Source organism: Lytechinus pictus, chromosome 3, assembly GCF_037042905.1.
Source record: "Lytechinus pictus isolate F3 Inbred chromosome 3, Lp3.0, whole genome shotgun sequence".
Classification (NCBI taxonomy): domain Eukaryota; kingdom Metazoa; phylum Echinodermata; class Echinoidea; order Temnopleuroida; family Toxopneustidae; genus Lytechinus; species Lytechinus pictus.
This window is the reverse complement of record NC_087247.1, coordinates 59,406,147-59,475,859: the sequence shown is the minus strand read 5'-3', so window position 1 is coordinate 59,475,859 and position 69,713 is coordinate 59,406,147. Positions and strand designations below refer to the sequence as shown.

At 34.9% G+C, this 69,713-nt stretch overlaps 3 protein-coding genes across 18 annotated transcripts in view; 1 reads left to right on the top strand and 2 right to left on the bottom strand.

Moving 5' to 3' along the window:
- Positions 1-12,549: 12,549 nt before the first annotated feature.
- LOC129256887 (serine/threonine-protein kinase Nek4-like) lies at positions 12,550-41,438 on the top strand. 14 transcript variants are annotated; one of them, XM_064097467.1, is made up of 17 exons: positions 12,809-13,030; positions 14,132-14,207; positions 17,192-17,295; positions 17,550-17,816; positions 18,357-18,554; positions 19,668-19,775; positions 20,156-20,313; positions 21,071-21,206; positions 22,498-22,644; positions 25,160-25,330; positions 25,603-25,678; positions 26,114-26,214; positions 26,588-26,730; positions 32,319-32,545; positions 33,079-33,218; positions 34,343-34,363; positions 37,685-41,438. In XM_064097467.1, the coding sequence occupies exons 3-17, from the start codon at positions 17,203-17,205 to the stop codon at positions 37,778-37,780; spliced, it is 2,082 nt and encodes a 693-aa protein (XP_063953537.1). In that variant the 5' UTR covers positions 12,809-13,030; positions 14,132-14,207; positions 17,192-17,202; the 3' UTR covers positions 37,781-41,438. The 14 variants fall into 14 exon arrangements, with proteins under 14 accessions (XP_063953543.1, XP_063953545.1, XP_054751080.2 ...); XM_064097469.1 differs by having other exon boundaries at positions 12,918-13,030; positions 22,501-22,644; XM_064097475.1 differs by lacking the exon at positions 34,343-34,363 and having other exon boundaries at positions 12,798-13,030; positions 22,501-22,644.
- Positions 41,439-41,636: 198 nt separating this feature from the next.
- LOC129256889 (solute carrier family 23 member 2-like) lies at positions 41,637-51,729 on the bottom strand (the record flags this gene model as incomplete). Its single annotated transcript, XM_054895106.2, has 11 exons — positions 41,637-43,999; positions 44,847-45,104; positions 45,586-45,681; positions 46,396-46,539; positions 46,754-46,883; positions 47,344-47,597; positions 48,270-48,426; positions 48,942-49,062; positions 49,520-49,701; positions 50,480-50,532; positions 51,624-51,729. Coding segments are annotated over 11 exons (1,539 nt in total), but the record flags the coding sequence as incomplete, so codon positions are not given.
- A 12,543-nt stretch (positions 51,730-64,272) lies between these two features.
- LOC129256183 (solute carrier family 23 member 1-like) overlaps positions 64,273-69,713 on the bottom strand; it is a 7,963-nt gene continuing 2,522 nt past the window's right edge. Inside the window, exons 1-3 of one of the 3 annotated variants that reach the window (XR_010293132.1) lie at positions 68,324-68,467; positions 65,247-65,465; positions 64,273-64,517 (exon numbers count right to left, since the gene is read on the bottom strand). Coding sequence is in view for 1 of the 3 variants with exons in the window: in XM_054894444.2 (XP_054750419.1) it covers positions 64,356-64,517; positions 65,247-65,465; positions 66,446-66,481 (417 nt within the window). In the remaining 2 variants the exon portion in view is untranslated. Of the gene's footprint in view, positions 64,518-65,246; positions 65,466-66,445; positions 66,596-68,323; positions 68,468-69,713 lie in introns of those variants that run through there. The other 2 variants (XM_054894444.2, XR_010293131.1) reach the window with 2 other exon arrangements.

Genomic DNA, 69,713 nt, shown 5'->3' with positions numbered 1-69,713 from the left:
CATTATAGTTAATAGTGTATATAAAAAGGAGGAAAAAAACACGAGTTGAGGGGGGTAGATACGTTACAAGTATGCATTGATATCATGTGTGAGAATTAATAATAATTTACTAGAAAATTTGAATACTGTTTTCTAAAAGAATATATAAATTGTGAATTAGTTATTATTTGGGGAATCTCATTTCATCGTTTGGGACCTACATAACTCAGCTTCGTGACTATAGACCTAATAGACCATAAATGAAATTTATTGGAAGAACGGGTATTATGGTTATGAACTTGATTATTGCATTGAAAAAGATCTGAAAACTACATGGGTAACAACTACCTCTTCTTGAACTTATAGATAAATATTGTGAGTTCTCGCTTATTAAATAAAGGTGCGGATGGTGCTATTAGAATAGGTAATTATTCTTAAACATTTCTTTTGAATATTGAGTCCAATTTATATGAGGTTACATTGGTATTGCAGTATTTTAAATAAGAGAAAATCATGGAATGGTATAAAGTTATCAGATTTTTATGAAGCAAACTAAGCTTAAGTTTGTAAATTAAACCAGTATTCCTTAAAACATTTATCATATGGTACTTAAAACCCAAAATATCAAACTCAAAAACACCATTCTCATAAAATTCAGAACTTAAATATTAAATATGATAGTTTACAAAATGAAAATCTTAAATTTCACGATTGTAAGTTTGTATTAAAACTATCATACTTTTAATCAAACAGGATAGCTATGTTTTATTTTGTTCCTGTTTGGAATTAACTTCTAACCATAGTTTCTTGATTGGACCTTGTATTTGTAGTCACTTCTCCATGCTACTGTATTCAACCTGTTTTACTGTTATGTTAGCTCAGTTTGATATTAATTAGCCTTAATTAGTCTTGTGTAAGTTGTCATGCCCAGCAACATTCGTTCACCTTTGTATTAAAAGTGTTTTTATGCCAGCCATAATGTATGTGATAATCAGGTACTTTCAAACTCAAAAGTATGCTGAATGAAAATGTTGGCAATTTTTTTATATAAACCTAAATCGGATCTATTTGATTTAAATCAGATTTTTTTAAATTTCAATCTGATTTTTTCTAACAAATTTTTTTTAACAAAGTGCAAACACCCAAAATATAACCCTTCACACTGACATCAATTTTAAAATTATGCATTTCACCACCAAAATTATTCTTAACTATTTCATAATCAAATCCAGTCAAAATATAATTTATAGAAAATATTAAAGCCATAAAGAAGCTGACATTTTCTGCTGTGTCTAAAGTACATAACTGTCTTGGTACAGCTAATGCTGCAAACATGCAAAGTTGGTGCTCATTTTCAAAGCTCTTGGTATTTAATGAGGATCAGTTTATTTGGAAGAATTCCATGACTCAGAGATTCAAGTTCTCCAAAGAGATATATTTTTTAAATTTTATTTTCAGGTCAAGGATTGAAGATCATACATGTTAAAGAAAACTGCATTTATCTTTTGTTTGTTTCAACCCCAAGTTGTTCTTTGAGCCACAGTTGGAACGACTGTTTCAAAGCATTGGCTTTCAAAGCTTTGACCGACTGCATTTATTTTTGTTTGTATCAACCTTAAAGGAATGGACCGGGCTGAAAATATTCAGATCTAAATAAATAGAGTAAAATGATGAAAATTTCACCAAAATTGGATGACAAATAACAAAGTTATTGTATTTTAAAGTTTATCAGTATTTTGTGAAAACAGTTATATTTACATCGTCATGAAATGTTCATTTGGTGGGTTGATGATGTCACATCCCCTCTTTCCTTTTTCTTATAACATGAAATCATAATTGTTTCATTTTTTTTTATACATGTGTAAATAATGTGTCTCCATTATGATGAAATAAGTTGCGGCAATAAATAACTAATGTACTTAATTAGTTGCCAATTCAATTGTTTTTAGTTCTTGGTAAATTCCTTTTTAATAAACCTAATTTCACATAATCATAATCAAAAGAACAAGTGGAGATATGCCATCATAAGCCCAACTAACGGATATTCATGAAGACATGCCTAGAAATGTTTTACCGGAATAATCGAAAAGAAATCTTTAAAATTCAATAACTTTGTTATTTGTTATCCGATTTTGATCAAATTTCAGTATTTTACTCTGTGAATTTTACTTTATTTATTGATACATGTATCATAATTTCTCCAGCCTGGACAATTCCTTTAAGTTCTTCTTTGAGCCATAGTTGGAACTATTTGACTGTTTCAAAGCATTGGCTTGCAAAGTTTTGACAAACTTGCAAGTTGATTTAAATGATTTCGTTTACAATAAACTGGAAAACTAGTATTTTAGCAGCAGTTTTGCTAAAATAAGAAAACGGGTTCCCTTATACTACTGTGTCGGCCTATTTATTTGAATACAGGAACATGTAAAGGAATAGAAATGTTAAAATATCGGTGTATTGGGTAAGCAGGGACGTTGCCGATTTTTACTTTTATTGTACTCAATTCAAAATATTCACTTAAAAATGTACAAACATAAATCATTTTGGCAAAGGGCACTAAAATGTATAGTTGTTATGATTTAGTCATGTTAGTGCCCTTTGCCAAGAACATTCATACATATTTTAAAATAAATGTACATGTACTTAATTACTGAACCTTTTTCAGTGAACTGGCTGAATGAAGCACAATCCTACTCAGAATGTCTGAACAGGCTTTTTCTAGTATAGGATCCATGGTTATAACCCATCCTGGCAAAAATCTATCATGTTGAGATTCAGCCTAATAAGTTCAGAGTTCCTTTACTTTCTTGAAAACTGCCCTCTAAAACACTTTTGAATTTTGACATAAAGAAACAAGAAATTTGTTTTACTATTAACAAAGTCTACTCATACATACAAGTTGAGTAGGGGTCGCATATAATGTAGGCTACATGTTCATCTTTGGTTTTGCAAGATTGACTTGATTTCATTGATTTGATTTCAATTGTTCTGAGTAGATATGAAGGATTTATTCCTGTTCTCATGATATAAAGTTGGTAAAATCTTTTTCTTTTTAATTTAAAAAGTAAAACTGCCACAAACAATAAAAAATCCCAAATAATTTGTACATGTTTCAATGGAAATGATTTAAAGGAAAAGTCATGCACCCCAACAAAAAGCTGCTTTGAATAGTAAGAGAAAATCAGACAAGCATAACGCTGAAAATTTCATCAAAATCCGATCTAAAAGAAGAAAGTAATGACGATTAAAATTTTTGCTTAATTTCACAAAACCGTGGTTATATGCAAATCCTTGTCGGTATGCAAATTATGGCGATGACATCACTAATTTTTTTGTTGTATTTTATTATGTGAAATATGAAATATTTTTATGAAAAAAAATAATTCCTCCCTGACCATGTGGGATTACATTGTTTTAACATTTAGTAGTTCAAACAAGAGGGTCCTATTTGTTAAATTCGTAAAAATTGAAATGTTGTATAATTCAAACAGTAAAAATGCAAAAGCAATAGTGAGTGAGTGACATCATCGACTCTCTAATTTTCATATCACTGAATTGTCATTATAACTGGGGGCCGTTTCATAAAGCTGTTCACAAGTTAAGAGCGACTTAAAGAACGACTGGTGAACACTTCTTACGCGATAAACCATCGCCAATGTATATACAATTTACCACAAGAAAGGATCTCAAATCGTTCTTAAAGTCGCTCTTAACTTACGAACAGCTTTATAAAACACCCATCTGTTTTGTGAAAAATAAGCGAAACTTTAAAATGTTATCATAAACTATTTTACATCCGATTTTGATGTAGTTTCCAGCGTTATTCTTGTTTGATTTTTCTCTATGTTTATTCAATTAAACTCTTTTTTTCTGGGGTGGATATGACCTTTAAATCAATGATTTGAAAAAAATGATCACAGTGATTTAAATCGCGATTTAAATCGCGATTAAAATCAACGTGATTTAAATCAGCCAATCCTGCTGCATGAACTGAATATGAAAACAATTAGCTTTGTCAACACATGCAATGTCGATGCCAAAGATGTGAAAGTTGCATATTGGTATGCCCGGGAGCTATATGCCTTGATGCTTTACTCATTAGTGCAAACTGCTTACATGTACTATGCCCCATTGCTTTGAAGGATAATTATTTTGTTTCAAAATATTAATTTGTTGGATTTGAATTGTGGAAAGTAGGTAATTTTTTGTTGTTGTCTGTTAAATATGTGCTTACCAGTTATATTGGCTGTAGTGCACTAGCGTACCTACGGGGGGGGGGGGGCAATCTGCCCCCCCCCTGACGAGCCACAACCCATACAAAAGACATATCCCTGCCCCCCCCCCCCCTGACGAGCTTGAAAGACCTTTATTGCCCCCCCCCCTGACAAACTTGAAGGCCTTTTTTTTTTTTGCATGTCAATATTTTTTCTGGTACGAAAACCTTTATTTTCGATTGAGGACCTTTTCTTTCTTTTTTTTTTGCTTGTCAAATTTTTTGGCGGGCAAATTTCCCCTCCTGTGGAAAATCCTAGGTACGCCACTGCTGTAGTGTATGCTACTTCTTCTAAAAAAAAAAATGCATTTCATAGGCGGATCCAGGGTGGGCCCGAGGTGTCCGGTGTGATGATGAACAGTGTATATTTCAGGGGCCGTGGAAATGGTTTTCAAAGTAGGGGGGGGGGGGGCTGATGACGCAAAAAATCACAATCATATGGTCATTTTTACGATTATGTACACGGCTTTGAAAGTGGGGTCACCCCCCCCCCCCCCCCCCCGCTTCCGCGGCCCCTGTATTTCATGTGCAATGGGGATGTCTGAATCTCATCTGTAAATGAAATATATATAATTTATCTTTATTTGATATTAGCCATAAAACAAAACATCAAAACATTCACAATAGGCTTAATGAAGAAGGAAACATTGAAGTCGAAAGAATAGAATTATAAAGAAAATGTGAAACTAAATGCTAATGGCAGGGCAAACAAAACTTAATTTATTAAGATGTAAGAAGAAGGAACGGAAAAGAAGAAAAGAGACAAAGAGAAAGAGAAAGAAAAGATAACAAGAAGGAAAGGAAGGGGAAGAAATAAAGAGGGTATAAGAAAGGCCGGAGAACAAGTCATATCTTATGTGAGTAGTACATAAGGTTAATGTTGCACGCTAAAATTTCATATAATTTCTTATTTTGTACTTTAGAAAACGGTTTGGTTCATTAAGGGTCAAGTCTACCTCAGAAAAATGTTGATTTGAATCAATAGAGAAAGATCAGACAAGCACAATGCTGAAAATTTCATCAAAATCGGATGTAAAATAAGAAAGTTATGACATTTCCAAGTTTCGCTTATTTTTAACAAAATAGTTATATGAACGAGCCAGTTACATCCAAATGAGAGAGTCGATGATGTCACTCACTCAATATTTCTTTTGTTTTTTATTGTTTGAATTACACAATATTTCAATTTTTACGAATTTGATGATTAGGACCTCTTTGCCTGAAGCATAAAATGTTAAACGTGTTCAGGGAGGAATGAAACTTCATTTCACCATGACAATGACAAGAAAATAAAAATATTTCACATTTCATATAATAAAATACAAAAGAAATAGTGAGTGAGTGATGTCATCAGTTCCCTCATTTGCATACCGACCGAGATGTGCGTATCAAACTGTTTTGTGAAATGAAGCGAAACTTTTAAATGTCATAACTTTCTTATTTTACATCCGATTTTGATGAAATTTTCAGTGTTATGCTTGTTGAATTTTTCTCTTTTTATTCAAATCAAGTTTTGTTGGGGTGGACTTGTCCTTTAATCAATCAGTTCCATTATATTGTAGAAATGATAAAGATACACGTAGGATGATAAATAACATTAAAAGAAACAGGACATTGGAGGAAAGGAAGAAGAATGAGAGAGCAAATGAATAAAAATGAAAATAAAATTAGAAAAAATAAGAAAGGAGGAGGAAGGGAAAGAATGAAAGAAAGAAAGAGAGAGAGAGAGAAAGAGATAAAAATGAAAAAAAAGGAAGGAAAAAATGAATGAATGAAAGAAAGAAAAAGGAAGAAAGGAAAGGAAAGAAAGGAAGATATAAAGAGAAAAAGAAGAGAGAAAAAAGAAAGAAAACAAAAGAGAAGAAAAGAGGAAAAGAAAAAAAAATCAAGAAGAATGAAAAGAGGAAAAAAGAAAAAAAGGAAAGAAAGGAAGAGAAAGAGAGAAAAAGACAAGGTTTATTCCATGTCACTTATAAAAGACCCGGGGGTGATCAGGGCATCTTCTACACATTCATATACTGTATTAGTTCCATACACGTTCCTTGCTGTAACAAAAAATGTTTCAAAACATGCCCTATGCTATTATAACCATGAGCTATTACAGACTTTGGTATCATCATGGACCTATCATCCAAACCATTCCATCTCCTGACTACTCAAGTACATTCATATATGTATCTATGCATGTATATGGATCCTATGTGTATGTAGCAAGCCCCAAAAGTGAAAGAGGAGTATACCCTATTTGTTTAAATTCCACAAGATAAGAAATGGTCAGAACAGCTGGATCCTAATCCCTCTCTTGCCCCTACTTCCACAAATCTGCTGTCAATCATGGTATCTACTGGCAACGGAGGGTTTCAGCAAGCTCCGCCTTGTGTACACGTTTCGTGTACATTGGTCAAACATGTTGTAGACCCAGATCTGCAGGCTCTAGTAGACCTATAGTCTATTATGCAGACTCCTTGAATCAGCTGTGATACACACACTGCAGATGTGGGTCTACAGTTGTAGACTACATGCATGGCACGCACATCGCTCTTGGTATGGTAGAAGAATGGTGATCATTTTTTCAGTTTATGGACCTCTGCTTTTAACGCAACGTCTTGATATTCCCCCTCCCTCCTAATCGCGGATTTTATTCCCGGATTTTATTTACAAAAGTCAAAGCGTTACACAGACAAATGATAAAAAGTAATTACCATCATGAACTTTTGACAATGAAAATTATACAATTAAATATAATTCAACAAACAGTTCGGTAAATATTTATCTTCTCTTTGTCTTATATGTTATTTGATTTTGGCTTTTTTCCCGGGGGGGCCACTTCCATTGACGAGTGGATACCATGCGCGACCAAGGGGTCTCGAAAAGCACCCTAAACACGTATTTTCCATATTCTGAAAATGCACCCCTTAACAAGTATTGGCGTCTGAAACCCTACCCTTAACAAGTATTGGAAACAAAACGATACTCTTGGCAAGTATTCCCTGAAATGAACCCCTAAACAAGTACAGCGACATTTTATTTTTATGTCACGTACGGGTCCGTCGGTCGTCGTTTTTACCTTTACATACCATTTGGCCATTTGGTTAGTACATGTACGGCCCCACCTTCCACACCTCGCGCAAATCGGACTCAAAACACGTAGTGTTATGGAAAAAAGAACATCCTTTATAAAAAAAAATTATTTTGTTTTATCATCCCCGCAAATTTGACCCTAAACACGTAGCTTTCCTAGCGAAATAGATACCCTTTTTTCATTATTTTTGTGTTTTTGACACCCTTATCACGTTACGTACGTAACGTGCCCTATCTTGAAAAAGACATCCTTTTTACGTGTTTTTTTGGTCGCGCATGGTATCCACTCTTCAATGTAAGTGGCCCCCCCGGGGCTTTTTTTCAACCTCTCTTTTAAATAAGAAAACAAGACTGTACTTTCTTTTATCTAAACCAACTGAATTTCTCTCCAAAATCGGCAATTTATAAATTTATACTCCATAACGAGATGAATATTACCAAATCTACATCAGTATTTTCCAATCTTAATAAACACCTCATATTTCAGTCAGGAAGACTTTTTAAATCAAATTTTCAACGAAAATAAAAGTGATATTTTAACTCGCAGTCAAAAAAAGCACGATTGTCTTCCTCAATATCAAAATTTAAGCATAAGTTACTATTATTTTCCACTTGTGAAGTTTTTTCCGAGTGGGAAGTGAATTACGTACAGAGTAGTTAGAAACTAAATTCTGGAAGTTCATTAGCATCAATCTCTTCTAATAAATGAATAACAACGTAGTGAAAACATGTAACCATATCAATATCAACACTAAGTTGATCAACGGTAATCTATTACACAACAAAATCATTCTGAATATTGTTTACTGCTTAAATCATATACATTTTAAAAATCTTTTTATGAAAATCATAAATGGTAAAGTAATTAAGACTTTTGCAACAAATATTTTAGGTCTATAACGTTTTGTAACCATGCATGCATTTGGTATTGCTTTGTGTAATTCAATTTACCTTCTATAGTGGTTAAAGGAGAATGAAACCCTTGAAACCAGCTGAATCCATATCAGAGAGAAAAATCAAAGAAACATATTGTTGAAAGTTTGAGGAAGATTGAATGAATAATAAGAAAGTTATGATGAGCATTTGAATATTGAGATCACTAGTGCCATGTAGATCCTCCCATCGGCAATGCGACCAAGATCTGTGAAATCACACACGTACAACTCCCTCATTACTTTAGTACTTATTTCACGTATATTCTCACTTTTATAGAGTCTATCACAAGGTGAGGTGTTCTCTTTATGAGATGACAAGTACAGAGGTTTCACAACATTATATCATTGATGAATCGTTTGTCATATGATTAGAATGAGCAAAAAGATATGTTTTGGGGTATATTTTCAGTGTCCAAATGGGAGAGTTGTACGTGTGTGACATCACAGATCTTGGTCGCATTGCCGATGGGAGGATCTCCATAGCATTAGTGATCTCGACATTCAAATGCTCATAACTCTTTTATTGCTAGTCCTATTTTACTCAAAGTTTTGTTGATCGTATTCTTTGATTTTTCTGCTTTCACAAAAGCTAACTTGCTCCAAGAGTTTCATTCTCCTTTAACATAATTTGAAATGATTTCTACACTCTTGAGAATGATCCATTTTCAAAAATATCATAAGGAACAAATTACGGACTTTGAACCAATCGTTGTAAAATAGTACTTTTATCAACAATTATATTTTTATTAAACCAAAGAATTTCTTCTGCTATCATTATTTCTATTATGTCGTCTGACACATAACACTCCTCCATAATACTTTGGTATTTTGATTTAAACGATCTTTGTAATATCTTTATCATTACAATTCAATAAAAACTTTAAACCACCTAAATAATTGCTTAAAACAAAAATGTCAAATTTCTCTCCATGGGAGATAATGTCATTGAAGGGATCCAAAAATCAACATTAATTAATTTATTACCATATCTTTTATGTGAGACCAGAAGGTTTGGTAAAATTATTTCGGGATTCCGTTGGAGCCGGTGGTTTTATTTTTACTAATCGAAAAAAACAACCGGAACGTTTGCATCCTTCTTCTGTCAAAAGGCATTTTTTCTATATACGTTATGTATATAATTATGACATCCTTGGTTTCATTTATTTCTATTTCTAATTTTTCATACAAATTTGTGTAATATGATAGCACTTCATTAATAATTGCTTTATTTTCATAAAAAGTACATTTTCCATTCTCAGATCTTTACTGTTTTATTTCTCTCTTTTTTATTTGATTTTTTCCTTCCTTCATTCATTTACACGGATTCTTATTCCCTCACCTTTCGTCTCTGTCTTGTTTTTTTTATTCTTCTAATTTTTGTTTTACATCAATTAATTCATTTGTGTAACTGTTTGTTCTTTATGTTAGTCACATTTCTTTTGAAGTAAACAAAGCAATGCTTCTAGTTTACATTTGTTATCTCTTATAACCATTTATTTTTTTGACAATATTTCTGTAAAAACTTTGCTTTTTGATAACTCCCATAGGCAATAATTCAATTATGGTTTTTATGTGGCAGTCATGGGCTACTTTTCATCATTTTATGATGGCAACATCAGGCCCAAGGAACAATCTATAAAAAATTGCATCTTAGATATATCATGAGTTAATTTAATTATTTTGTTCTGATAGTCTTCATCTTGTAGGATAGATAATTATATTCATTTTCCAATATCCATGCAGGTCCAATGTTTCAATATTATTTAATCTAACTTTTAGCGAAATCGCATTATGATCAGCCCGTATTGCAGGTCTGATCACATGATAAAGTTTTGTGCGAAATTTGAGAATCGACCAACCAAAAATCTTATCTTGAGTCTCCTTTAAACGTAATGTTCCTCCATGTAAACTGCTTAACCTTTTTATTAATCTTTCTCCAAATGTCTATTCAATATTTTGCAATAGTTTTTTTTATACGTAAAATTCCCGTAATATTTTTCGCACCCAAAATGTCCTTTCTAACATTAAGAACACAATTTTAATCACCTCCTAAAATTAATTCGAAAGGTGGTGAAAGATTTTTATCATCTCTAGGACACTTCTTCAATCTTATGCAAAATTAAGTGAAAACAAATCTCTCTATACATTTTCTTAGGGTTGGTGCATATTACCTCATATTGAAACAGTGTTTTGTATGTTAACTTGCAAAAATAGTATTCTTCCATCTTTTTCACATAATGAACTGAACATATTCTACATAAACCATGCTGAAAATGTATAGCAAGCTATACGTGAATGGTTTGTTCCATGCGAAAAGAAACATGGACCCTGTCATTCATTTCTCACAAGTTTTTCCAAGTCACATGACCAAAAAGTTTCTTGAAGAAAGATAAAGTTTCCTTAATGTTTGATGTGTGAGCCGGTGAAATATTTGATTTCTTTTTTCTCATACCTCATTCCACGAACATTTAAGCTTAATAAATGGCAACTATTCATGATTATAAAATCATGCTGTGTATGCTAAAAATTTTCCTTGTTTGATTGTCGCTCCACCCGGCACTCCGGCTGTCATACTTTTTAGATAATCGCTTTTCTGGTTTCTGCTTTAATTCTTTTGATGGCTGCGCCTTGTAGTTGGCTTTTTGGTGGATTTTTTCAGATAATTCGCTCTCATCGCCTTCCGATTCAGCAGTGGAATGATGATGATGATTATGATGATGACGATGTTGATGAGACGTTGAGAAATAAAATAATGATGATGATGATCAGAGAGCGTTTCATGAAAAGGACCTGTCAGACGTTTTATCCGACAAGTAGGATGGGGGTGGGGTGTCCGGACACTTGATAATTTTGAAGCCTTTTTTTGGTATTTGGATTATACAAAAAATACGAATTCAATAGTTGTAATCATCGTCTATTTTGTTCTAATGCCTAACATTTTGTACCAGGGGCGGCAGAACGTATTTTCATCCTTTTTTTTGGGGGGGGGGGCAAAGTAAAAAAGGGCATTTTGGTGCAAACGGATATTTTCACCGTGAGATTATCATCTGTATGAAGAAGTTGTGTGTTTTGTAGTAATTAAGTTGAGCCATTTTTTAAAAGTGATTTCTGATTGATAAGATATATGTTTAGATTTTAGTTTTCGCGAGCGAGCGGTTTGGAAAAATTTTCAAATCTGAAGTTGTAAAACTCGCTTTTTGGTCAATATGGACCTAATTACTGTTAAAAAGGGCATCCTTGCGAGATGTTGCGAGCGCGAATCACGAACTCAAACTTTTGGAAAGTTCATGTAATAAGACATGAAAAGTAAATATTCCGAGCAAATTTTGTAATCATGAAAGAAGGATGTGAATCTAACTAAAGAATTAACGCGAGCGCAAAGCGCGAGCTGAAAATGTTAATATACTGACCAGAAAAGGAATCTTTTAAAGACTGCATTTATAGTGACTCATGAATAGGATACGGGCTATATACATATCTCACTAATCGAATAATGCGAGCGCAAAGCGCGAGCTGAAAATTTGTGATATTCTAACCAGAAAATTGGAAAGTGTATATATAGGCATTTTATATGACCAGGAACAAAAATGACCGATTTATTCCTTAATAAACAATAATTGGTGCAAACGCAAAACACAAGCAAAAAATGTGTGATATTCCAAACTGAAAAGCACTTTACCAGGAACAGAATGAGTACCTTAAAGGACAAGTCCACCACAAGAAAAAGTTTATTTGAAGGAAAAATCAAACAAGCGTATATAAATTTCATCAAAATCGGATGTAAAATAAGAAAGTTATGACATTTGTCTTGAAGTTTCGCTTAATTTCACAAAATAGTTATATGCACATCCTGGTCGGTATGCAAATGAGGGAACTGATGACATCACTCACTCACTTTTTATTTTGTATTTTATTATAAGATATATAAAATATTCAAAATTTCTCCACATTGTCCTGTGAAAAAATTGTATTTCTCCCTGAACATGATCATTGTTTAACGTTTTATTGTTCAGTCAAGTTGGTCCTTATTGCTGTAAAAAATGAAATATTGTATAATTCAAACAATAAAAAACAAAAGAAATAGTGAGTGAGGGACATCATCGATTCTCTCATTTGCATGTGACTAAATTGTGCATATTACTATTTTGTGAAAAATAAGCGAAATTTTAAAATGTTATAACTTTCTTATTTTTCATCGATTTTGATGAAGTTTTCAGCATTATGCTTGTCTGATTTTTCTCTATTGATTCAAATAAACATTTTTCTGAGGTGAACTTGACCTTTAATAATTATTGATGCGAGCGCGAAGCACGAGCCAAAAAATGTGTGATATTCCAACATGAAAACTGGATATTGATAATCAACTCTTTGCCGGGGGGGGGGGGGCTTTGCCCCCTCCCCCGTACGAAACCATGTTCCGCCGCCCCTGATCATACATGCTATAAGTTTTATGGAATTTGAAAATTTGGGGTAGATACATTTCTTTTCTTTCTAGACTTTTATTGTCGATAAGAAGCCCAAAATCTCGAGGTACATGCACGGTATTAACCCAGGGAGCTCCCTGGGTTAGCACGATATATATACGGGGAATTAGACTCAATGTCCAAAGAAATGTTACCGTAGTAGTATACCAGTCTTTCTCTCATCCTCGAACTGTGGCGTTTCGTTGCTAGAGGAACGATTAAATTTCTTTCTAATTTATCCCGTAAGTTAAGGAATTCACAGTAAATTGTTCTCTTTATTCCGTGGAATATTGCAAGGGGTAAGAGATTTGCCAATTTATAATTGTTTTAGACGTCACTATATGATTTTTCAGCAACATTTATCATTTATGCCACTAGTATAATTACCAAATCGATAACCAAACGTAAACCAAGCTCTGGTTTTGGTCCGGGATTGGAAGGCTCTGCCTCTGTCTGATTAAGGTTAGCGGCAAACCCAGGGAGCTCCGGCCCGCTTCGCCGGGCCGGAGCCCTGGACTCGTCCGTGTAATATTAGGCAGAGGATACTCTCAAAAAATGGGGTAGAATGGGGTCGCAATAGCACCCCAAATAAAAGGGGAAAAAATAAATCATGCACTTACCTCGATTATATGGATGAAGGTCTATTCATTGCTATTGATTGTGACACGGAATCCTTACCTTAGCTTAGTTAGTGATACTGATAGTGATATCCGAGGCACAAAACTGGACCCGCGCCGCTAAGGTGCTATAGTATGGGGAATTCTAAGTTAGATAGAACCAAGGCGTAGGCTGGTTTGACTTTGAGCAAGGCCATGGAAAGGTGAAACTAAAGTGGAATGGGGGGGTGGGGGCGTGCAAAGTCTAGTAAAGTTCAGAAAATAAAATCAGCTGTTGAAAGCAGAAGGGGGTAGGCCTAGACTCTAGAGATCTGACATGTCTGATGTTAGTACATGTAACAGTTATAATTTTTTTTTTTTTTGTCAGTATTGGAACTCCTCTGCCAGTGCCAGACTCGAGAGCTCAGCGGGAGGGTGCATATATATGCACCCCCAAATTTTACGCCCTTTTGAGATCTATAGATCTACATACCGGTACATGTACATTATGCAGTATGATGGAGTGACCATGTTTGTGCATATTTCATAAATGATCATGAATTTCATATTCAATAAAAAAATTATCACAGTTCACACAAAATTAATTAAAATCAAACGGAAGGCAAGATCCTCAAGTCGAAATCACTCTCTGGTCTATGGAATAGGTCAAGGGTTTTGCTGGTATCGCGATCTAAGAATTTTAATTTCTACGGCGATTGACTAGTGCGCGCTCAGCTGAAAAAGTCATTAAAAAGTGTGACCTTAATTTGCGCACGATCTCTCCTGTGTTCTTCCTCTGCTAAGGTCGGAGATCAACGGCACCGTTGGAAGGGCCGCAGTTAATTGAAAGCTCTAAGTCGCAATCATGAAGAAGTACTGAGTAAGTTTTGACGAGTTGTGTGATCATGACGATCGTTTTGCCAAGCTTTAAAAGAAATCATGTAATCAAGGTAAAGTAATTGTATCAGATAGAGGTCAAAATGCCATAAAATTAGCTGTAATCACATTTTACTTGTTTGAAGTCCTCTGCTCACAAAAAGGCAATTTCTTGATGCTTGTCGTATTTTGTCGAGAGGTTCAGATTTCCTCAAAGCGGACGCAAAAGGTTAACTTGTGATGTTTTGCCAATATTTTCACAAATAGATGTAGAGACACTATCATTAAAAAAATTATTAATCTGGGTTATTTTAGGTTGCTTTTTCTGTTAGTGTTATCAGATTTTCAAGATATTAATTAGATATTGAGATATTTGACAGTGCACAAAATGAGAGGTAATACTTGAATTAAAGTTGAATTAAGAAGACGATTCCAAATATTGAGATATTTACATTAATAGCAACCTTACAACCCCCCAAACACTAATAGGTGATTCGACCCCCCATTTTCTTTTTTCAAAATAGTGAATTTGAACGATTTATCCCTACCCATTTTCCCTGAGTTCGCTCCTGCAATGCCTACCGAGACGGGTGTTCTTTGAGTGTGACGTCACCGGGGGGTATTCGGTCCCGGTGTAGTAAACAAGGCAGTGCCGTTTTGTGTACTATGCACGTACTCCTTCATATGGAATAACTGCAGTTGAAGTTGTATCTGCGAGCCATAGAACTTGCAAAGAGGAAATGATTAAAATATTTGTGGCCGTACTATTATTCCAAATATGTGAATTCCCTCAGAATGATACCATAGACCCTAAAGGAATAATTTCAAGGTAAATAATATGAAATTTGATCGAGATCTTCTCACCAGTCGATAAAGTAGCAGACGTGTTATTATGACATATTTATCCGCGTGTGACGCGGCTCTTGCAAAAAAACACAGTTGGTTGCGGAATTGCTTTGTGCCGACCGGCCGCCCGCTCTGGCGCAGCTAGCTGTCGAGCTACCGTACCGTTCTTGTTGTCTTCAACCATAGAGATGTATACTAATTACTATATATCTTTCTGTCTTCAACTCACTTCCGCATTGCGTTTGTATGTGTGACGGTGACCCCTAGCGTAATTAAATATAGAAAACAACTCAGAAGGCCGAGAAAGAATACTATACGTTTGGTTCAAGATTGTTCTGTGGAATGAGCTATGAGTGGAAATGATCCAGAGGATATAAAAGTGGAGTCAAAGACAAAAGAAAAGAAGAAAAAACGCCAGGGGATCGCTGCACGGCCATGAACTAAGTCGACATACCAGACCATAACAGTACACTCAATGCCTGGGTGTTGTGTGTAGGATGGGGGATCGGGTGTCCGGACACTTTATATTTTTGAAGCCTTCTTTTTTGTCTTAAGATTACACTAAAAATATGAATTCAATAGTTGTAATCATCTTCTATTTTGTTCTCTATAATATTTTCTAAAATTTTGTACTAAAATTTGATGAAACTTCGCTTGTAATTTTTTCCAAATGACTTTCTAAAATTGATCGTCCGGACACACAACCTGTCCGGACACACAACAACTGGGTATACTAGTCAGGTACTAGTATTATGCGTTCAGCGCGCGCTGAGCTAGCCGCCGGAATTACTTTCCAGCTACTCACTTGATTGAACATCGTGATAAAATAAATGAGAAATAGTGAAAATATCATTCGATAACTCACTGTTTGCTATCTTACATCATGATTGAAGAGTTCATGGTGGTTATTCATACTGTTTTTTATACAGGGAAAGTAAAGATTTGTACATATCAGTCCTATTTGTTTGATTTGAGTTGCTTTGAAAAAAAATTGTAAAATATCTTTCTCTCTCTGCATAGCATTTCTGTATGACATTCAGGCACCTCTTATACTAAATTCCCCCCGGTGACGTCACACTCCGAGTGACTTTTCTGTACACTCGTCTCTCGGGCTCTGACAGGTGGCTAATTTCATAGACTTTCAAAGCAAAATATCGAGAAGGCAGAGGATTATTGTGACATGCTATGTGTTTGAACAACTTATATATACTATATATTGTATGTAGAACCTATATTTATGGAAACTCACCCCCTTCTTAATTCAACTTTAAGCCTTTAAGGTCATACCACCATACACAACACACACTTTAAAATTCCTCAAAATATCACTTTTGTAACGGACTCGGGAGTCTTGTGCGTTTTTTTTTTTAGGCCAATGCAGGTCATGATTTGAGTCGGAGTTTGGATTGAGCTACAACAAGCTCTTTTGTGTTCTAAAAAAGTACTCCAATAGGTCAAGAATGCATTATGTTACACACTTTTCTATTGCGTACGTGCATGCATCGCACATGGAGTATTGTGCCTTGACATTAGTCTGTGTGCCTTTACTTGGCACATGTGTTGTGATATGACTTTGGGGGAGTTAACCCAGGCCAGGGTCAGACCAGTGCGCCACTATAATAAAGAAATACATCAGAAATTCAGTGTTGCCAAAGACTATGAATTAAGTTAAGGCCTATATATCCTTATCTTTTTTCACATGGTACTATTATTTCCTAACCTTTGTCAACCAGGTATAGTTATGAAAATAATAGTATGAAGCAGGATTTCTTATTTTTCTTGCTCGAATTTATCGGCCCTAAACGTCATGCCGGCATGTGTGGGCAAACATATTGTTTTGTTTGTGACCAATGAACGTAGAGGCATCAACACTTTGCAGCGTAAATGCGACAAAACAAGCGGAACAATATAGAGTATGTTATGTAGAGTAGGCCTATATTTAGCTTTCAAATGACACTGATATTGTGTTAAACCAAATTGAATTGAAAAGGGGTAACAAAACCACCTTTTTGTGCCAGGCAGAGTTCAAAATGCAAGGCCATACATGTATGAAGATATGTGGTGACAATGTCAATTATCAGGTTCAAATGAGTGACACATACATGTATTAAATATTAATATTTGTTGTCATCAATTTTGTAGGAGAAACCAAGATGTCACTTGATATGTATGAACATCTCAAGGCGGTAGGGAAAGGAAGCTATGGAGAAGTGTGGCTAGTCAAACATAAAAAAGACAAAAAACAGGTAAGATTAATTGCTTATGTCAAATTTGAATTTAATTTTATCTTCTATATGTATAAACAAATTCAAAGTAATCATTTTATATGAATTGTTAAAAAGATTCCTTGTCAAAAGCATTGTGAAGGTTGGGCTATTTCACAAACATATATGATAAATCTAATTTTCCATAGTCCAATTTCTAACAAGGAAGGCATCTTTTTCAGTATATACATGTATAATTTCATCCTACATGTTATTATGCTTCGTTTTAATTTCAGTTTGTTATTAAGAAAATGGAACTGCTCCGAGCCTCCAAGAGGGAGAAGAAAGCTGCAGAACAAGAAGCAAAGTTACTATCCAAGCTACGTCACCCAAACATTGTATCCTACAAGGATTCATTTGAGAGTGAGGAGGGTTTCTTATACATAGTAATGGGATTCTGTGATGGTGGAGATCTATATACTAGACTGAAGCAACAGAAGACCGTAGCCTTAGAGGAACGTCAGGTAGTTGAATGGTTTGTCCAAATTGCCATGGCTTTACAGGTGAGAAATTTATAACCTGTCTAATTTCACTGGGCAAATAACATATATTTTTTTACTTTGATGGTGAGATGAAGGATTTGAATGCTTTATATGAATGTATGTGTATATGTTCAGCTCTGTTGGATATATTTTGATACCATGTAATTTTGATTGACATGTATTTTCAGTTTAAAAAATCTAACAGAAGTGAGTACACCACCCATGATTATTTTGATTAATAAGAATAACTATGAATAAGTGATTCATGGTCATAATCTCTACACTTCTACCATAATTACTTGGTATTTAACAATTTTTTTTTCTTATTCATACACTCAAACTCTTTGCTGGTCATGATATTTTAACCAACTTGCATTTTTATTTAATTGCCTTTCAAGCTTTTAAAAAGAAAAAAGCAATACATTATTTTAAAAGATAAATGCTATTGATTGAAATGGAAGGAAAATATGCCAAATCACCTCTATTGTTTGAAAATACAAAGCATGGTTATTTACATAGTGAATATTTAGCTTGTACAATTTCTTTATTAAAATTCTTTAGTATATGCATGAGCGAAACATACTCCATCGGGACCTGAAAACACAGAATATTTTCCTGACCAAGAGCAAGATCATCAAGGTTGGTGACCTTGGTATCGCTAGGGTTTTGGAAGGCAACAATGACATGGCTACAACCTTAATTGGAACACCCTATTACATGAGTCCTGAGCTATTCAGCAATAGGCCTTACAATCATAAGGTAAAATCATCATCAACATGTATAAATTTGTTAATTTGTATATTTATGTTGTTTATTTATTTTCTTACTGTCTTTTTGGTGTATTATGTAACTATGCAGATGTAGAGAAAGATAAAAATTTTGATTATTCATTGACAGAGTTTTCTTGATGTAGCATTTACATTATGATTCATGTAACCTGTAGTTAAGAACTGTATTGTCAAAAGCCAAAATATACATGTTTTCTGTTTAATATAAAAACTTATGTCAAAATGTGAAAATACTTTCAAATACAGGACAACCTTGCAAATTTTAAATGGTATGTCAGGTATGTAATTTGCCAACACTTGAGGAGAGAAGACTGGCACTGTGTAAAAAATTTGCAAAATCACTTTCAACTCATCCTCTGTGTAAGACATGGCTACCTCGGAAAAAATACAAACATATCGTATGAACAACTATCAACAATATCAAATAAGAACAAGATTTAAAAACAGTCCATTGCCTTTTTTGGTTGACATACTCAACAAAAGATGAGTGTGTCAACTAAATGGACAATGGTCAACCCAACCCCACCATACAGTTATTCTTGTCATTTAAATAAGTGCCAGTCTCCTCTCCTTCAAGTCTGTCATTATCATGTTACATTCATACATACATTCATTCATTCATTCATTGCCTCTTATGCTTTATCTAAATTACATTAGATTTTTAAATGTTTAGCCTTTTTTATGCATTTTACTATGGTTTTTACTATGTATTTTATTGTGCCAACACCAACTTGTAAGCATGATTTTCCAGCTCCTACTGTTTTTTTCATGTGTGATAGTTAACTTGTTTGATTATCAATAAAGACAATTTTTTAAATTTGATTTGAATTGAATTGAATTAATGTGGCATTGTTTTACCAGAAATCGCTATATTACATATAAATAGGTTATAGGAAGTTGTAGACTAGATTAGGTTTTGGATTAATTTCACAGACTGTATAATTTTCAGCACAAAGAAGAAAATATATTTTTAATGTCACTGGAGTATGTGCACTGTAAGCTTAGAAAGTCAGATTGTTATGTTATTTCAGTGTTTTTCAATTATCATATGATTAATCCAGTTTCTTTCTTGTTATTTTCATAGTCTGATGTATGGGCCTTAGGTTGCTGTGTATATGAGATGACTACACTCAAACATGCCTTCAATGCAAAGGATATGAATTCTTTAGTTTACAAGATACTACGAGGAAAGGTAAGATGGTATTTTCATCTTGAAAAGAAATTGTATCAGTAAATATAGTCATTAAAGTACCATATTTCTTACGATATTGTTATCAAAATTATTTCTAGTATAAAGATTTGGTAAAAAATTATATAGTAATGAACACTAATTGTATTTGTTTGAATAACATTACTAACACATGCATGTAGTTTATATTTCAACTGCATTTCATTCACATTTGAATGAAATGATAGATAAGAGTATTTTCTTTTAAGAAATTGATATTAACGAAATATCTTACTGAAGACATAGAAACATCTTAACCTGCTAGATAGAAATCTAGATATACACAAACAAAAGTATTTGATAAAGGGAATAGTTGAGTGATTGTGCTTTGACCTTGATTTCAGATGCCTGCTATGCCTCACCAATACAGCACAGAACTGGTTGAACTCATCAAGGCAACATTGAATCAGAGTCCAGAGAAGAGACCTAGTGTATCCAGACTTCTACGCAACCCATATATTAAGAAACACATAGCTATCTTCCTTGAGGGAACGAGAGCCAGGTAGGATCAGACTATTCATTTTACTGCTGAATCCTTCAATTCTACAAAACCTTAATTCAGTCATTGAATGGTACCCATTGCAAATGGGTTGATGGTAATGTTATAATATTTCAATGTTTAATGAAATACTGTAAACGGGGAAGGCAAAAACGGAGGCGCTGCTAGCTGCTGGCCTGGTATGGACGGCCGAGCACCGGGTAAGGACCGGGGGGATTACGGCTATTCAAAGTGCATGGGATCAATCAAGAAACATGGCGATTGACCCAACGTCTTCTTAAAAACTATACAGATCTAAACACTCACGAATCAAATTATTATGCAATCTCTTTGCCAAAACGATACACGCAATTGAACCGCGGTTCAAAACTTGCATTAATATAGATGCTCATAAATTTGCGTGTTTTTAAATTCGCGCTTGCTGATCTTCCCGCGAAATCCGCGAAAATTTCCACTTTACAGTAGTATGTCTAGATGTGTGTGCAGTCTTGATATGAAACTGAACTTCATATTCCTTAGACTATTCCAGCTCCTCCTCTTTATGCACATCCAGACTCGCAATTATTATTTTTAGCATAAAATTAATGTTAGTTGAGATTATACAGAATGTAATAATTGCTGAAAGCATGCCGCGTTATAATGCCGTTTTTTCTTTTATTTTATTTTTTTTTTATCTTACAGAAATTTTTTAAAATATATGTCTTAAGAAAGGAGTAGATACCATTCCAGAAATTATACCATTGATTCATTTATCTTACAGGAGACCAAGCACATCTTCTGAAAGTAGTAGGAGAGGGTCTAAAGCTGACATCCAGGAAATTGAAGAACAGTCCACACCAGACAGCGAGACAGGTGGAAAAGATCTTCCTGCTATCTCTGAGGTTCCTTCCAAAAAGGTAAAACTTGTTGATGTATATAAGTTGAAAATATACCTAAAATATTATCGTCAGACCCCAATTAGGCCAGATTCATCCGAATCCTCTTGTGGCAGAATCCTCCTCTCTGCAAAATCTTGTGAATTGTGACATTTCCTTTCTCTACAAAATTAACGTTTATCCTCAAGTCAAATAAAATATTATTGCATCGTTGGGAAAGTAAATGTTGCTCTGTTATATTGGCTAGTTATTTTGTATAAACTACTTTGATAAGTAGGTGAATTTCATGCTTGAAAAGGTGCCTCAAAAGTGAAATTTCTTCCTCTATTTTCTCTTGTAAAATGTACAAAACTTAAATGGTACAAAACATCATAAAGCTGAAAGTCTGTAGTTTCTCACAATGTCATTCCTGATATATGGCACCTTTTAATCGGGTCAAGATCACACTTTTCCACCAAGATACAAGACAAGATTTCTGAAATTTCTGAGTAAAAAGAAATCCAGAGTTCTGATTGGCTGGCATGGGTAATTTGAAGAGATTACCACATGCACATGGTGAGTTTGACCTTAGGGAGGCCCTAGCATGGAAACCGTTAGAATTTGGGTGGGTGTTTGGCCTCTCTGACCAATCAGAGGGCAGTATTCTTGTTTTCAAGCTGCTAAATATACATGTACTTGGCCTACGAAAAGTGTGATCTTGAACCGACTAAACCACATCTTCTATTAAATCCTATATCATTTTAAAGCACAGATCTTCAGCTTTATCATGATCTAAAAATCATTTGGACTCAAACAAATATAAAGTGTAAAACAACAACTTTGATGAGGTGAAAATAATTATTTTTCAGCATGTTTTAGATCAAAAGTTTCACCTACATTACAAAAGTTTTTAATAAATTCAAATACATGACCTAAAGAATGATTCTCCTCCTTTACAAAGAGACCAGAAACTTAATATTTAGAGCAGCAATGACCGAATTATACTTGATGTTTTGGTTTACACCCAGTTAATTAGATATGGATTTAATTCAATACATGCATTTCTGTGCACAGTGCTCTCTCAGTATAATTATTTTAATTTCTTATCATTTTGGTGATTAAAAAGCTTACAGCTTACACTCAATACCAGATATGTTGTAATAAACTTTTTTCCAATTGTTTTAGGACAGTTTCTTCACAATTAAATTTCACAACCAGAATTGCACTTTTTCTTGAATCAGAACATTAATCATAGGACAGTAGTTTTGAATGCTAGGCTTACTGGGAGATCATTCAATGAATATAAATATATGTATATCATTCTTTTACAAAGCAGGTAAAAGATAACCAGAGTAAATCTTCCACTCCAAGACCCGGTTCAGCCGGGAAGGAAAGAAAGAGTGCACAAGGTGTTAGGAAATCACAACCATCGGCAAGCAAAGAAGGAAAGTCAAGAAGTAATGTCAAAACACCTTCAGAGGTAAGATCTTGAGATTTATTTGACAAAAGACTTGCTCTTATTATAACAAATCTGGTCATTTTTAGCTCATCCGGCCCGAAGGGCAAGATGAGCTTATGCCGTGGCGTCCACAATTTCAAAATGCTTCTTCTTCTTCGTCATTTCAAGTCCGATTTCAATTCTGTTTGCTTTATATGATAGAACTACGTGGGGGGTTCAAAACTTCTAAATAGAATTTTGAAACTCATTAAATATTCTAATTTATGCGCATTTTTCAAAATTCACAAAAAATGCTTCTTCTTCGTTATTCGTTGACCGATTTTGATTTTTTGCTTCCATCTGGTAGAGCTTCATGAGGTTCACCAAACTTGTCCACAGAATTTTGTCAAGAACAATTTTTATGCTAATTTTTGCAAAATTAATTTATGTGTATATTTAAAAATTGACATAAATTGCTTCTTCTTTATTTGTTGACCAATTGTGATTTTTTTTTCTTCCATCTGGTAGAGCTTCATGAGGTTCACCAAACTTGTACACATAATTTTGAGTAGAAAATTATTTATGCTAATTTATGCAAAATTCATAAATCACAGAAAATGCCTCATCTTCTTTATATGTTGACTGAATTTCAAAATGCTTCTTCTTCGTCATTCCAAATCCGATTTTTAATTCTCTTTGCTTTATATGATAGCATTAGGTGGGGGATTCAAAACTTTTACACAGAATTTTGAAACTCATTGAATTTGCTAATTTATGCGCATTTTTCGAAATTCACAGAAAATGCTTCTTCTTTATTTGTTGACCAACTTTGATTTTTTTTCTTCCATCTGGTAGAGAGCTTCATGAGGTTCACCTAACTTCTGCACAGAGTTTTTTTAAATTTTGAGTAGAAAATTATTTATGCTAATTTATGCAAAATTTATTCATAATCACAAAAAATGCTTTTATTTGTTGACCAATTTTTTTTTCCATCCATCTGGTAGAGCTATATGAAGTTCACCAAGGTTCTACACAAAATTTAGACATTTTGACCAGAAAATTATTAATGCTTATTTATACGAAATTTATTCATAAATCACAAAAATGCTTGTTCTATGTCATTTCTTCTTCAATTTCAATTCTGTTTCCTCAATTAATGTCACCAATATAATTCACTACAGTGTTAACAGGGCTGAAATTAAAAATTGTGTTAAATTTCGTTGCGAGATGCTGGATGAGCTCCATATCATTGATGTGCTAGTTATATATAATCTATATGTGACAGGGAAATTAATTTTTACTTGTCTACTGCAAGCATTGAAAAAAAAAACATGAAGTAGTTTTTCATACCCCGCCAACTGAAGTTTGAAGGGGGTATGTATATAGGAGTCAGTGTACGTCGGTCCATTGCAAATCTTGCGCATCGAACTTTTTTCTGAATTTTTAACCAATTATCTTGAAATTTAGACCACACATTGGTCTTGGGGTAAACATGTGCAAGACACATTTTTTCGTTCGAATTGAAAATCACGTTGCCATGGTAATGGCATAAAATGCCAAAAATTAGATGCAAATCTTGGGCATCGAACTTCTTTCTCAATTTTTAACAAATTTTCTTGAAATTTGGACCAAACATTGGTCTTGGGGTAAAGATGTGCAAGACATATTTTTTCGTACGTTTTGAAAATTGCATTGCCACGGTAACGGCATAAAATCTCCAAAAATATGTGCAAATCTTGTGCATCAAACTACTTTATCAATTTTTAACCAATTCTCTTGAAATTTGGCACACATTGGTTTTGAGGTAGATATGTGCAAAGAACATATTATGTGTGTGTTAGAATCATGTTACCATCGTAACAACATAATATATGCCCCAAATTTGGTAAAAATGTTCTTGTTCAAACTACTTGATCAGTTTTCAACCAATTCTCATGAAATTTGGCTCACATGTTGGTCTTGAGATAAAGATATTTAAGACATATTTTTGCATGTGTCAGAAATTGTGTTACCATTGTAACAATATATTATATGTAAAAAAATTAGGCAAAAATCTTGTACTTCAAACTACTTCATCAGTTTTCAACCAATTCTCATGATATTTTGCTCACACATAGGTCTTTGGGTAAAGATGGGCAAGACATATTTATTTTCCATGTGTTACAAACTGTTGTCATGGTAACAGTGTAGGGCAGGGGGATTAATCACCTTCGGTGATATTTCTAGTTTCTTTTTTTTTTCTGTTAGTGAGAAAATCTGTGTTTTTAATGAAAATGCATTTAATACTGATCACTAGATGTATTTTCATATATCTCTTGAAGAAAAGCAATTGTATTTGAATATAATCCGTCTCCAAATATGGTTTTCTTATTCATTGTGGTATAAAAAGGTGAATAATCTGGGGAAATGGCACTTATTTAGATTTGATGTTTAACATGTTGGAAGTATGTATCTATTAGGGTTTTTCCAATCTCCTGCTGTCGTCTCATTTTTGGAAAGAAGTATTATATACATGAATCATGGATGTTAAAAGGCTTGTTAACTATCTTTATTTCAGCCCAAGCTTCCACCCAAGAAATCAAGGCCTCTACCAGTTCCTCCAAAAGGTGGGACTCCAGAAACAAGTAAAGGTGCAAAGAGGTCAACAAACTCAGCAAGTTCTTCAAGAACTTCATCTACAAGTTCAGTGAGCAACTCTAGAGATGATGCAAGTACACCAAGAACAGATGTAGGTTTAGCAATGTTTTTCTTTATTATCATTTTTGCATTCCAGTAATATAGTTATGTCTTGGACTATTGCATCTTCTTTGTGATGGAACACTCCATACAAATTTTGATAGGATGTCGGGCTATAACATTTTAATGTACAGAAGGAAGTTCCTTCAAGCTAGGCAAGCTTTGATTAAAATAATGTAAGAAAAAAGAAGAGTGTGTGATTTTATTAAAGCAAAGCTGCATGACAGACATCAGTTTATTTGTATTTTATTTTTTTCGGTACAGAGAGGTTCTTCTGCAAGAGCTAGAAGGAGAGAGAAGTTGAGAGAATCACAGGAACATCAGTCACCATTATCACAAGGTAATTAGATGACATTAAACCATAAAAACTTTCCTATTTGATTCTTGATATTATCAGGTGTAGATGTAAGGAGTGACTGTTGATGCCAACTGCCCTTTCCATTAGATTGTTGGTTTAATTAAATGGCTTATACAATTTTTTTAATATTAGAAAAGAGAAATGTTTCCTTGTGGATTATCATACTTTCTTTATAGAGAATGGAGCTAAAATTATTAAGTTCAGTACCCTAATGAGAAAATTTCTAAATTTTTAAAGAATTTTCTTAAATTTGACAAGAACCAAACTTTTGAGATAGTTATATGACAATGGATGATCTATAAGAATGAGTGAAACCTGCAGCTTGCCGCCCTGTCATCTTGTTTTTTTCATATGATGATACTTGAATACATCTATAAACAATTCATCTGGCATTTTATATCTTCTATGTTGTTTTAGTAAGGAGAAGTTCTGATGCTGTTCATCGAAGCCATGATGAAACAGATAGTAATCATCCAAGGAGACCAGTCAGTCATACCAAGTCAGATCCTGTTTCAAAGGTTTGTTAGTCATACATTGTATAACTCAAACCTTATTGGTCATCAGTATTCCTTTTCAATACACATAGACTCAGTTTGGTGGTGAAGTCAGATTAAGTGCTGGTGCCCTATTACCGACCATTTATGTGTGTATTGTCTATACAATATTAATTGTTGATCAAGGTTTTTTTGTCACCTAAATTTTATGCCCAAGAACAATTATAGTAGATTTGTCGAAGTAAATGTAATGCTAACTTTGATTCGATGAAAGTTAAAATCCTTTAAAAAAAAAAGACTGAAAAAATTACAATCAGCATCAAGTCATGCCCTCTGGGTAGGAGAAATAGTGTTATCAAGTGACTTTGTATTCCTTTCTTCCCATATCTATATGTAGGAGTCACCATCATCATCCTCAACATCACACTCTAGGGATGAAAGAACAAACCGACATACCCGCGCAGAAAGTAGAGATACAGACTCAACGATATCAGATGAGGAGGAAGAGGATGACAGCAAGAGCTCAAGAAAAAAGAAGGGGTGAGTTGATGTTCTTCAAATGATAGATATGGGATTTATAGATCTGAAGTGTATGACTGTTGACTTCTGGCTCTCAAAAAAGCAAAAATTCAGGCAACAAGGTTTTGAGTTAATGTTCAGCAAAGAGGGATGGTAATTCTTGATGATGTCAGAAGATGATTTTCAGAAGATATCTAGTATAATTATTCCCTTGTGACTCTCAACTAATTCATTGCAGGGGGGCATGGCACAGTAGATAAAAGTTGCGATTGCTTTTTAGATCCTTTATTTATTTTTTATTATTTTAACCCTTTGCGTGCGACGGGCTTCCACAGAAGCCCAGTGAGTCGTTCACTTAGCTACGACGGGCTTCTACAGAAGCCAAAATATGTTTGGTTTAATTCAATGAAGTTTTTCAGCTTTTTCGTAATTGTTATGTATTAAAACCTCTGCCACTATTTCCTTTATAAACCTATTTCGATAACAGATTGAAAAAAATATACAGCTACGTGGGGAAAAATCCCGAAAATAGGAAATCTTTCAACTTTACCCGATTTTTTCGTTGGAGTCTGACGGGGAAGATACATTTTGTGACGAGCACGTACGCGCGCGCACAAGGCATGATCACGTGGTTTGATCCATATCGTTGTTCTGATAGATAAGCTAAAATCTTTTCTGCAAGATCGTCACGTAATAAGCTACGCGTTTATTTACCATTTTCGTCTTATTTGTTTCATCAAGGAGATATCACTCTAGATGGAATGATATCTCCTTGGTTTCATCGATCTCGATTGCATTTTCAGAAAAACAAAAAGCTTGTAATGTCTTAGTACTTTGAGCTGATCTCGGTGCACTTTTGAACTTTTTCCCTCCCCATCTTCCCCTTCTTATTATTTTTGTCTACTTTTCTGAAAAAAAAGAGAAAAGAAAGCAATTAAGCACACCATTCATCTTCTGCTCTTTTCAAAAGGGAAACGTCCATGTAGTTCATGATATTGGCACTATCCGAACAAAAGAATGTCTGGGCGGCCACTCAAACAAATTCCTTCCGAAAAGAGCAGGATACAGATGGTCAACGCCCCGAACAAAAGGAAGATTAGTGTTTATCGGCAGGATGACCCATTGAATGCTTTTCGTACATAGCAATACAAAAAGCTTTTATGAATACTTTTTTTTCGACCAACATACCGTATCTAAAAAAAAAATTGTCTCATTTGCCAACAACACAGGTGCTTATGACATCCGTCAGTGATTCATATTGCATAAAAGCGCTACCCCTGAGTGATGATGCATATAAGGATGAACGAAGAATCATTTAGGGAAATTATAGAAAAAATATGTTCAGATGTCACGGAGAACGAGAGAGAATGAGAGACAGAGATAAAAGGGGAATAGACTAGTGCGCTTTTGCTAAAATTCCATGAATATCGACTTAAACGAATGACAACATGATTTTATTATTTGGTTAGATTACTTTTTAAAAATCCCACAACGTTTGTTGGTCGCAACTCGGTCCCCAGACCCTTGCCAAACTGATGACTTTTCATCATTATTCTTGTTTGACCTTGCCCCCCCCCAAGATGGAAATGTTCTGACCTACACTCTAATATTGCTTGTTTGTCTCCTCTCTCCGATTTTCTGTTTTTAATTGCGAGTAACGCGGTAGACAAGATAAGAATAAAGACCGTCCTGGCCACTTTTTTCCCCGTTACGACAAAAAAAAAAAAAAATCGCATTTGGGGCGCTTACCAGCATAGTTAGCATATAAACCAAAATATTTGGAAAAATATGTTATACAGGGACAGCAATTTTTTTTATGGTGCAGGGGTTGAGCTGTGGGACGGGGGTGAAGCGGCTAAAAAAATCACAATATGTTAATTCATGTCATTGTACAGAATGAATTTAAAATAGCTTAGGTTTTAGAAGCTCTTCATCTTATTTCCTTTTCTCTCCCAGATGAAAACTTTTGCATTGAAAAGTTACCGGAAACATAATCACTTCAAATGATAATACCAATACTGAACTAAAAGTTTCCTCGCGCGAAATGGAGGCAATATAATGATACAGGATGATAATTTGTTTGTCTGGCATGTCACCCGATAGAACCCTCTCAATCCGACCTACACCCCCCCCCCCCAAAAAAAAAAGTTGATACCGACCCAAATTTTATTGATTTTCCTACTTTTTCGCCAATTTCTTTCTTCTTTTTTTTTTCCGGCGAATAGCGTGGTAGAAAATATTCATAGAGGAAAACAAATTGGTTCCGTTACTGCAAACAAACATTTGGGGCGCTTACCCTGGTTAGCATCACAACCAAAATATTTGATTTTTTTGATAAAAAAAAAACAGGTGCCACTGAGCGTTTTTGATAATGGAGGGTTTGAGCTGAATGTGGGAGGGAGTGAACCGGCCCAAAAAAAATCATAAATTTATATAGACTTCGGATTTGTTTGTACATGTTTGCTGAAAGGGGTGAGGACTGAAACTTCCTACCAACTCCGCTGCCTCTGTACTATGAGATTGAACGATTTAAACGATAGAGACAAAAATGAATTCTAACTATTGTGAATGTTTTTTTAATAATTTATTTATTACTTTGTTTTCGGCTGTGAAATCGAGGAGACAATATAAAAAAACGAAGAGATAATCGAACAAAACGAAAGAACAAATAAAAAAAAACACTTATGATTACGGATGCTATAATTTATTCAAGAAAAATTACTTTCTCTTACTTTCAGTAATTGCTATCATGGCTCTTTTTGAGGGAATAGTAAGATAAAGAAAGAAACGTAGAAAGTGACAAGAAGAGAGTTGGGAGGTATGATATCAGACTTACAATTTTAGTCACTGTTATTCGTTTAACACTTTGAAATAATTTCAGGATATTACAAATCGAATACCGGTGCGCAAACTTCAGGAACAAAATTATTTTATCATTATAACAGCTGCGTGGAAAATCGAATTAAATGAGACTGAGACATATAATTTATGAAAAAATCTATTTAAAAAAATACTTTTAGTGAAAGATTGAGGCCTCTGTCTTGCCATAACCCTAAGCCCCAAGTTCACAAAAAATAGTATAGTTGTGCATTTTTATACGATGATGATAATCATAATCATCATAATGTCTTTTGCGAAAGATATCTACCCATGTTATCAATATAGAAAATGGAAGATGATATAGAATTTATTGTGAAATTACAGTTACAATTGTAATTTTAAAAGGTTTTTCGAGACATTATTTGAGAAACTGAGGGAAAACCCCTCCAATTTTCGACATGATGACCACGATGCAATAGAACGAGAGGCCCACAAATCCAACCATCTCCGATACAAGTTGGCAAAAACGAGGCATTCTCTCGGAACCGTTTCCGATGAAGAGAGAGAGAGAGAGGGGGGGGGGGAGACGTTAGATGTAATGTAAAACGACATGTACTGAGAAGAAAAAATCTGAAAGGATTGAGGGGGATGGGGGCGGGTATGTACCTCGTAATCCAAATCGGGAAGAAGGAAGACGATACAGATATAATTTAAATGAGAAGAACTCAGAGAAAAAAAGGTGTAGAAGGGAGGGGATATAGAAAGACGATTAGGGAATGAAAGCGGTAGATAATACATTCGGTTACAGGTTAGAAACCAGAGAAAGGGAAAACGAGGAAATCCCTAATTGATACCGTTTTATAAATACATTATACATGTACATTTTATATTGACAAATGCGCAATAATTTAAACAAATTTACCATCCGCCAGTCAAATAGAAGGATTTCAGTAGCTTTCAAGTGTTATATAAAATTTGTAAACAAATTTTATATAAAAAACGGGCCCCTGGTAAATTATTGACCCCCCCCCCCCCCCCCCCCCGCTTTCTCTCGTTCTCTCATCCGATATTGCTCTTATTTTTGTTATCTATTTCAAAGGAACCAAACAAAAATAAAGGAATTTCGAACATCGTTTATCCTCTGCTCTTTTGAAAATGAAAACGTCCATGCAGTTCTTGGTCTCGGCATTTCCCAAACAAAAAGAAAGTCATGGCGGACGCTCAAACAAATTCCTTATGAAAAGAGCATGGGGACAAATATATAGCCAACGCCCTGAATAAAAGGAAGATTAGTATATCCACCTAAAAACACACACGTTTGTTTGACGTGTCCCGACAAACCCCTCTCAATCTTGCACCTACCCCTCCCCCTAAAAATGTTCTAAATTTTTTCGCCAGTTTCTTTCTTCTTTTTTTTTGGTCTTTTGTTTTTCTGGCGAATAGCGTAGCAGAAAGGAATCCATATAAAGACAAAAAAAGACAGGTTGACCTTATATTTTTTGGGGGGCGCTTACCCTGGTGAGAATCAACACCCAAATATTTGAAAAAGATGTATAAATAAATTTAATTTAGATGCTACAATTTCAATAGATAAAAATAATTTACTTTCTCTCATTGTGACGAACAGTAATCGGTAGCATGGTTATTTTGGAGGGAAAAGGGAGATAGAAAAATGAAACTTAGAACGAGAAGAGGAGAGCGTTGGGAGGTATGATTTCAGATCCACTATTTGAGTCACATTTACCCCCTTCGCTCTTTAAAATTGCAACAGGAAACAAATCGAAGACTGGTATTCAATCTTCAGGAACAAAATTATTTATTTATTACAAACTATAATTCATGAAAAGAAGAAACCAAAGGCGATTTTTAGTGAAACATTGAGGCCACCGTCTTAAAGCCCAGAAGCCAAAAATAACAAAATAGTTTCGAACTTTCGTTGCGCAGCATCATCATCGTACTTGCAAGGGAATATTCACCCTTTTTTATTCATGCTGGAAAATAAAGGTATTTGGTACGCTGTGATTTCACCAAAAAACGGATTATCGTCGTAATTATACACTTTGCAAATGATCTGTATACAAGGGGGTAAAGAGACCATTCATGAGTAGCGTGACAATAGGCAATGAAAAAAAGCACCAGAGCAGACAACAAAGCGGTATCGATCGAACCCGACTTGTCCGCGCGTGCTGATTGCCCTTACGTATTTTTGTACACAGTGCCTATTGACTTTGGAAAAAGCGAAGATTTGACAAAATAACACCACTTTTTCCTCGTAAATTTCTTAACTATTCTGTTGATTTGAGAGGCGAGACCTTTAGTTCTCGAAAGAAAAAAGTCTGATCTTTCATCTTTACATTTACTAAAAATCCTGAAAATACTTCAGTTTGGCGCAATTAGCAATAGATTAGGAAAACACCGCCACAGATCCAAATACCAGGAGTGTACAAAAACGGCTCCGCCGCAGGGAGAGGTATCCGGTTTCGCGGGCCCGCACGCAAAGGGTTAAAGATACATCTTGGCATACCTTATAATTAAGCAAGTGTTGTCTTGCATGTGTTGTCACTGACCTCTAGATTTGATTACAATTCTATCAAGTCATTCATATCAATTTCCTCCTGAAAAAGATTGCTTCTTGGACATGCAATGAAAAAAAACATTTTGTACTGGCAGTAGCACAATGATTTTCAACTTATATCATTTTCATCTAACTTTGTTACTGTATTCGATGAAATACATATTTTTGCATATCTAAGCATTTTAAATGGTTTTTGTCTTCCTTATGTAATCAGTGATGGTGATGAAATGGAAGAGTTCTCCAATCTTCTTGCAACAACTCTAAGGATTGAAAAGAAAAAGAAAGTTGTAGGTGAAGGTGGAGACTTTGGTCGAGACTCCCCAGACACTCCAGAGGAACCTAGTCCACCACCCTCAGCTAGACCAGGATCTGGTTCTAATCTCAATGGAACTCAAGATATTGCCATAGAAGCAGCAGCTCCTAGAGCACCAAAAGGACTAGGTAATTATTTTGCTAATGTATTATTGTATTACAAGTAAAGTTATATATGTTTCTTGATTTCTGAACTTTTACCCTTTTCATTTGAGTTACTGGTTCAGGGTATTTTTTGACAACTTATCTTAAAAATGTTTGAGTGATGGAACTTGTATTAAATATTTACTTGTATTTGAATTTTGTTTCCACGGAATGATTTCAAATATAACAATGATAATGCAATTTATTCAATGCTCATATCCACTCTACATAGTACATCAGATGCTGCTAATGATTATTATTATCATTTAAGAAAATGTTGAATCATAGTCTTAGTTTTTATCTCACATTGGATGTCTTATGAAATTAAACAGAATTTTAATTTTCAATTCATCACTTCATTTCAGTCATTTCTTTTTGTTTATCATTTTCCGTCTATTCTCCTTTTCAAGCAGTCTTAAGTCATTTCAAAAGCCTTCATATGGATTTGATTTAAAAAAGAAAGGAATAAAATAGTCTGAATTTATATGAAAAGTTTTAATGTCATTGCTTTATTTCAGGTAATGCAACAATGACAACATCTGGTCGTCTGATGGACCGTATTGCTATGCTAAGGAAAGACATCATGCAAGGCATTGGTATTGAGCTATTAACACAGGCCTATGAGATCTTAGAGAAAGATGATGATGAAGATACAGAGGTAGGTCAAATATCAAGATTCTTCTTAAGTTTTGATGTGGTTAAATCATGAAATTGAATGATGCTAGAACCATTCATTTTTTCAAATTTTGCAATTTATAGTATACCAAGTAACTATGATATTCATTACAGCTTAATAAGACTATTTATCACTTAACTGTGTAGTATGGCTACTTTAATAGTTTACAGTTTTATGAATGTGAACCCTGCACATCATGTTTTAAAATCTAAAAAGAATCAAAGTAGATATTTCTCATATTATGAAAGCAATCAGAAATTGATATAATTAGATAATTAAGGAAAATACCATCCTTTTGTCCGATCAGTTTCATGCCTTTTTGCGTACTAACAGCTTTTTTTTTTTAATTCAATATGCCTTTTTCAAAATGTATTTTAATCTAATTCAAGAGCACTAGCCTTACCTTTACTTGTTAAAAGTAAAAGGCAGTAGTTGCAGCAAACAATTATTTGTCAAAAATTATACATCTAGATCTGGTACATTAATGTAAATTTATCTTTGTAAAATTATGAAATCTTAGCTCAAAATCGATAATTGTGATGATCACTAACACAGAAAAGCATATGTGGGACAGTGTATTAATATTGTTTTGAAAAATACCAGACTTTTGATGGAATTCCGTGCTTATTATTATTTCTCAGCAATTACGCATTTTCTTTCAGAGCTAGATGGCAGATATTTTTTTTTTATACATACAAACATTTGGGTGGCAATTTTATTGGATTCTGTTCGAACTCATTTTGATATCGTTACCACAACTGGTATTTATCTTTAAGATATAGTGTATTTATTACAATAGAATGTCAATTGTGTACATCAGTTGTTTCTACTTTGAACAACCATTACATTCATCAAATGTTGCAATAACTGTATGCAATTGGTATTCTCTATATTGAAATAGAACATTTAATGACATCAAGAATGAGGTCATTCCTTTCAAGTCACTTCATATACTCTAGATTTGAACGTAACATGGTCTGTTAGGTGTAAAATACAGACTAGAAAATACAGAGAGAATACAAAAGAATAAGCTTTTTATGTGTGCAAAAAGAAAAAAAATGACTAAATTTGTGTACTCTCCATTGTGATTTATATTTCTTAATCAGATGGATAAAGAGTATCGAGAGGTTGGTTTTAATCATACTATTTGAGAGTACTTGAGGTTTTTAAATATTTCGACTGTCGGGGATATTACTGTCTCTGTTCTCTCATTAGATTTTATACCTGGTTTACACTCTACTGAGTGACATTATTACCAGATTTTTATTCTTATTTCACCCCTTTTCATTTGGGATTCTTCTTCGCCACTATTTTATTCATAGTCTATCACAGGATTTCTGTTTTTGTGATCCCAGTATTGAATAGTGGGGAATTTTTTGTTTGTGTGGTAATTTCTTGTGGGTACTAATTTTTGCTGTGTTTGTTTGTTGTAGGACCTAAAGATATTCTATGAGGATTGTGAATCATTCAGTTGGATGATGGCATTTAATGATTTATTTCACAGTTTACTGTCCTCTTTCAAATACATTTAGGTTTCGTTGTTTTCTTCAGTACCTCATCTCTTTAATCACATCTATTAGGCTTTATCTTTGGGGTTTATACAATTGTTACTTCTGTTGAATCTGTTTGCAATATCAGGTTTGATGTGATGTTATCTGATTTCTTCTCGATATTTTGCTCACAAGTCTTGGTAATTTTCCATACTGAAAAAGTTATTTTAACTGTACCTCATATGACAGCTTTTTGCCACATTTCTATGGCTACCATGTAAAAACAAAAATAAACACTCACAACTCTGAAAGAGCAGTGGCGGTTCTTGACTAAGTTAGTATGTAGGGATAGCGATATGATTAATGAACCCATGTATTGGTTCTTTGGAACAGCGGCAAAAGCAGGTGCTTCTGCTGATTGAAGACAGTCAAGAGGGCAGATTTATATACGTATAGAGAAGCTGCCATTGGAGTCACTATTCTTTATGATTCTATGATCAGAATATGACTGAATAGGCCAATGTGGAGGATAAGTAGATAGAGAAATGTTTGGAGGAATGCCTCTCATAATATATTTCTGGTTGATTTACATCATTAGGTTAAAGTATTGTTTCTATGTGATCTACTGCAAGAGGGTTTGAATTGTTGCCATGGATACATGCTTGAAATTTTAACATGCTCAAAGAAGCTCTTCAATGAAGATAAATATATAAGATCATACTGACACATTTAGGGTCCTTTGTGTAGGGTTGCATCGAGCTATGCTTTCTTCTGGAGGATATTCTTTGATGACCAAATGATGAAGTAAAGGATTCTTATTTTTTAGTCCATGTTTGATCGAGTCTTGGTTGAAGTTGGTTGCTTGAAGTTTGATATTGTCAATATATAGGGTCCCCTGATATTAAGTATAGTATAGTGCATCTCATGGCTCTTGTATAGGCATGTGTAGCTCAACAGTGGCAGGGCCAATAAATCTTCCCAGGCTTTGTGCTTCTTCTTTTTCTTGATCTTCCTCCGCTTTTATCGGAGATCAGCACCAAAATGCAGTATGACGTTATCTATCCATCCAGTACATTGCATTTGAAGGTTAAATTACATGATCAATTCATTGAGGACAGGAAAGAGATACATTTCATATGCATTTTATATACAAATAACAGAGTATCTGTTACAGGCTGACAGCAAACTGAAGAGAGAGCTTGGTAAGAGTACCACTCTACTATAATTGTTGTTCTTGATGGGGTCATATAGGCATAATATTTCATCTTGCATATGCCTTCTTTTCAGTTTTGTAAGAAGGTCTTCTCTGTGAGATAAGAAATAGGCACAGGATCCAACAAAATGATCTGCATCTTCATCTTCCTTGTTACAAAGCTGGCACGTGGCTGTATTAGACTTTTTAATAGTGAGAAGTCTTGCCTGAACAGGGTATGTTTGGCACAGCAGTTGGGATCTGATCATTACAGCTTGATGCAGGAAGTTAAAACTGCTATTGCGTGGATATAGGTGATTTGGAGGAGGGATGCTGATGCTCCTCCAGAAAGAGAGTGGATTTTAATTGAATTGCCTCTGATGCTTTGCAGACTACCATACTTTTAACAGCAGACTTCACAAGCTTCTTCCATTGACTGTATGGTACAGGGTGCAGAATGAGACAATGGAGGTCTGGAAGCTTTTGTCTACTAAGAGTATCCTGCCAGGCTTTGATAGAGGTGGTTTGACTGGAGAGAGCATGCAGGAACGTCCGGTATTCAAAGCGATCGTGGGTAGATTAAGCAGCTGCCCTATTAGAAGGAGCTTCTCTTGATCCACTTGAGTGCTCAATGGAATGAGGCCGGTCAGTAGATATACAGATTCATCAGCAGCAGTTTTGGGGATGCCCAAGGTTTGCTTGAATAACTGCTGCTGTGCTTGATCAAGCCTTCTCTTCATTCCTTTGGTGAGGTTCATGATCGCTGCTCCATACAGCATTCTGGGAATGCAGTAGACCTTCCAGAGAGTGGCACTGTGGTTTGGAAGCAGACCCCCAGTATAAGCTCCAGATCCAGTTAGTGCGTAGAATGTTTTTAGCCCTTTTGCGATGATGTCTTCAGTTGGGTCTCGCCTGATGGTGGACTTTATGATGCCAATGTGAGGGTGCAAAGAGGCTGTCTGCACCACAACATCTCCAAGATGCCAGACAGGATGCCGAGGTGCATACATTGAATATGACAATACAGCTCTTGGAAGGATTAATTCTATAGCGCCATTCCTCTGCATATTTACTAGTCTGATCTAGCATGCACTGAAGTTCACTTGGGGATGAGCTAAGGAGGGCCACACCATCTGCCAGTACAAGGAGTCCAGAGTATCGCCCCAGTAGGCTACATCCAATGTTCTTGTCACAAAGAAGTTTGATGAGACCATCAATGAAAGTAATGTAAAGGAGAGGTTAAAGGACACCCTCTTGTCTAACTCCTTGAAGAATAGGAAAGGGCGCACTGACTTTACCGTCTTGACTGCGCAGGTCATTGTACAAGGAATTAATCATGTTGCGATGAAGTGGATGAATGCTTGTGTCCTCTAACTTCTGGAAGAGTCCTTTATGCATTACACAGATCCTTGAAATAAAAGATTTGTCTTCATTAGTCCAGCCTGATTTATTGATTCTTGTGATTCAGCACCCCAAGACTTCTTACATTAGAACCTCTTTGCAGCTTGGAAAAAAGGTGAATTCTGTCTCTTTCCTGAAAGTTAAGACAGGATTTTTTCATTTATGTACAATTTAAGTACAGCTAATAATTCAAAGGCTGTTTCCAAAGGGCCAGTTTGAGTGCACCTTGTATTTCAATAACAGTGTTTCAAGTTTCAAGTTTTTTAAAAGGTGCCATAGTAAGAAGGCCCGTTTCTCTTTTTAATTTTGAACATCAATAAAATTGACTTCTTTGACTTCAATATTCTTTGTATGTTTCTTTTCAGACCCAGTTAATGCAATTAATGGGAAAACAGAAGTTTGACATCTATGGAGGCAAAATATGGCAGTTGAAATTCTGTGAAGAGACTGTATTTGGATGAAATACCTTTAAGTCAAGAAGAAAGGAAAGATCTTATGAAATCATATCTTCATCAGTGTATGTAGTATCGGAAAAGAAGGTGAGTGTGGCATAAACCAAATACAGATGGGTTACTTGGTGCGGTAGAGTACTTGTGTTTATGTGAGATGATGTCCACATAAAGAAGAAAAGAAATATCTTTAGGTACATCAGTGATGCTACTTTGTAAAATATTTCTTGCTGTAATCTGCAAATGTGGACCAACAACTTACTGTTTTACTGTTATCTGTTTTCTGTAAAACTTATATAATTAAGTATAGATATCAAGATTTATCATCAGATTGTAGTGATATGGCAGACAACAGAATACAATACCTATTGTATTATGCACCTGTAAACAATTCAAACCACCAATTTTCATTTGATTATTATATTTAATATATTACTCCTAATCTGTTATTTATATATGGATTCTAAATTCTATAAATTGTCGATGTGTGAAATGAGATATAAAAACAGAAGGATATAGTGATAGAGAACTGTGTGTTTAATTTCCGTCCATGTAGGTACGAATTTGATAGAGTTGTGAGTTTAAAAGTGAATTGAATTGATTTTATAGTTCTCATTACAAAATGAAACAAGTAAAAGCTGTTGATGTTATCATTTCATTTTCATAATCAGGATTTAAAATACATTTATCATACATCTCTTTAACCAAACACCAAAAACTTTGTGGTTAAGAAATTTTCAGAGGCAGTGTTTGTATTCAAAGAGTTTGTGCTAGAATAATCCTGGCTATCATGTTTGTTTTCTTGTAAGTGTACCGTTTTCTTTTATCTATATTGTACTTTCAAAACCATTGTGATTTTCTAATATTTACTCAGTACTAAATGCAAGAAAGTGGAGGAGAAGCAATGGCATGTACAGTATAACATACTATATAAAGTTAGGCTTTACTGAGAGCTTTAAACCATGCTGTTAATGCTGTATCATCATTGTGTTCTGTTTATACTGGAAATCAATCGACATTCGTTATTTTGTGTATTCATTTCCTTCCTTCCTGTGAAATAAGGTGTAATGGATTACGTTACAATTTATGTCTCACCTGCATAGCAGAGTGTAGTCCACGTCCTGGACGATTTTTATTGATTGGGCAATCCAAAGGGGCAAACCCTATCGGACCGTACCGATACCCCGCGCGCACACATAACCAACACACACACGCCCTCCACTGATTCACTTACCCCCAGTGATTCACCTAACCCACTGATTCACTTTCCCCGAAAGGGGGTGTGTGTATGCGTGTTCTGGGGAGGTAGTGTGTTATGTGTTTGGTAGTCATATCATACCAAATAACAACAGTCCAGGAGGTGGACTAAGCAGAGTGAGACTATAGGCGCCGTTTTTCTGATGGCGGCGGTGGCGTCAACACCAAATCTTAACCGAAGGTTAAGTTTTTGAAATGACAGCATAACTTAGAAAGTATATGGACCTAGTTCATGAAACTTGGCCATAAGGTTAATCAAGTATTACTGAACATCCTGCTTAAGTTTCATGTGACATGACCAAGGTTAAAGGTCATTTAGGATCAATGAACTTTGGCCAAATTGGGGGTATCTGTTGAATTACCATCATAACTTTGAAAGTTTATGGATCTGATTCATAAAACTTGAACATAAGAGTAATCAAGTATCACTAAACATCCTGTGCGAGTTTCAGGTCACATGATCAAGGTCAAAGGTCATGTAAGGTCAATGAACTTTGGCCAAGTTGGTGGGTATTTGTTGAATTACCATTATAACTTTGAAAGTTTATTGGTCTAGTTCATAAAACTTGGACATAAGAGTAATCAAGTATCACTGAACATCCTGTGCAAATTTCAGGTCACATGACCAACGTCAAAGGTCAATGAACTTTGGCCATGTGGAGGAATCTGTTGAATTACCATAACTTTGAAAGTTTATGAATCTGATTCATGAAACTTGGACATAAGAGTAACCAAGTATCACTGAACATCTTGTGCGAGTTTCAGGTCACATGACCTTACAACGTTTTTAGATATAGTGTATAAAATGTGGATATAGTGTATAAAATGTGAATATAGGGGTAATCAAGTATTACTGACAAGTTTTGGGTCACATGATCAAGGTCAAATGTCAATGAAGGTAGTATTGTATCATTATATGAATGGTGTTTTTTGTGAATAATTATTTTATAGTAGTTTTCAAAGTCAGCACTGCTGCTATATTGAATCGCATGATGCAGGTGAGACCGCCAGAGGCATTCCACTTGTTCTCTATTTCTCTCTTTGAAAAAGAGAGAAATTTTTCAAATTGAATTCATTCAACACAAAATAAAATTGTTAAAAATACATGTAAATTGTAAACTTTAAAACAATTAGGCACATAAAGGTAATTTGTCAAGGTCTTACAACTGTAAATTTTGCTTTTTAATGTGAAAATTGTCAAGCTGAATTCCAAGCAATATGAAGCAAATAATGAGTTGTTTCTCCTGTATTTTTCAGCATTGCAAATTCCATGAATGCTCCATCAACACAAATTGATCAAAATGCTGCATCACTTTACAAAATCTTGGATATGATATGAAAATTTATCTTGGCCTTGTTCAGGGAACATATTTTCACTCAAATTAAGAGCAGTAAATACTTTTTTGCCCACTATACTGTACTACTTAATGTTATAAATTGCAGCAGGCTGCTATGATTGCTTTTGAAAATTTCTGTTTATTCATGGAAATGCTTTAAAATTGTAATTAATCTCCCAAGAATCTTTGTAATGTTTTTTATTTAGTTTAATGCATCATACAAGTTGAAATACACTCCCCAAACATTCCAGGTGTACATGTATTACAAGTAGGTACTGATTAAAACTTTATACCAAAGTGTAGGCTGAAAATATGTGCATGATAGATTCACTCAAACCTAATTATCTGGGTCCATTTACACAAAGGCTTGATTTTTACGATTGATTGTACATTGGAATCAATTGTAGAAAAATGTTCTACGATCATTACTAAGCTTTGTGTTACGGGCCCCTGGTCTTAAGAACTGTGAACAGTTGCTATTCAGGCACCACTCGAGGTGTGGTATGCTGAGATTCACTTTTATGAATGGTGTCAATATGTAATCCTTCTGGCATGGTATGATAGATACATTTTGGATAGCATTACTCATTATTAGTATTTCCTGCCTGTTATATAGAACACACCTGTGGTAGAGGTAGAAATCATTGGTATCTGTGTCATCCCTGGTACAAGTGTCTTACAATGTACTTTTTATGTGCCTAAACTTTTTTTGAATAGTGTTCCTGAATAATTCTCAAATAGTCTAATAAAAAGAAAAGATTAAGATTATTTCATTTCTCATCACCATCTTTTCATTTCTTTGAATATGAGTCTGAAGTTTTTTTCAAGTTTTGTTCTTTTACCAGCCAAATGTAAATCATGACTGAATAAGTCAATTATCTGTATTCTTCTGCATAATAGATATTGTGCCTATACCATAGTAGTTATATATAATGAATTATTCTTGTGGAGTGTAGTTGTGTGTTAATAGACATGGTATTTTGCTTGTTGACCAAGAAAAAAGGTAATGTTTGCCTTGTAATGAAAATATATATTGAATTATTAAAGACAGAAGATTCTGGCTAATTCATATTTTATTTTGTAGAGAGTTTAACAGTGTAATCTTTTTTTAGTCATGGTTTTCTTAGAAGACATCTTTTTGCCTTTCTTTCCTTCTCCATCTCTCTCTCTCTCTCTCTCCCTCTCCCCCCCCCCCCATCTCTTTTTTTTTTCTCTTTCTCCCCCTCTCCCATATCATTTAGGTAGTAAAAGAAATGACCAAACAATCTCAAAAGTACAGTAAACAAATATTGATGGAAGTATATATATCAATTATGTAGCAATTATTGATTGTAATCCAACATGATACACACATAGTACATAGTTTTGTGTCTCGCCTGAATGAAGTTCGGTAGAGACATAGTAGTAGTAATCACCTTTCCTGTTAGTCTGTTCGAACAGACTTAACAGGAAAAGTGATAATTATTGTTCAATTTGCTCTCATTACTTTATTTCTGCACCAATTAAGTTCATACTTGGTGCATATGATCCTTGGTTAATACCACATCTGTGTCCGGGAGGGTGATGGGGTCAAAGTTCATCTAGGGGTCAAAAGGTCAAATAATATGAGGCCATGTCTGTTCCAAAAATGTTAAAAGTTTTGTTCAATTTGCTCTCATTTCTTTATTTCTGCATCAATAATGTTGAGACTTCGTACATTATGATCATAGGGTACTACCACATGTGTCCATGAGGGTGATGGGGTCAAAGATTACATAGGGGTAAAAAGGTCAAATGATAATCAAGTTTTTGTTCAACTTGCTCTCATTTCTTAATTTCTGCATCAATTATGTTGACACTTGGTACATATGATCCTTGGGTAATACCACATGTGCGTCCATGAGGATGATGGGGTCAAAAGCTCAAATGATAATGTTAAATTTTTTGTTCAACTTGCTTTTATTTCTGCATCAATTATGTTGATGCTTGGTTCATATGACCCCAGGGTAATATCACATGTGTGTCCATGAGAGTGATGGGGTCAAAGGTCATCTAGGTCAAAAGGTCAAGTTTTCGTTCAAACTGCTCTAATTTCTACATTTTTACATTTGGTACAAATAACCATTGGGTAATACCACACATGTGTCGATGAGGACGATAAGGTCAAACGATCTTACTGCATATTTTATCGATCACGATATCAGGCGAGACTCATGATTCACCTTGTTTTCATTTGTAAACCATTGTCTTATTACCATTTGTCTTAGTCTTATATTCTTATTTACATGAATTTTCTTATTTCCCCCTATCCTGATTTTAGGGGAAACCCAGAAATTATTCACTATTGAATTTTATATATTGATATATATAATATTTTTAAGCCTGTCTTTTTGTTTTTTGTCATAAGATTTAATAGGATCATAATTTATTACATATTATATGGATAACTACATGCACTAAGATAAATTGCATGACTCTTGCAGTTTTTGTAATGAACATTTAAAATGATAAATTCTATTTTACATTAACGGCTGTGAAGTACGTTTTAATAAGTACTCTTTGGTCCTATAATATGTTTATAATTTGTGTATACATATTGTATTGTACATGGCAGTGAATGCCGTCAGGTAAATATTAAATATAAATAATATAACTAATAAAATTAAAAGCACAAGTGACCTTTCTTAGAGCTTAATGAGGAAGATACTCTACAACAAAATGTATAATACAACTATCCCTACTATGATATATATATATATATGATACCACCATATTACCTTAACAAAGAAAATGCATACATGTGTAATTGAATCATTTTACAAAAAAATACTAATCCTACAAAATACTGTGCAGCCATACAAATAAATGTAAAAAACATTTAGTCCTGTTCATTTTGCCAAATTCTGTAGGATTATTGAAGACCTATTTTTAGAAGAATGATAATTCCTTTCAAAGTAAAATAAATTTAAGATTTGAAAATCAATATGGATCTACCTCTTCACCTTTTCACACTCTTCAACAAATAGTGCAAAACTTCTACAAATCAACAAATGTCTAAAAGATTCTACATTGATCAAATAAACACACTTATCTTATATATCATTTTTTATTTACAAAATCTTAGTCAACAAACATAAAAAACAAATGATATGTATGCAACAAAGTTCAATTTCTTTGTGACTTTCACTTGTGTTTAGGGGAGGGCTTAGGGACACTTGCCCCCCCCCAAAAAAAAAAAAAAAAGTAAAGGAATAAAATTTCATTAGCCAAAATCTATCACAAAATTAGATTTTCATTTAAAAGAGGTCAATATCTAACCATGTCCTGCTCTGTCAATATTATTGGTTCATGACACCTCGGTGTTTCTCTACATTTGGAAAATATCTGGCAGCACTCAAGTTGTATATTCCAGTTCATTCTTGATGCATTCTTAAATAATCATCACCTTAATAAGTCACCTGATCACCATTTAATGATAAAAATGGTTATTAGATAATGCCCTCTCGAGTCTTAGTAGATGTCATTTAGGACAACGATACAGTTAGTAAGGACTAAGCAATGCACCCGTGAGTCGTCACATCGGTGGTATGGAAGACAGTAGGATAGAAAGGATGTAGATCTCATGCAACATTTCCTTCAGTATCAGACATTGGAATATCTGGAGAAAAAAAATGACAACAGTGTTATTCTTACAATTATGTGATACAGAGGTTTAGATAAACTTATACTAGTATGTAAAAGACTAGTACTAGAAATTGCTTAACTAAGGTGGAGCTCAAATGTTATTGTTTCTTAAATTACTAACCTCAACTAGATTTACAATCAGAAGAATATTTTCATGTCAATGAAATATATTATATATGATGGCTCAGAATGGATTACCAAAAATACTCCACGAGTTTGGGCAAATATTCAACGAATCGCAAATGAGTGGAATATTTGCCCTAACGAGTGGAATATTTCTGTATTCCATGAAATAAAGCCATCCAATATCATTATTATCTTTCCCACCCCATCCCCGCCCCCCCCCCAAAAAAAAAGGGAGAAATTTGATTGAACAAGTCATATCACTTGCCACATGACATCATCACTTCGTAAGATCAAATTTGGTCTTACATGTAGTTCATTATGACGTCATTGAGTATCATTGTGCTCTATGCTGCACATCACATTGCTTTCATTGTTGTATGCGTTGTATATTTCACGCATTTGGACATGCGTACTAGACTGTTGAATACAGTTTCATATTCAATAGCAAGCTTTGTACCGGCGCCTGTGGGATATTCGTCACATTTAGGTCATTTTAGGGATACGCTCTGGTATTGAACATGCAATTAAAAAAGACAAAAAATTACATGTTTTTAATGTATCGCTAAAATACTCTATATCATGATAATAGACAATATTGTATGCTGTATCATTAGCAATATCATTACTGTGACTTATAAGAGGGGTGGTACAGTACATTTTAAAATGACATGGTGTCACAGAATAAAGATACTCACCATGTTCTTTCTTTGTTTTTCTTGGCCTGCATCTCCTAAAGTATTTTTTTAGATTTATCCCTTTAAATGTGGGGCTGAAGGGAAGATATCTTGCCCACTTCCATTTCCTGATATAGCTCATCCCAAATGGCATCTCATATGACCTGAGGGTGAGTTCCATCACTTCTTCTGAGGCATCAACAAAGTCTTCATCTTCCTCATCATCAGCCATTCCATACATGTCTCTCCATTTTGTGAGGCCTCGCTCTTCAGGAGTACCTGCGTAAGGTAGCATGCAGGAAAAAATATGTTTAATGATTCAACATTATACAGATGTTGACAGTCGACACCTGGCTTGTGTTTTAATCAACAATAAACATGAAAAAAAAATTTGCACAAAAATATTAACATTGCTATCAGAGTGCTGCATGTGTCGTGTTAATTTGTTTCCTACATAAAAACACAAAATGGAAATGTAAGAGCGTATTTCTTCTTACAAATATTGAATTATTTACTGAGTTGTTATGTTGTTATAAATTGCTTCCAAAATTTAAAGAAGCCTCTTAGAAGTATGTAAAAAAAATTAACACCAATGAGTTGTGAGGAATTTTTTTCCAACACTGTTTAAAAGATCACCAGTGAACACCAACCATTGGGGCTTTTCTTCCAAATGCAATATACATGTGTGGAACAAATATCATTGATGAAAAAAGCATACATTGTACATAGAGATTTCTGAATATTTTCAGTGCTTACTTACCTGGTACCGTATTGTCTAGGAAGAATCCAACAGCTCCACCAACAAACATACTAGTCTCCAGCAGAACCATTACAACTTGGTCAAATGTTGCATTTCCTGAAAGAGATTTTTATTGAAAAAAATAAGAGTCTGTACTGGAAAATATTTGATAGATAGCCTGTCCATAAACAATAAATGACAATCCATTCAGGCTCCATTGCAAAAAAAATATTATGATTATGGTATCTTCAATTGTAATTTGATAGAAGCCTTTATTGTGATTGGCTGTTGAACATTACTGACCACTGGATAAAAAAGGATAACCATAATAATCACTTTCATGCAACATGGCCCAGAAATATATAGGAGACATTGATGTTCAACTTATGAGATACACAGCAAGCACTTATTTGTGATTGATTTAGAGAAGAGACACTCACATTTGTAAATTAATACCTTAATAATAATAAGTGCCCTTTGTGGGAACAGTTGTGATCAATCACAACACTTATTCTTTTTAACCAATCAGAAGTGCACATTTGAGAATTGCCCCTGATTTTGTTGTTAGTGATGAAATGCAACTATTCTTGCAATGAGCCCTTAGAAACATTAGTTAAAAGTATCAAATTTGCATTGTTTTCTTTAAATAAAAGTTTTTAAAAAGCACTCAACTGTTAGGGATCCATTTAATTCAAGAATTATTTTCCTCCCTTGCAAACCTCTGTTTTCACAATGGACATTTTCATACAAAAGGGAAATATTGCCAATTTAAGAGAAGATAATAGTGTGATTTCTTGAATATGCTGCCCATATGTATCCCTAGATGTGTACCTGTGTTGATAGACTCTGGATTTTCTAGGATGTAATCAGGAATGACAATACCAACATAGAATGAGAAACCAACAATGAAGAGGTTCCGTGGTGAGTTGAGGTCCACAAACTGAAGGTTAGAGATTCCAACTGCCATTACCATACCTAGAATATTCACCAATTAGATAAGAAAAGTAAAGAGAGACATGAACTACAGGGGAAAAAATACAAAAATTATAAGATATTTCTGAATGTGAACAATAGATTTCTAAAGTTAATATTATGGGTAACCATATCAATTTGAATAGATATTCTTTAATCATTTCGAACAACCAATACAAATCAATTCAAAGGTATAGGAGAGAGAAGATGAATTTACCGAATGTTGTGGAAAGAACACCACCAATGACTGGGTCAGGAATAGTGGAGAAAAAGGCACCAAACTTGCCAAAGATTCCCACGATCATTAGAATACATGCAGCAACTTGGATGACAAGACGGCTTCCCACCTGAATTTAAAAAAAAGAAGAATTCCATTCAAATAGAAAATGTGTTGAGTAAGGGTGAAGTTCACACCTACTCATAATGTTTGAACTAAGTATTCACTATACAGATATAACAAATCCAAATAAACTTTGTTAGGAACTACTAAAGAGGTCTAAAGTCTGAAGACTCTAAACCCTAATGCATTGAGCAATCTCTTAATCTCCATTTTCATAATCAAGCAGGTTATTGAAGACTATTTTGTATTGAAAGTGTGGAGGGCGACTAAGTAAAAAAAAAGACAGGGCCGACCAAACAATAAAATCCCAATCAGAAGGTCATTTTCACATATGTAAATGCTTTAATTGAAATAAGTGGGGGAAGCTGAAGTCCCCCCCCCCCCTTTTTTTTGGTTCTGCGTTCTGTGTATATGAAAATATTGCTATCAGAGGTAGATGTGAAAATATTGACTTGACTCATTCATACCTTGGTAATACCAATAGCACCAATATTTTCACTGTATGACGTAGTGCCGTTCGCTGTGCCCCAGGCTCCCGCCAAAATGCACCCGATACCCTCCATTCCAATACCACGATTGATTGCATGAGCAGGTGGGGGAGGGGCACCCGACAGTCTGGCGCAGGCGTAATAGTCTCCCACAGATTCCACCATAGAGGCAAGTACACCAGCCAGCATACCCAGAGTTCCAGCGGTAGTCACGCTCGGAACGCCCCATTGACCTGATTTTGAAAAGTGAAAGATCAAGATAGAACATCTGATGGGGACCAACACAATACCATGATATAGGGATACATGGTTTCCAAGTCCACAAGTTTCCAAGGAAAGATCAGGTCTTGTGACATTAAATATATAGAAATAATAATTCAGTGTATCATAAAAGTAAACTTGGTGTATTAGTGGTGTCTATTTATAAATACAGAATTGTTTTATCAATCAAAACGTTTCTTTCTTCTTTTTTAAGATGGAGATTTTAAAGCAATGAATGACAGAGATCTCACTATTCCAAATGAAAGGTTTTACTTAAAAATTACCAGTGGTCTAATTAGCCAAAAGATTTGCGGTGGCACAACACAGCACATGGGGCAAAATTTCTAAAAAGTCACGAGTGAGCAAAAATTTTTGACCTTTTCAAAATGAAAATCTAATTATGTGATGGATATTGACTAATATTCAGAAAATGATTTAATTTGCCTTTTTTCCTTTCCTATCCTTTTCTTGTTTTTTTCTCTTCTTTTCTGAGTGACATATTCTTTTCAGGGAGGGGGTTCCAGTGTCCCCCTCACCCTCAGCAAGTCGTTATTATTATCATCAGATCTACACTACTGATATGAAATACATCTTTTTGTTTGCAAAGATCAACATGTTCGATGAGGATTATTTTGATGACTTACCTGGATATGGGAAATCAAACCATGGTGACTCATCTAAGACCCCCTGAGTAAGATCAGTACGAGCCCCATAACCATAAGCTTCAGAATCAGTGGGAAATACATTCGTTACCGTGAAGATATAACAGAACAACCAACCAATCAAGATGGCTAAAATGATCTATAAAAAAGACAAGAACCAAAATTAATGGGGTATTCATCTGACTATCAAAATAAATCAGTCAAGCTATATTTGATTAAGGATTATTCCATGAAGCAGTCATTCTTTTTAGACGTTTTACAACTTTTTTTTCTAAAATCTGACGCTACTTTATGAACGACTTAAGCCCTGATAAGTTCATATAACCAAGAAAACAAAATTCGAGTAGAGGATTAGATATGTATTTGTTATTAAATTATCCAAAACATATTCATAATGTAGACCCATATTTGACTAACCTTTTAAAAGATTGACACAAAAAGTATGTTAAAAATAATATTCAAGAAACAAATTTAAACAGGAAAAATAGGCATGTGACATGGTGAAAAAATTCAAAAATATATCTGATTTAACTTATTAAGGTTAAACACTTATAATTATGAATGTGTATATAGTCCCCCTCCCCCCCCCCCCCCCCCCCGGCCCCATCATCAATTCACCTTTGATAATTGAATATAGGCCTAGTGAGTACTTACTGGAAATAACTTGAATATTGGAAACTTGGTGACATGACACTTTTTGGTTTTGTTGAAAGCTAGACACGGAATCGGGAAACGCTCCAAGTATTGTGAGAATACAATTATGATGATAATCACCCTAAAAAAAGGAATTTCAAATAATCAATATTCCATTAATTCATCATTATCTATAAAGATAAATCCATCTACTACAAGTGACCAACGTATTTTGAGATTATTTTGGATAAAACTCAATGTTGGTAAAATGATCGTTAGCTTATTGTTAGCAAGTATAGATAAAACTTGTTTAGGATTCTGGCGACAACTTGTTTAGGGGCTAAATGTGTAAAAGAAGCCCGCGAAAAACTTGTTTGTTATTTTGCACACACAGAAAAACTAGTTTAGGGGGTGTTTGGAAATAATTTGGTCACGCATGTGTACAGCGATACATTTGAATGGCCCTCCGGGATATAGCCTTTCGAGTTTCTCAGATAATTTGGGGTACTAGTAAGTTTAAATATAAATTTATATCAGTGGAGGCATTTTTCTCATAATTTTGTATCCTATGACCATTATTCCATCCCCTACTGACTTACATCCATGCGATACCCCAGTGGACTGAAGCCTGTCTAGCAGCTTCCTTGAAGAGAGACAGTCCAATAAGACCGATGGTAGGAGCAATAGCTAACGGACCAATGAACTGCAGTAGAAATCCCATTATTCCAGTAAATCCTATAACTACCTGGACAACCGATGCAACCATCACGGCACCTTGAATCTAGGGGAGAGGGGTTGAATTTCACTACAACGTTAACTATAACGTTTTAAGCTACAATGTACACGCTGTTAAACGGCACCTACTATATACAATGATAGTGTCATGATATTTCGAGGGTTTTTTGCATGACCCCCTTTTGATTCTTTTTCGATGATAATAATAATAATAAATAATAATGATATAATAATAGTAATAATAGCAATACTACTACTACTAATAATAATAATAATGATAATAATAATAATTATAATAATAACAATAATAATATAACTATAAATTGTACAAATTCAAAACAAATATGACAAATTTTGAATAGAAAACATTTCCAGAGATTTAATCGAGATCAATAACTAATTTAAAAAAGACGTATATCTTATCAAAACCTTTTCCAGAAGTTTCTTTACATTGACTTCATCTTTTCAATGGGAATGACTCTTCTAAACTCTAAACCTCTTCAACTCCGTTTTCCACTACACTGTATATGGAAAATCTCTGAAGAGATTAGGGTTATCAGACCAAGATTCATTTAGTCATCTGAATTAATATTACCGGAAGGATGTATAAGATAAATGAACCTTTGAAACAGGAATCTATACGAACACCATGAAGTAACCAGTATCCTCCTCGTATTCAATATATTTCTTCAAAACCATACAATTTCCTAACAACTTGACGGTAAATCAAATAGTTTTAAAACTATATGTTAATATAAAAGGGGAATCTGAAAACAGATTTGGATAGGTGACCCCATTTGTAATAGGTCCATGGTGACCCTTACCTCTTGCATCCTGCTACGGAATTCCGCATGTATTTCCTCATCAGTTGCATTGGCTGGTAGGAAGAAAAACAAATAAGTTAATCAAAAATAAGTTTTCACTCATACTATTCATTTATATATATACGCATACAAGTTTTGCGATTGTTAGTATATTTTTACATAATTATACAGAAAATAACTTCATATTCCATCCTTCTCTCTGTTCTTTTATTTTCTCTTTTTTCTTGGTCGATCATTTTTGGGGGGAACCCCCTCCCCCCCCCCCCCCCCCCATCTGTACGCCACTGAACCAATGCGTTAAATTATGATTAACAAAAATAACTTACGACGTTTGACAACTGTGCCCCTATTTTTTGATACCCATATCCGCCCAATGACAAAACTGATCTTCCGGATGGGAAGTGCTAGGCCATTATCATGCAGGATTGTACACATTATAGGCATAATGGTTTTACAAATACTAGAACGAAATAGACCAAACTATAAACAAAGCTGCTGAAATGCAAGGGAATAAATGAGCCGGTATGACAATCGAATATCTAGATAGGATCAGTTTCGCAGTATACTGAAAATATTCTCGAATAATGTTTAAAAATCAATCAAAACAACCACTGAAAGTAAAATTCAATTCAAGCTAACCACGGAATGCGAGGAAATGAATATGATAGGCGTGGACGTTTGTTTGAATTCATCTTCCATATCTTGAATAAGAGTACATATATCTATTTTGGTTATCTACAGTTTAAGTACTTGGGTGTTTCAATTCGTATAAAAGGGTATTTCATTAATAAGCAATTATCAATAATCGTCGCCATACAACTCTATTTTCCATGTTACCTATTAAATTGAAATATTTCAAATCATTTGGCAGCGATTTTGTTGAAGAATTATGATTATATACATTTAAACTGCAACAGATATCATCAATCAGTTTTTAAAAATCAGAATATAATAATATCAGCATATGCTGATAATGTATTAAATTTAAAAAATCAAAGGCAATATAACGATATTATCAAATCAATGTTTTCCAATCTAATGAGTTTTAATGAGTTATTAGCAAAGCACCGATTCTCTCTCTAAAAAAACTCGTTATTCATGGTGTTAGAGAACATTATTGATTATTGTTGGATGACTTTCTTACCAGCTTTGGTTGGACAATCGCCCCTGATGCCCAATATAGCAAAAGTCGGGAGGAGAAATGTGAACGTTCCGCCTTGTACGATCGGTAATCTGCAATATCCATCAAATCATCATGGTTATTATTACGTAATTAAGACAATGAAGACGATGTAGGACAAGAGACAAGCAAAGAGAGAGAGAGAGAGAGAGAAAATGAATGAATTAGAAACGTTGAACAAACTATGAACGTGCTCTGTTGCTCTTTCGAAAAGCAAGATTATGAAAGATACTGCATGGGAAAGTATGACCAACAGAAATTAGAAATTGAAAGAAAGATAAAATGTATTTCCAAAAATGACATGATATTAGTAGGTCGAGGCAGAGATGGGTTTCAGAAATCAGAAAAGATCCGAGTGAGAAGTGGAGACATGTTTTTCTACGAAAGTAACGACTCCAATTTATTATCTGTCAGTAGAGCGGTCAAAAAGAATTGTCGAAATCATCGATGCGTGATCTATGAATCTATTATGTTTCCGTTGTTTTAAGGTTGCATAAATAGAGCCTGGACAAGAATATAATCCAGATTGAAAGGTAACGTCCCAATCTAATCGGAATCATTGATTATATTAAAGGGGAATGAAACCTTTGGAACAAGTGAGCAGAAAAATATAAGAATAAGATCAAAGAAATAATGAGTTATGAGCATTTGAATATTGCGATCACTAATGCTATGGAGATCCTCCCATTGGCAATGTGACAAAGATGTATGATGTCACATGTGAACAACTTTCCCTTTGGAGGACTATAAAATACCACCAAAATGTCTCTTTTTGCTCTTTCCTATGGTGATACAAACTCTTAATCCATAATGCTTTCTCTGAAAATCTATATTACATGCCCTCCTATAGAAATAATACATGATCTACTGATAGATGTGACAAATGGGACAGTTTTTGTGAAATATATACAAAAGTAATGGCAAAGTTGTTCACATGTGACATCACACATCATTCTTTGTCGCATTGCGAATGGGAGGATCTACATTACAATAATGGTCTAAACTTCAAATGCTCATAACTTTCTAATTTTTTGTCTGATTTTTCTCAAACTTTTGTCGATCTGTTTCTTTGATTTTTCTGTTTTTTCACAAGCTATCTTGTTCTAAATGTTTCATTATCCTTTAAACTCTATTCGACAGAGATTTATGAAACGACTTTCGATTTGGTACACTCTAAATTCCAAGGATTTGAAATAAATCTAGATCGGCTGTGAATAGTGACCAACCGAATATTAAGATTTAGATTTAAACCTTGTGGATTTGAATATAAATCTAAAAGATTTGAATTTAAATCTTTTGAGATTCAAAAGTTAATCCTTATGATTTGAAATAAATTCGGCTGATCACTATTTACAGCCGATCTGGATTTATTTCAAATCCTTGGAGTGTATGAAATATTTGGGAAGTATTTTTTTTAGCAGGAAGAATTCTTAACTCAGTCATAGGATGGCGGAGTATAATTTCCTTATGTCAATGTTAGAATCAATCTAAGTAAAGATATACATATTAGCGTCGGGATTAGGGCATTCAGTCACGATAGTCTCTTTTTAACATCCCCTTGCTCTGATCAACCTTGTGAATCATAACGGAAATCCGTCTCGTTATTGGTTTTACTTACCACTTGTAGTGGTATCAAATTTGGAATGTGCAATAAGGTACGATAGTGAAAGCAAACATGGTATTTTAAAGGGAAAGTTCACCCTGACAAAAAGTTTATTGTAAAAATAGCAGGAAAAAATATATTGCAGACGGTTTGAGAAAAATCCATTAAGGAATTAAAAAAATTGTTTGAATTTTAATTATTTGATTTGTAACGTCATATGCGAGCAAATGGTTAAAAATCAATGAAATGTCATTTTCTCAGATAATTGATGATTTTACTCAGTACCTTTTTTTATATCAACGGACAAATCATTTTACATGAATAAAAAAAATAATAGAAAGTCATGCATTTCATATTACATAACATATGGAGCAGGTGCTCGTTTATGACGTGACAAATCCAAAACTTAAAATTCTAATAACTTTCTTAAACTTTATTACAGATTTTCCTCAAACCTTCAACATTATTTTTATTACTTCTTCTGCTATTTTTACAACAAACATTTCTTCAGTGTGAACTTCCCCTTTAAGTACTTTGAAACCTTTGGTGAGACAATTACATCGTAGGTCAAGTAATGCAAGGTTCAAAAGGAAAAGAAAAAGACATTGGAATCTTGTAAACTATATAGGATTACCATCTGATAGGTGGAATTTGTTTTTCAATGAAGCATAACAATATTTTTACGTATTTATTATGTATTACAAATGCCATATTTTCTGGTGTGCATAAAGGGAGCGAAATCGCATTTATTTGAATACTACGTTGGTAATTATCATTACCATATTATTTTGACATGAGGATTAATGTTCTAACAACATAAAATAAAATTAATAACGTTTTACTTCCATATGAACATATACAGTCTGGTTTTCTATCCCCTTTCCTTTCGAGGCCTCCATCACTTTCAAGCTCCAAGCTTAAGATGGAGGTCTCCCACATTTCTATATATATATGTTCAGTAATTAAAGAAAATGTATATATAGATATAATTTCACAGTACAGTTTATATTTTATAATGATTTATGTGCATTATTCATTATGTTTAAAAAAATATTTGCCTATTATGTAATATTGAAAAAAATATTATACTTGTATATTCTTTGTTTTTGTTTTGAAATGTGGAAATAAAATAAATCAAATCAAATCAAATCAAATCAAACTTGGTATAAAAATGGTGTTTAACTCCGAAATTGAAAAAAAAGTCCAAAATATAAAGCATACGCAAAAGTACATCATAAAGAAATTAAATAAGTTTCCATGGTCATCTTCTATCCAGTCAAGAAAATATGGCGAAATTTTGTTGGAATTATGATTAATAAAAAACCATGGTACTTTATATATTCTTTCAGAAAATACAACAGCAGCACCTTGATAGGGTCTTGGTCTTTCTGACTGTCTAAAGTCTCTTTTTAAAATGATTGGTTGCAGGGGCGGATCCAGCCTTCGCCAATAGGGGGGGGGGGCCGGAATTTATTTCAGCCATATTTTCCGCGATCGGCCGCTCGAAGATAATTTTTGGTTTCTTTGAAGGGGTAGTCCTAATAGTCACTTCTTATCTTTATTCTTATAAATCAACATAAATATATAATATCATATATCCTTATTTATATATATATAATGCGAGCGCGAAGCGCGAGCTAATTTTTTTGAAATCTTTTCCTAAAATTTGAACATTCTGGGCAATGTATATTATCCTGAAAAAGATGTGTGTATGCAATTAAATAATTACAACGAACGCGATGCGCGAGCAGAAATGAACTGATGAAAAAGGTACCCGTTAAAGACTGCATGCAGTTAGCCATGAAGACGTTATACATATTTATTTTAAAAAATCAAATAATGCGAGCGCGAAGCGCGAGCTGAAATTTTTTGACAATTTTACCTAAAGAATGGAAATTCTAAGCACTTTTTTAAATAACTTAAGCAGAATAGGTTTATAACTAAACATGCGAGCGCTAAGCGCGAGCGGAAAATTTCGAGATTTAGACCTACTGAACGAGACACTCTATTCATGTTATGTAAACCATGAAAAGGATGAGTAGTTGGCACTAGCGTACCTTAGGGGGGGCAGGGGGGCAGACTGCCCCCCTAGCGAGTCACAAGCAAAAAAAAAAAGGAAGCGAAAGAAAAACGAAAAGAGGAAAAAGGAAAGAGAGAAAGGGGGAGGGGAAAAAGAAGAAAGAGATTAAGAGAAAGGGAAAACAAAAACTGGACTGCAGACTGTCGGAAAAAATGATAAACTGTCGGGCACATGGGGCTGTTCCAACTGATTCAGTTTTTTAGTTCCACCATCTTTGTCGGTAAATGTCAATTAAACTGTACACTTTTATCGGTAAATTGTGATTTTTACGCAATGCGACTTTTAGAGCTCTCTGTACCGATAGTGAGGACGGACTGGGCTGACCAGGGACAGGAAAAGTGTAGAGAACAACTTTTAGGTAATATAATTATAACAATAAAAATTTCGCTCACGCTACGCGCTCGCATCGATTTTTTAGTTGGATTCCTAAGATAAATGTCTAGTTTTCAGGTTGAAATATCAAAAATTTTCAGCTCGCACTTCGCGCTCGCGTCAATTGATACCAATTTCTTCACGGTTACAAAAAGGGTTCCATGACAATTGCTACGCAAAATACGACCACTGCTCCGCCGACAATTGCTCCGGACAGTTGCTCCGCCGACAGTTGCTCCGTCGACACTTGCTCCGCCGATATTTGCTCCGTCGACACCTGCTCCGCCGAAAATTGCTCCGCCGATATTTGCTCCGCCGATATTTGATCCGCCGATATTTGCTCCGTCGACATCTGCTCCACCGAACATTGCTCCGCCGACAATTGCTCCGCCGATGATTGCTCCGCCGACATCTGCTCCGATTATACGACAATTGCTCCGCCGATAATTGCTCCGCCGACATCTGCTCCGCCGAAAATGGCTCCGCCGTAAATTGCTCCGATAATGCGACAATTATTTATTTATTTTTGTATTCGTACTTTCATACGCATAACAATTGTAGCACAGGCTGAAGGCGTCAATTTACAAATTTGTAATATATTACAAAGTAAACTTAAACTATGCATGCATGATATATTACATGACATACACAGGGGCCGCGGAACGGTTTTTAAAGTGGGGGGGCTGAGTCAAAAGAGGGGGGCTGACCATGCTAAAAATTACAATCATATGGTCATTCTTACGTTTTTGTACACGGTTTTGGCAAAAAAATGGGGGGGCTAAAGCCCCCCAGCCCCCCGGTTCCGCGGCCCCTGATACATGCATATAGAAAAAAATAGAAAAAAGGGGTAAGCACAAAGGAGGGATAGATATTCTTAATACTTATTCATGGTGGGGGGGCATTTGTGTAAGTTTTATTACGTGCCTGGTGATTAAAATGAAAAAAAAATACGCGTTTTCATGTAATTATTATAACAGTACACAAAATTAGATATACCCCATTCTTAGCGTCAAAATCGCTCAGACTGGCGAAATATGCTCCGAAGTGGAGACATTTGCTCCAGGTGAAATTCAACGGTACCCCACCTTATTTGTCGAAAACCTGTACTGTTATAGTCACGCAAAATGTTTACTGTCGGCAAATTGTGTCCCACACAAACATGAACAAGACATTCAGTAACTAAAAATTAATATTCAAGAAAATACCAACTTGTGAAAGGCTACATGTCGTTTCACCTTCTCGGTACACCCCTCCACTCTGGTTTCCATATCTTCTCGTATACACAGTGCTCTCAGTCTGGTCTCCATATCCACATCATGTCATATATACTGACATAGGTTTTTAGATCATGATAATACTGTATATAATAGTGAGTTGCTTTTTTGTTTTATGTTGATCATGATTGTTTTCTTCACTGATAGAAAAAGGATAATTAAGTTTAAAAAAATAATAAAAAAATAAAATCCATATGGTCCGCCAATAGTCGAATTATATTCATTATGATGTTATAATGTAAGTAACGATTTGTTGTTGATGGGGGATATAATTTTACACGTAGTTTCAAAAAATAAAACAAATCAATCAAACAAGATTTTCTTCTATGAATGATATACCTTCATCTGTATATGGCCGCCTATGTATTTTCCAAGAATGAACTTTATGAGAAGAAAACGTGTGTTCATGTACTTATTATCATTATCATTGTACCATCATTATCATCATCAGCATCTTCATCATCACCATCCTTGTCATTGTCGTCGTTTTGCTTATGCGGAAATCAAACAAAAATGATTGTGAAAAGCACTGGCGTAAATCCGTGTTGATGGGTGGGGGGGGGGATGACTGAAATATTTTGGCATTTTTTTGCAATCATGTTTTTAGATATGTCCACAGTGGCGACCGTGGGTCACGGCATGGGGGGGAGCACCAGCAACATTTTTGAATGACTGAGTGAGTGACCTAATAGAGACATTTTAAGGACAATGTCATTAAACGGATATGTATCTCACTGATCAAATAATGCGAGCGCGAAGCGCGAGCTGAAATTTTTTTATATTCACACCTAAAAAGGAACATTATAATCAAATTTGTGTAATCATGATAGGTACCTGTCTCGCTTAACAATGCGAGCGCGAAGCGCGAGCTGAAAACTTAGATAATTCAGACCTGAAGTGGGGCATTTTAAGGTTTCTTTGTAGGAATTAACTAGGACCATAAGTATTTCATTAACCAAATGATGCGAGCGCGAAGCGCGAGCTGAAAATTTTTGATATTCAGATCAGAAGAAGGGACTTTTTAAGGACTGATTTTAGGAATTCATGAAGAGCAGACATATCTCACCAATCCACTAATGCGAACGTAATCACGGACAGGAAATGTTTCATATATACGAAGACCTTAACATGGGGCAATCACTTTTGAGTCATTAAAAAAAAGCATATGTCACTACATAAAACAATGATAACTCAAGTGCTAGGAAATATATTTGGTTTATATTGACTTGAAAACGGGATGTTTTAGTACAACAGGATTATATATCTCGTTAAACAGACAATGCGAGCACCAGGAACAATAAAGACGTAGGTCCTGGGCAAATTATGTTTCATAAAGTTATGATAAAAATGTTTCTTATGTAATGTAATTTAACATAGTTATAATATAATATAACATTCTAATGAATAATATTTTCTTCTTTCCCACTACGTTTCTCTTCCTTTCTCCCTCTTTTTTCCTTTTCCCCCTTTCCTCGTTTTATTTTTTGGTCAGCCGATGGGGAGGGGGGGATGTGCCCCCCATGTCCCCAGTAGTTACGCCACTGTATGTCCAAGGCATATGGCAAATACCCCTCCAATATTATTATCTTTTTTACCCCATGATGGTTTAATGGTTTTATTGGAGATTACATTCAACAAATTTTTGACATTCCATCATAATCCCTTCCCAAAGACCCCAACATTGATGAATTGGAAGAAACGGGGATTTCTCTTCAATGCTATAATAAGGACATAAGTATTTTGTTTGGAAATGGTGAACTGGCTCTTTAATTGCATTTTATGATTCAATAATATTATTTTATTTGTTAAGCGGTATTTTTGGAAGAATTTTCACCAATAAAACAATTATCTCTTGTGATTTTTTTTTTCATTTCTTTCGTAAAAAGTGGGGGGATGTTTGTACAGGCCATCCCCCCCCTCGAAAAGTGGGGGGGGATATATCCCCCCATCCCCCCGGGATTTACGCCAGTGGTGAAAAGGGTTATGGAGGGAAAGAGAGAGGGAGAGAGAAAGGGGGGAGGGGAGTTAGTGAGAGCTTGAGGAAAAAAAAGGAGGTGTATGACTTATTATTTCTGAATATCGCAATTTCTGTTTATTCATGGGATTGAAATAGAAGGATAAACTTAACAAGTTCTTGTCATTATCATTTTTTTTTATTTGATTTACTGATCAGAACATGAGATAAAAAAAATCATGAAGACTGTACGTTCTCGACAGTTTTATTAACGTTTTCCAACCAAAACTACACTTTAATGAATCCAAACACCTTCATTTTCACACATTCGCAACTATGGACACAGTATACATGTAATTGAGAGTAGTGTCATTTTCAAAACCCTAGCTGCAAGGAATACTGAATCTCATTTCCACAATGTGCATCTGAATGCACAATGCCTGTGTTTCTAACATGTACCCAAATTACCAAATTTAAAGAACACATGTTAAGATCTAATGAATCAGCAAAATAATCCACATTCTATCATGATCAGCAGGCATAACAGCCTACTCTTGAATACTTCAATTACAGTTTGTCGAAAGAAATAACACAAAGAAAAATAAATACATAGAATTGTAACTCTGGTAAATATATCAAAAATATTAAATTAACGCATCGCGCTCTCATTTCTTTTACGAGATATCTCCCCCCGAGATATGCTTCATGACTGTTAACAATTTTAAAAAGGCGTTAATGTCCCCTTTCCAGGTCAATAACAGCTCGCGCTTGTGCTCGCATTATAAATTCAGTGAGATGCGTATTGGGTTTCAAAAATTTGTAACTATATTATTGCTGGTATATAGATTATTGTCTTTTAAAAATAACATTATTTGTTTAGACGTATTGTGAGAGATACATACATATATTCATTTATTATAATATATTTATATTGTCGCTATTGCACAGAATAGAACAAAAATACAACCGAAGTCTAGTTTTATAGTAACTCACCAGTAGCGTAATGAGCCAACAACAAAAAATGGAGGGGGTCAGACAAGGATGACATTTATTTTCCTTTCCTTTATTCTTTTTTTTTTCATTGGTAGGGAGAATGGGGGGGGGGGTCCGTGACCCCTAGCACGCCCATCCCCATCTGTACGCCAGTGGTGATCATACTTTCGTTTGAAACAAATTGAAAGAAAAAAGGTGCAAGGGTAGATAAGGCCCAAGACGTAAATAAAAATTATTGATAAAAATATTAATAATTATAATGCTGATAAATATACAATAAATCAAGCGGTCACCAATAAAAATAAACAACGTGAAAGAACAAAACGAGAGAGAGAGAGAGAGCCCGCGCGAATGTATGGTGTATAAGTTGCTGGAAAGCAGAAGAGATATTGTGTCCAGCACCCCCCCCCCCCCAAAAAAAAAAAATAAAAAATAAAAAAAATCCAGATTCACAATTTCAATGGGGAGTGTGTCATTCCCCTTCTCCGTTACAATTTGTCAAATGGCAGCGACAGGGAGAACAATTTGTTTTGTTTTTTAAGCAGAAAGCTGTGATGATAGGGAGAGAATAAAATAAATAAAACATTAACGAATAACAGGAACAAAACAACAACAAAACAATTTGTACCTATCATTTAACATAGACCAACTTGGACAAATAAGAATTTCATGCAATTGTCGTATAATCGGAGCAGATGTCGGCGGAGCAAATATCGGCGGAGCAATTGTCGTATAATCGGAGCAATTTTCGGCGGAGCAATTGTCATATAATCGGAGCAGATGTCGGCGGAGAAATTATCGGCGGAGCAATTTTCGGCGGAGCAATTTTCGGCGGAGAAGATGTCGGCGGAGCAGATGTCGGCGGAGCAAATATCGGCGGAGCAAATATCGGCGGCGCAAGTGTCGAGGGAGCACATATTGGCGGAGCAAGTGTCGACGGAGCAACTGTCGGCGGAGCAATTGTCTTATTTTGCGTAGCAATTGTCGGCGGAGCAGATGTCGGCAGAGCAATTGTCGGGTCACCACAAAAAGTGCTTATAATATCCAGTTCTTAGGCCGGAATATAAAAAATATCAGCTCGCGCTTCGTGCTCACATATAACTGTTCCTGTTCATAGTTAAATTAAGTGCTTAGAATGTCCGGTTTTCAGGTCGGAATATAAAAAATCAAAAATATCAAACACATATAATTAGAAATCAATTTGTTCACGGTTACAGCTTAGAATATCAAGGTCTTAGGTTGGAATATCAAAAATTTCAGCTCGAGCTTCGCACTCGCATAAAATTCCATCCTGTTCATAATTAAATGAAGTGCTTAGAATGTAAAGTTTTCAGGTCTAAATATAAAAAAATTTCAGCTCGTGCTTCGCGCTCACACCAATTAATTGTTTTTAACTACCATCTTGTTCATATTTGTAAAATAAAAAGGTGCTTCCATTTTTAGGGGGAATATTTCAAATTTTCAGCTCGCTCTTCGCGCTCGCATCACTTAATTATAGAAACCAATTTGTTCATGGCTACGAAAAGTGCTTAGAATATCAAGTTCTTAAGTCGGAATATCAAAAGTATTAGCTCGCTCTTCGCGCCCGCACGACTGTTTACATATCCATCCTGTAAACTGCTTAGAATATCTAGTGTCCAGTTAGGAATATCAACATTTTTAGCTCTCGCTTCGCGCTCGCATAATTCATTAAGAAAGATACACATCCTATTAAAAATTAAGTGCACAAAATGTATCGTTTTAGGTCTAAATGTTCAGAAAAATTCAGATCGCGCTTCGCGCTCGCAATTATTATTTTTATTTTATTTCAGTGTAAATTGTAAGGCACGTGCCCGTAAAAGTGTAGACTTTTTTTTGGGGGGGGTGGGGGCTTGTCAAATTTTGTGTCAACCCAAATGTCCCCCTTGGATATCCTGGATCTACCCCTGGGTTGGATATAGATGAGTATTGGTCGTCGGTAATCGGTACTGATATCTGTCGGTAATCAAGGTCCTCCACCCCCCCCCCCTCCCCACTGGAAAAGGCCTAGCTATACCCCTGCTTACACATTCCTCTGGTTATTACCGTCCCCCTTCTATCATATGTACCCGATCCCTTCGTCGATCCGCCTATCTATCTTTCTCCAATTTCCATTCCCTTAACCTTCTGTCATTCCTGCCAGTGAGTGAGTGATTTTCCCCAAATCTATTACTGTCGCATATATTTTTACATTCATATTTTTTTTTCATGAGTGAATGGATGCATTTATTTTTGTTTTAACTGTGTATAAGAAAATAAAACAAATGCAAATCAATACATGAATACAACTGATTTCAATGTCAAATACCTGTTTTATAACGTCTCCAAATGAGCAAAATAGGATATATAATGTAAACACCTTCAAAGAGGAATAAAAGAAGTATTTTAATATAAACATTGCAATTACCACTTGATTAAAAATATATCGATCACGATCCAATACATTTCATTTCTGGAATGATATACCAAAAAAGAATTAATTTCGACAATAAAGTGCAATCACCCGATAGCAAATATCAGTAGTAGCAAGAGCCCAAATGCTTTATTGGGCACCCCCTGGGTAACCTTTCCCACCTTCAGTGCCATTTCCAGACCTACACATCCAAACGTGTATGGGGGCTGCTAATGCAGGGCAATCGGAGGACTGCGAGGTGCCCAAATATCCTCGTGTATTGGTAATTTTATGACCGAATGTATAATTTTTGCACGTTTCATATCATGTAAAAAGGCTAAATAATAATTGAAAAAAATGTTCGCTCGCTTCGCTCGCTCGAAAATTAAAAACTGTGAAGTTGATATTAGGGCAATGATTATCAGCCCCCCTGTGAAGAAATTGTGCGTATAAGTCCATGCCTACTACCCCCCCCCCCCCACCTTGCTCATCCTTGTCGCTTGCCCCCCCCCCCCTGATGAAATATGCCAGGTACGCCACTGGTAGTTGGGGATCTTCCTTACATTAATAATGCGAGCGCAAAGCGCGAGCAGAAAATTTTTATATACGTTTTGAACTGATCGAAAAGGTACCTGTTAAGGACTGCTTGCACTTAGCCATGAAGACTTTACATATTTCAACAATCAAATAATGCGAGCGCAAAGCGCGAGCTGAAAATTTTTGACATTTCTATATAAAGAATGGACAATTTTAATAATTTTTTTGTAATCGTGAACAGGATAGCTATATAACTAAACGATTGATGCGAGCGCGAAGAGCGAGCGGAAAAAAAAATCGAAATTTAGACCTAAAAAACGGGACACACTATTCATGATTTGTAAATCATGAAAAGAATGAGTAATATGGGATCTTCCTATACATTTTTTGATATTTTGTGATCTGAAACTGGGTAATGATTTAATTAGAGAACAAGTTGAGTATCTGAATAAACATGCGCGCGTGTTTCATATTTAGACCTAAAATCCAGCCATTCTAATCCTTTATCATGAAATTCAAAGCGAGCGCGAAGCGCGAGCTCAAACTATTTGATATTCCGATCTGAAAAAGAGTCAATTTCAGCTCTATATTTCAAGCACTTCCTATTCCTCTTGTTAAGCGCGAGTTGAAACAAAAAGGACAATTTAATTATTAAATTAATATCTTATTCATTAATGCCTAATGAGGGCGCGAAATCTGATGATATTATGCCCTGAAACTGGATATTTTTTTAATTATAAATAGGATGCATCAGTTAATATATTTTTAACCATTAATGCGAGCGCAAATTGTGAGCCAAATTTTTTTATAAACTATGTAATGCAATTTATATTTTGATCAATAAAGATTGAAAGAAAAAAAACTATCATGAAAAGGAGACTTTAAAGACATACATGACTCGCCAATCAAAATGCGAGCGTGCAGCGCTAGCTGATACGTTTTGACAATCAGACCTGAAAAGGGATATTTTGACAACTTTATGGAATACACGAAAATAATAGGTACCTGATAAATCAAAATTTGCGAGAGCGCAGCGCGAGCAGAAAATGTTAATGTTCAGACCATAAAACTGACATTTTTACAGAGCACTTTTTAAGAATCAATTTGTAAATCACATAAAATAATGAAAGTTTGGTTTCCGAGGTGAAATATGTTTTGAATATTGACTTGACTTGATATTTAAACTCCATATTGAACAAGATATGAAAATCACCTAACAGGCAATGCGAGCGCGAGCGAAAATTTTATATATATTGACATGAGAGATTCTTTTTATTTTACAAGTCTTCTTATTTTATTCACTCGTCTTCCTCCTCTTCTTCTTTCTCCTCTCTTTTCCCTCCTTTTTCTCTTTTTTTCTTTCTTTCCCTTTTTTCCTTTTTTTTGCTCCGCCAATAGGGGGGGGGCCAGGCCACTCGGGGCCCCCCCTGGATCCGCCTATGGGTTGCTTTAGGAAAATCGATTCTTGTTGATTTACCTGACGCCAAAGGTGGACTGCAGTAAGGTGACGAGCCCAGAGATAAAGAAGATAGTTCCTATGAGTTCTGCTAAGGTGCCAGGATCTTCAGCAAGACACAAGGAATTAGACAGGATCAAAGGGATTGCCAATACTCCACTGAACATCGTTAAGAAATGCTGGAAGAGAAGTATGATACTTAATTTCAATGTGTTTCTTAATTCGACCGATTCTTCTTTTTTATCATTATTTACGCAACAACAGTAATTTAAGATCTGAAAAGGGATTCCCTTTTAAAAGATATGCCCGAACCATGGCATTACCCTATCTTCTTCTTTCTAAGAACGTTGGTGAAAAACTTGAAAGAATAATTTTCTTAATAAGTTTCAAGGAGGAGTTTCGCTTGGTATGTAAACATACATTTCAAGTGCAATCCATTGTAATATTTGTTTTGTAATTAAGACTCTAGACACTATTTACATACTCTATGCCTCAAGGTCAGTGTACTATACTGATTAAGGTACGCATAGGATTTAGAGATGCCATCATACTGGACAATAACCAGTTCTTGAAAAAGATTTGGCATGTAAAATAAAAAAAATCTGCCACGATCCATCGAAAATTATGATGTTGAGAATTACAATTTTATGCTGGTTTGTACTGATCATGATGATTACATTAAATATATCTCCATCAGTAAGAAAGATTGGTGATCGCACTGGTCTCACTTTATTGAACAGTCATAATGAAAACTTCTATCTGGGATTTTCCTTGAAAAATGAATGGCAAAATTGAGATGATATAAATCTATAATGCGTTGAAATCTAGCGCAACTTTCCATCTATACTTAATTGTCTTGTCCCAATTCAAAGTTTTCTCACGTGAACAACGACCAAGATCATAGTTACCTGAAATGCTAGGACTATAGTGGTGTGCCAAGGCGGGTTATCCTCAATTCCATAAGTCACAACACTCTTTAAACGACCCAAAATGGCGTCAGCCTGAGCTTGTGCATCATTCACCAGATTGTCAGGGACTGGCATATCACTTTGACTTTCTCGGTGTTTCTGATAGCCGACATCAGCCTGGTCGTGGCCATTACTTTCAACCTTCCCATCCTCGTTTGCCTGTAATCAATAGGGAGAAAATGTTTCAGCTGGCTCATTTGATTTAGGAGAATATTTGGAGTAATATTAAGCCTGCTATAAATAGAAAATGTCGTTTTCAACAGGGGGATTAAACACATTCATAATCAGCATCATCATTCATTATGCATTATTCTTCATCATCCGGAATCATTTTCATCATCACCATCATCATTGAACTATCACTGCTCGTGCTACTGCTGCTTCCAAACAAGCAACATTTTCATTACTGATATATTTTCATTTTTGCTTTGCTTCCATGCATTCTTTGTGCTTTTACCTCAAACGATAGCCGAAACAATAAGACTTAACAAATATTTGAGAATCACAGTTTGAATGACCGTTAATCTGCCTATACAGTGAACATGGTCTAGATGGTGCTGGTCAGTGGCGTACCTAGGATTTTCCACAGGGGGGGGGGGGCAAAACCGTCCGTCCAAAAATTTGACAAGCAAAAAAAAAAAAAAAAAGGTCTTCAATCACAAATAAAGCATTTTGTACCAGAAAAAAATTTGACAAGCAAAAAAAATAAAAATAAAATAAAGGTCTTCAAGCTCGTCAGGGGGGGGGCAATAAAGGTCTTCAAGCTCGTCAGGGGGGGGCAAAAAAGGTCTTTCAAGCTCGTCAGGGGGGCAGGGATACGTCCTTTGCATGGGTTGTGGCTCGTCAGGGGGGCAGACTGCCCCCCCCCCCCCCGTAGGTACGCTAGTGGTGCAGGTGCAGATACACGGTACGCGGGAAGATTTTGTTGTTGTTGACACCGAGGTGGCAATAAGAGAACAAAACAACAATATTGATTTATCCACTTATTCTAAGTTTTCTTCGGATGTATAGAAATAAGTGATGATAATGTTAAATGTTAGGTATGAAGGGAGTTCATTTTTATAAACAATACGAGAATAACGTACTGACCAAGATTATGAGTTATGAGATACATAATTAGAGGTAATGCGACATCCTACCTTAAGAAATGTGCCGTATGACTCCTTCCCTTCCATACCAATTAATGATCTTATCCTTGCAAATTATGAACAATACATGTTTCTACACAGGCAGAATAGTGACTAATACCTCGGTCACATTTGCTCTGTGGCAGCCATACGGCGAGTCGAAAACAGCCGTTTTATTCATTTTCATTCAAACCACCTATTTAGCTGGTATGAGAAATGTTACAACGGCTGTTTTCGACTCGCCGTATGGCCGCCGTAGAACAAAATGTGACCGAGGTATTAGTTATGTCGCAGTCATACTAATTACGAAATCAACTCCAGAGACATTAAAAGCTTGGAATGACATACAATTGGTCAGGTTGCAATCGGTTCCAATGGTGTAACTACGACGAAGGTTTCAAGAGGGTGAGATAGACAATAATAACATCCATAACAACCGAATCATTCAAGTATATTTACAATATTAAAATTGATTCAATCAAATAAAAAACTATTGTGTTTTCTTTATTTATTTATCTATTTCCATCGCAGATAGAATAAAAACCGAGAGTGTTATGGACTATCTTCCGCATCCACCTTCAAGTAAGAAACAAACACTGAAAGGAAACTGCACCGGATATGGTGACTGGTCTAAATGTCCTTGTTGTGTCACAAAACCGAATAAAAACTACAAGGATCTGCTTCTCAAATACTGACCTAGATTACGTAACTTCGGAGTGACGACTTTGCACTTTATCTTTTATCAGTTGATATGAAATATTATTGTGTTCAATCACAGATGTTTATATATCATGTGAAAGCACGAATCAAAAGTCCGATGTGCTGATAACTTTGGTGTTTTGTTTTTTTTTATCTACAAAGACACGCGTGCAGTGGTATGAAACAATGATTCTGATTTATGTATTATGTGAAGACAAGTCATATGAGTCATTTTGCTGGTGAATGTGATACATATCTATTGTCATGACTGTATATAATACATTCATATCTTATGAGATATACGTGTGGATCCTGGTTTGTGAAAATAAAAACTATTACTTCTGTCGCCGGTTCTGTCGATTACCCTCATGTTGGCCGTTATAGAATATGAGATGTGGTGTACAGTGCTAATCAGGAGAAACGTTACAATTTGAATGCATTTTATTTCGCAAGCAGTTATTATTTTAGCAGCACGTTGGTTGGAAGGTACAGCACAGTATACTGCAACTATAGACTTTCAAAAAGGCAACTGATGCGCTTAGATGTGCACTTCCCATTGCATTGATCCAGTGTTTAGTATACACTATACTATAAATATCTAGATTGTGGGGTGGGGTATGTAGGCCGTTATAACATGGGTAGATCTTCAAACGGAAATATATAGACTTTATAGAAGAACCATTAACTTAGCAAATTGATAAAACTAAAAATGATAGGGGATTAAAAAGGGGGAAAGGAAAAGGAAGAAGGACCAAACTAAAAGTGACTGATACATGGATAGATGACTACATAATGATAAAATCCGAGACACCGTTCCTTTGACCTTGATAACATGATTGCCGAAGAAATACTAAACATTCGGTACTTGAAATTATTTTATCAAAATACCAATGACCGAGTTATATCACATATTCTATAAAGTGCAGTGCTAAACATAATACTTGAGACTATTGTTGCATTTAGTAGAGATATTAGGAAGATGTGATATGAAAGATCAGATGAAATTCCATCATTAATGATAAAGAAAAAACAATTCGAATACACAACTTGATATAAAAAAAAGTCTTTCTGTTTTCTCTTCCCCTTTTAAGAAGAGAATTTTCGTCCAATGGCACACATTGTATCGGCATTCCATTGTCTTTCTTTTGTGTTAAATGTATTGATCAGTCGATATAGACATGTAAGAATTACCTTCGAATATATCAAGGCGGATAGACTTCAAGTTGATCCATTTCCCACTCGGTATATATATTTTTTAACGATATTAGCTAACAATCTATCGGCCGCACAGAAACGCTGTTAGCGTAACATTTCACTAACACTGCGCTAACAAATGGCACTGTTACAACCGGTAATCTCGCCGCGATGGCTATAATGCATTATTTACATCTGATATCAACGCTTGACATCACAATCTGTATAGTATTATCCATTAACAAATCAGCTCCTAACAACATGGGTTGAATTACCGCACAGAAGGCAGAGAAAGTTGTTGTTAGGGGATTAGAGTTAGGCATGGTAGTGATCTAGATTTAACTTCGATTTAGTGATGATTATTTGCACATCCTACAAGTTTAGAATCTTGTCTAGGAAAGGGTAAAGGAATGTAATTCATTATCATATAGGCCTACAAACTTGAATTAATATTACATTTTAAACATGAAATGGCAGCAGGTAGTAAATATATATTTACTAATTTGATTTAATAAATATCGAATAAGCTTAAAAAGATTTTTTTAAATTGCCTTTCATGATATCACGATGGAGATTCTGTACAAAGAAATGCAATCCCACTTTTCATCAGTTTCTTTTGTTTGAAAATGCTCTTCACAGACTTCACTCATCATGCTCATGATAAAGTATTTGCCAATGATGGTTATATTGCGATAAATTTTATCAGCTATTGTTCTTCTTTCTAATGTATGGTCTATTCATAAAAAAGTCTTCAAACACCTAAATAAATGATCTTGGAAGAAAAAATCTTTGAAAAGGATCATATATCCTGGCACTAATCAACATCCCCCGCTATATACCTATTCCTAAAGGGGTACTCCAGGCTAAAGAAAATAATACGGTTTGAACAGTAAAGTGAGACAAACAAAACACTGACAAATAAATAAAAATTGGAAATGAATACAAAAAAATATGGTATCTTAAAATTTTGCATTAGGCCCTATTTCGGTGAAATTTATATTCATGTCTTCAGGAATATGCAATGAGGGTCTGTTGTATCAGATGCAAAATTAGGTTTATTTAAATTTTGTCCGCACAGAATATTGCTTCAAAGATCATCATTTTGTTACTCGGGCGACATACATACATTTGAGACAATTTCGAGTTCATTTAAATAAAATCAGAAAAAGGGGAAAGAGCTAGAGGATATGGCATTATCGTTCCATTTATTGCATATTCATGGCCACATGCTGCTCAGTAATATATATAATATTTGATTATTTGATTTTCTAATGCTTTGCCATACATTCCCATTCTTCATATTGTTTATTTTTTTCTGTTACACATAAATTTATTTACTTTTCTTGATATGGTAGCTTACATTCAGTTGATATCTAAGAAGTCGTTT

Bases quoted from the DNA above. Each gene is read 5' to 3' on its own strand.
- LOC129256887 (XM_064097467.1), top strand. From the start codon at position 17,203: ATGTCACTTGATATGTATGAACATCTCAAGGCGGTAGGGAAAGGAAGC. The intron at 21,207-22,497 runs GTAAAACTTGTT...TCTTTTACAAAG, and splicing joins CTGAGGTTCCTTCCAAAAAG to CAGGTAAAAGATAACCAGAG. The intron at 22,645-25,159 runs GTAAGATCTTGA...TCTTTATTTCAG, and splicing joins ATGTCAAAACACCTTCAGAG to CCCAAGCTTCCACCCAAGAA.